Source organism: Taudactylus pleione, unplaced genomic scaffold (genome assembly GCF_031769625.1).
Source record: "Taudactylus pleione unplaced genomic scaffold, aTauple2 ptg001593l, whole genome shotgun sequence".
In the NCBI taxonomy this organism is placed as follows: domain Eukaryota; kingdom Metazoa; phylum Chordata; class Amphibia; order Anura; family Myobatrachidae; genus Taudactylus; species Taudactylus pleione.
In genome coordinates, this window is record NW_028285990.1 from 259,533 (window position 1) to 331,621 (window position 72,089).

General features: G+C 44.4%; 1 protein-coding gene and 1 pseudogene across 1 annotated transcript; both read left to right on the forward strand.

Moving 5' to 3' along the window:
* The first annotated feature begins 5,666 nt into the window (after positions 1 to 5,666).
* LOC148442251 (fructose-1,6-bisphosphatase 1-like) lies at positions 5,667 to 26,910 on the forward strand. The gene is made up of 7 exons (XM_088464117.1): positions 5,667 to 6,057; positions 15,669 to 15,831; positions 20,407 to 20,499; positions 21,523 to 21,663; positions 21,763 to 21,900; positions 23,577 to 23,696; positions 26,577 to 26,910. Exons 1-7 carry the CDS (start codon positions 5,888 to 5,890, stop codon positions 26,766 to 26,768), a joined length of 1,017 nt encoding a protein of 338 aa, XP_088320243.1. The 5' UTR covers positions 5,667 to 5,887; the 3' UTR covers positions 26,769 to 26,910.
* Positions 26,911 to 61,128: 34,218 nt separating this feature from the next.
* Positions 61,129 to 62,195, forward strand: LOC148442252 (uncharacterized; annotated as a pseudogene).
* Positions 62,196 to 72,089: the final 9,894 nt, after the last annotated feature.

Below are 72,089 nucleotides of genomic sequence, written 5' to 3' on the forward strand. Positions count from 1 at the left end.
AGCCCTATGGGTACTGTAAATTGGCCACTGTATCATTGCTCACAGCAAGAGAGCAATAAACTAAAAGATATATAGACAGCGCTGTAGAGGTAAAGATGTATAAATAATAAGAAATGTGCCAAAAAATTTGAAAAAGAGAAATAAACAATATTTATTTAGCATAACATAATATTCTGACCCCTGTGGTCCTAAAACACATATAGACATACAACACATGTAAAGATGAGCATGATCATCATAAAAATGTACAGATAATATGCAAATATTTATAAAATGTCTAGTATAAAATGAGGAATCCACAGCAGAAAAAAATATAATAAGGGAAATCCTTTGATTTTTAAAAATTCCTTTGAGTAATTGCACTATCTTAATCCAAAAAAAACGTCAGTATGAATGTACAAATCCACAGTGTAAATAGGATGAAAACACTTGTTATATTTAAGATGTAGGTAACTCAGTTTAGACATTCAGGGGCCTATTCATGATGTTAATTATCAAATTAACACTCTAATTCGCCGTGGCCACCGGACCAATTCAGCATTGCTCCAGCGCGGTGGCAGCTGATGTGAAATCAGCTGCCCCCGCGAGTGGCTTCACTGCTCCTTTTCGCAGCAGTGAATCTTTTCACTACTCCTGCCGGAGCAGTGACGGCGGTGTGCATGCGCGACCTACAATTCACGCATGCGCACAAGAGCCCCGACGTCCGGCGGAAGGAGCCGAACAGGGGCAGAGGCATCTGAAAGGATCCCTTCTCGCAACCCGGACCTACTTCCAATGGGGAAGAGCGGGTAGGGATCCACAAGCCAGGGGGTATTCGCCATCTGAAAATGGCGAATGCTCCCGCAGTCAAGCTCTGAAAATATAATATTTTCGGAGCTTGATGAATTCTGTCCCCATACTAGTGTATGGGGACAGGGGGCCATTCCACAAACAGAAGGTAAGTAGGAGATCTCTGTGATACTAGTGTATGGGGACAGCGGGCCATTCCACAAACAGAAGGTAAGTAGGAGATATCTGTGATACTAGTGTATGGGGACAGGGGGCCATTCCACAAACAGAAGGTAAGTAGGAGATATCTGTGATACTAGTGTATGGGGACAGGGGGCCATTCCACAAACAGAAGGTAAGTAGGAGATATCTGTGATACTAGTGTATGGGGACAGCGGCCCATTCCACAAACAGAAGGTAAGTAGGAGATATCTGTGATATCTTCTGCTTTACCTTCTTAATGAATGGCCCGAATACTTAATTGTCACAATTGCAGGTGAAAATGTGCTTAAGTGATGATGAATAGGCCCCTCAGACACAATGCTACCAAATAAATGTAACAGTATTTGAGATGTGGGTAACTCCGTTTAGATAATCAGACACAATGTTCCAAATAAATGTAACAGTAAGAAGGAAATGTATCTGGAATAATTCTATTAGTCCAGCCTCAATTAGAGAGATAATGCCGTGTGGTATACTTGCCGGAGCTGTGATTGTTTTTAGAAGGTCGATGTATGATGTTTTACACGGCTGTCAGTACGAAAATGAAGAAAGACAAATCTTTTACCTCCTCCTTCTCACGGAGGGAACCACCGGAATGGAGAGCTGTACGCATCTCCTGTTTTTTAGTAGCCGTCTCCTGCAGGAGAGTATTTGGCTGGAAAATGACCAGAGTTTCGGCTCCCAGTCTCCGTCTTGTATCGGGGAGTGTGAGAGCTGGATTGATCAGGTGTGGGTGTCTGTCCTTCTCTTGCTGCAGGGAGATCATACAATGCCAGAGCACTGTCTGGGGGGTCTGGTGTCAATAACGGAGCTCCCGATCTTGTACTCCGTCCTTATGCGGGGAGGATGAAAAGTGCAGAAGCCAGGTTGGCTTCAATTACCAATGGGTATTGTGCGTGGTGTAGATAAACTCCAAAAAGCCCTAACGCGTTTCTTCCCTATGTCTGTGGCACCTATGTCTACCCAGCACGACAACGCAGGCGACGTGACTCTGCATGAGGCAAGTGCATACACAATTGCCGATGCTGAATCCGATGGGGGGAGGTACATGTCCTCATACATTCTGCAGCATGGCAATGTTAGCGACATCCCACATCGGCCCTGCAGCATGCTGCTAGCGGCCAGAGGAAGTGTCCATATCATGTGTACACATTAGACGATATACCCGTGGATCAGACGACATATCGTCTAGTGCGTACTCAGCATTAGACTTACTCAGAAGGCTGGTGGCTGCCTGGCCTGCGTGCTAGGTTTCAGATTTTGTGCGTGAGCGGCGGATGTGAGATGCGGTCAGTGGGCGTCTCTAAGCACTGGGCGGCGAACTAGCAGTCATTGGCATATTTTTGCAATTGCGATCCGTGAGAGATGGCAGCTGCGATGGCGCTAGCGTCTACCTCTGAATGATCAGGCGAGGACTTACCAACATCCTGTTTAAATCTTAGCATAGCAAACACATTATACTGTATCAGCCAGGCCATATAGTTACATTGTATATCAGCATGTGACCAGGCCATATAGTTACATGATAGCAGCATGTGACCAGGCCATATAGAGTTACATTGTATAGCAGCATGTGACCAGGCCATATAGAGTTACATTGTATAGCAGCATGTGACCAGCCCATATAGTTACATTGTATAGCAGCATGTGACCAGCCCATATAGTTACATTGTATAGCAGCATGTGACCAGCCCATATAGAGTTACATTGTATATCAGCATGTGACCAGGTCATATAGTTACATTGTATAGCAGCATGTGACCAGCCCATATAGAGTTACATTGTATAACAGCATGTGACCAGCCCATATAGAGTTACATTGTATAGCAGCATGTGACCAGCCCATATAGTTACATTGTATAGCAGCATGTGACCAGGCCATATAGTTACATTGTATATCAGCATGTGACCAGGCCATATAGTTACATTGTATAGCAGCATGTGACCAGCCCATATAGAGTTACATTGTATAGCAGCATGTGACCAGCCCATATAGAGTTACATTGTATAGCAGCATGTGACCAGCCCATATAGAGTTACATAGTATAGCAGCATGTGACCAGCCCATATAGAGTTACATTGTATATCAGCATGTGACCAGCCCATATAGAGTTACATTGTATATCAGCATGTGACCAGCCCATATAGAGTTACATTGTATAGCAGCATGTGACCAGCCCATATAGTTACATTATAGCAGCATGTGGCCAGCCCATACAGAGTTACATTGTATATCAGCATGTGACCAGGCCATATAGTTACATTGTATAGCAGCATGTGACCAGCCCATAGTTACATTGTATATCAGCATGTGACCAGCCCATATAGAGTTATATTATATCAGCATGTGACCAGCCCATATAGAGTTACATTGTATATCAGCATGTGACCAGGCCATATAGAGTTACATTGTATATCAGCATGTGACCAGCCCATATAGAGTTACATTGTATAGCAGCATGTGACCAGCCCATATAGAGTTACACTGTATAGCAGCATGTGACCAGGCCATATAGAGTTACATTGTATAGCAGCATGTGACCAGGCCATATAGTTACATTGTATAGCAGCATGTGACCAGCCCATATAGTTACACTGTATAGCAGCATGTGACCAGGCCATATAGAGTTACATTGTATAGCAGCATGTGACCAGGCCATATAGAGTTACATTGTATATCAGCATGTGACCAGGCCATATAGAGTTACATTGTATATCAGCATGTGACCAGGCCATATAGAGTTACATTGTATAGCAGCATGTGACCAGGCCATATAGTTACATTGTATATCAGCATGTGACCAGCCCATATAGAGTTACATTGTATAGCAGCATGTGACCAGGCCATATAGAGTTACATTGTATAGCAGCATGTGACCAGCCCATATAGTTACATTGTATAGCAGCATGTGACCAGGCCATATAGAGTTACATTGTTAACCAACCTGTTTGGTGACAACATGCAATACTGCTGAGTAAGCTTTTCCTCCAAGTCCCTTATCATGATTTATGTTGCTGTTTATCTTCTTCACACTACAAACAAAAATAAGGCAATCTGTCCCTTTACTATGTGTACAAGGTAACCATTATTATTATCATTTATTTATATGGCGCCACAAGTGTTCCGCAGCGCCTTACACAGTACATAACCAAATAGGTGACCAGTGACTTACAGTACAATACAATACAGGACCAGGATAATATACATTGCTACATTAGTGACCATAACACCCAGATAAGCAACAGAGCCGGCGTTTCTACGCCATATCAATGACAACTCGTAACCTATTTGGTAAATTAGATTGAGACCTAAGCGTCTGCATCATCTGTGCAAATGACCTTACATACAGGGCGGGATGCATCATGCATCGCACTTCCGAGCTTAGTACATATAGAGAATGTGGTGAAATCCCAGAAAACTGCATTTTACAGTTGATGCATCCGGCCCCAGGTTGAAACAGACGCTGATCACTTCAGCTAAGTGATGATGTACAGACTGTTAAAAAAACACAAGAGGAACATTGCAGGAATGGACATCGGAAGCCGGGCATCAAATGGTTGTCTGGCTCCCAACATAAAAACCAGCGAGGCATCAAAGCCATCTGATGGTATAACTATCTTTGTGCATGCGCAAAAGCAATCAGTGCTTCACGCATGTGCATATGAGCTGAGCTGTGGACCCCACTTCCAGGAGTTGAAGCTGTCAGCCATCGGATGGGCATCGGAAAGCTGCATCCGATGATTAGCAACCATCGAATAACCGCAATTCGATTTAAAAAATATTTCCATCGAATCGAGAACATTGATAGTTGCTAATCATCGGCTTCCGATGTCCATCCCTAGTACATTGGGCCTGATTCATCACGGATCGCAACTGCGATTACGCACGCAGATGGCTGATTGTTGCGTACTGCGCATGCATCGCACTGCGCGAAGGCATCACTGCGACCGTGGAGATCACGTAGACCCATCGCAGAGTGATTGAGAGGAAGCGAGCGTTTGGGGATGTTGACGGGGGGAGATGGTCGGCGAATCGCAGGCGTGCCAGTGCGTTTGAACGCCGTTACAGAGGCGTGCACAAATTAACCACTGCGCTGGCATACGCAGCCTGAGCTCTCACTGCATACAGGAGGTTTCTGACCTGGTGTAATTGTGTGTCAGGCTCCGATGTTACTCGATGGTACCGATGTTTTCTCCGACTTGCAAGGTATTATGGATGTGAATATGGGGAAGGGGGCGTCTTTATGTTGGGCTGCGACGGCATTGCGATTGCAAACATTAGCATATTTGCGCAGCGGGTCTGCGTGCGTAATCGCAGCTTCGATCCGTAATGAATCAGGTCCTTTGTTAGGGAAAATTCTAGGGCAAACCTTACAAAGCAGGGTCCGTCCATGTACTGCATAGGACCGACGTAGGAACTAATGTGCCTTCAATGATTCTATTTGTAAAGTGCTCTAGTTATAGATAAGTTCGTGCACAGCATACACTGACTGCACATTTCCTGCATGTGCACATTTATTCTGCCTGACCAGTAAACTTTAGCCAGATGTGTAGAGTTAGACGTATAGGGAAAGAGAAATCTGCCCAGGTTGTTCTGTGCAGTGTTGTGATTGGAGCAGAGAGTTAAGGGTTAAAAGAGTTAGAGCAGTGTCTGTATCCTCTCACACCCACAGCTAGCTGCAGTTCCGGGAGGTGGGAAGAGCAGTCTGCCTTTACAAGAGTGTGTTTGTGCTGACCTGTCCGTCCTGCAGCCTCCACTCACACCCGTGTGCACCCTACAGCCTCAACTCAGTCTCACACCCGTGTGCACCCTACAGCCTCAACTCAGTCTCTCGCCCGTGTGCACCCTACAGCCTCAACTCAGTCTCACGCCCGTGTGCACCCTACAGCCTCCAACATGACAGACCAAGCTCCGTTTAACACCAATGTGATCACCATGACCCGATTTGTGATGGAGGAGGGTATCAAAGCCAAAGGCACTGGGGAGATGACCCAGCTCCTGAATTCCCTGTGCACTGCTATCAAAGCCATTTCCTCTGCTGTTCGCAAGGCTGGGCTGGCCAACCTGTGAGTACCACTGTACCTTTACCGAGGCATCTGCTGGGCACTAACATGCCGACACGTTTATTCATGTCACACCAGCATACTGTCAGATAGTCACATTTGTCTCTCTGTGCTCTATACAGCTGTATATACAGTATAACATCTGCAAAGTTTCAAAAGTGGAGTATTTCGCTATAGTGCCTGTATTATTGCAGGCTGTATGTACAGTATGTATGTATATACAGTATGTATGTGTATGCTGACAGCGTTACTCATCATGCAGGGGAAGTCACAATGTTTTTTATACGGGGGCATGTGATCATATGGGAGCTTTGATACCCAGAGACTTACATGAGTGTTACTGTGTAACCTCCTGTAGGTAGGACCTAACATACTGACTGGTAAAACTTCTCCCCTTGCCAATAAAAGTAAATTGTACCATTAATACTGAATTCATATTTCAGATTTACTTAATTAGAGGAATGCTCCTTATCTTTCTGGCCGGGGGGTCTGCACATCACAGGCCATAGGCTGCAGTCAGTGGCGTAACTATGGAGGGTGTAGTTGCTATGGGGGCCCGGCCGCTAGGGGTGCCCGAGTCCCAGCAAGCAATCTCAACTTTTTTACTACATTTTTTTGTAAGATAATTTCAATATAATTTTTATTATTTTAATAAAAGTTTATTTAAAGATCCGTTCGGGTCTCACCGGGAGTCCATGACCGAGGAGAGCGAGAGGCGCCCGCAAGATGCCAAAGACTCGCGAGATGATGATGTCATCATCACGCGAGTCCGGAAGCAGTGCAGGAAAAGCCGGCGTTGGACTCAAACAGACCAGGCTGACTCCTGCTGCTGATGACAGTGAGTACACCCCAGCCCTCCCCCCCCCCTCAGTGCCGACCCTACATTACTCTCCCCGCTCCTGACAGACAGACGGACACACTCCCGAGTCCTGCTGCTGATCCGAACAATACAGTCCCCTCCTCCCGCTGCCAGTGAGGTGCTACAGAGTGAGGCACGGGCGTCTTTAGAGAGGAGGGGGACCATGTGCATCCCCCGTCATGGGCCCCCTCCTCTCACTCCGGCGGCTGACGCGGTTGGCCGGGCCACCGCAGAATCAATAGACTCTGGGCACTACAGTGTACCCAGAGTCTATTGCGCCCGCCATTTTCCCGGCGATTTCCTCACAGCGCATGCGCATGGCACCCATTTTCCAGCTTTTGAGCAGCGCTGTGAGATCCGACGCGGGACTTCGAAAGGTAAGTTTTACATAATATGGGTGCAGGGTTTGCGGTGCGGGCCCCCCCTGGATACCGCACACCCTGCACCCACTATAGAGTGCTACAGGGTGAGGGCAGTCAGTGAGGTGCTACAGGGTGAGGGGCACTGTGGTGGATACCTGACTTGGGGAGGCCCCTTAGAAATTTTGTTATGAGGCCCGCAAAGTTCTAGTGACACCCCTGGCTGCAGTCTATGCAGCCCTCTCCTCCCTGCCATCCCGGTGATTGACAGCTGATGTCACCGGGATACGGGGCTTAAGTCCGGAGGCCTCTAGGGGCGGAGCCTAAACAAGGGGTGGAGCCTAAACAAGGGGCGTGGATTATGACCTGAGCTGCCAGCAGACAGGCTGGCCTATAGGGGGTGCATGAGTTGCAGCCCCTAGAAGCTAGATAGGGCTGCCATAATAGCAGGGGAGTGGCTTCCTATGGGAAGCCCTCTCTCTGCTATTGCAGTCTGGACTGTCAGTCCTAGGGGGAGAAAACTGGCTGCAGTAATGTACAGGCGTAATCCATCCTTTTTGGCCCAGCCGTCCAATCATCAAGTGACATCGTTCTGGGTGACTGGGTTTAAATTCATAGCAAATAAAATACAAGGGGATTGCATCTCTGCTTTGTCTGTGAGATATTACAAATAGTTTTTGGGAAGTTTTGGAATAGTCATTAGATGTCTGGTATTTCTAGAGCAGAGTTAGACAACCAGTGGCACTCCAGCTGCTATGGAACTATAGGTGACAGGGCATGCTTGGATGTGTAGTTCCATTGCAGCTGGAGTGACACAGGTTTGCTACCCCTGCTCTATAATACAGCAAAATACATAGTTAGGCTGCTGGAACTAATCTGATCTTCTAAAAGCATACAGTATGTGGTTAGCTTGGCACATGGTACATGCCATAAGGACGACGGCAGCTCTGTGCTCTCATATATAGAAGATTCAGCTCTTGCGGTCAATTCAATTAGGGAACAAAGTTGTAAGATGGGATAGTAAAAAGCTGCCATTGCTGTCCTTTCCAGGGGCGCTGAGAGGGGGGGTGGGGGAGCGGGTACTAATTACCTGGGCTTGCTGGTGGGGCCTGGCACTGCTAACCCTCCCTCATTCGTCACAGCAGCCCAGCACACGCTGCTGTGTGCTGGGCTGCACTGGGACACTGCTCGCAGCAGCCGGAGCAATCTACTATGCCTATGGGGGGAGCGATCACGTTGCTCGCGCCCCCCAATTGCTGTGCACTGGGCTGAGGGGCACACAGCGCCCCTCTCCCCAGCGCTGCATTGTTTTTTTTTAAGGGGGCGTGGCCACTCCTCCAGCGATTAGGCCACGCCCCGTCACTTGGGCCCGGCATGGCTGTCGGCGGCCCTGGTCCTTCCTACCACTTTCTATGATACGGTCTGAGTCTTATTAGCGCCATGAAGTGTATGGTGTTCACAAGCTGGTTATGGCCAATTCTATAGTGATTGGTACACTAACATTGTGTCTATATATCAGTATAGTACAAACATTGGGCCTGATTCAGGGTTGTACGGTTTTAGCAATCCTGCTGCGTCTTTGGACACAGCAGAAATGCTAAAATATGTTAACGCTGCAGGAGGCTCCGGTGCGGGGACAGCTGGTCCGAAAAGCAGCTGTCCCCGCGGTTAGTAGCGCAGCTGCAGAAGAAGCTGCGTTACTTACCTCTGCCCCATCGGGAAGTAGTGAGAAGGCGGCGGAGGGATCCGCTCTGAGACCTCTTCACAACCTCGGAACTCCTTTCCATAGAAATGAGCAGGGATCCGAGAACAAGCGTCATCTGAAGATGGCGCTTGTTCTCGCAAGCAAACTCCGAATACTTTCCGTTTTTGGAGTTTGCTGAACATCAGGGGGTCCATTTGGGACCCCTAATGATGAATAGCCCGGTAACCTAATTATGCATAAACTAGCGTGTCCGCATGGTTACGTGCCATTTATCGTATGATGAATAGGCCCCCTAGTCATGTCTGTATCATCAGAATTTATTTTCTTGCAAGTAACAAATCAAACAAGCAACAAACACAGACTACTCCCGATGATAACTAGCTGGGATACCCGGCATTGCCCGGCTGGAGGAATGGACTCTGGGGTCCATCTGCAGCCGACATGTTTTACACTGTCCTCGCCTATAACCCTTATTCCAATGATCCTGAAATGGACCCCACTGTTTGCTTAGAGTATATAGACACTGGTACCCCAACACTGAGGTATAAACATTATTAGTAAGGGACTGCCCCCATCCCATACTGTTGAAATAATTCTATATTCTCTCTGTTTTTTTTCCCCTACTACACATTAAAATCAAAAAACTTTATATGGACATTCATTTAATATATATATAAAACAGTATTTTAAGATGGATATAATCAGTGGCAGTTGCAGATTGGGGGTTGCAGCCTTTCCCAAAACTGCCAAGAGGGGTTCCATTTAAACAATGAAATTAAGCCTGCTCCAAATGCTGCTGCCGGGGAACGATCATTAAACTCCGGATCAGCTGGGTGTCTGTGTGATTGACAGGCGCGCCGGATTAGCCCGCCCCCAGACTCCTGCGTCAGCTACTGTAGCTCTCATTGGCTAGTTTCGGTTAAGGGCTGCAGCTCCCCACTCTGCAACAACCACTGAGAACTACTATGTGATTCTGCCAGGGGCTGGCTGGCAAATTTTGGACTGGGGGACAAGTATACATCATAGGCCGCGGCCAATCAGCGAAAGTGGTTTCAGATATAGAACTTAAGGGCTTATTTATCCTACCAGACACAGGAGGTACAGTACGCATGCATATACAGCGTGTGACTGCACGGTGATCTGGGAAAGGAACTGGGTCAGCTCTGCTTTCCCTGTGTGTATTTGTGTATATAAATAAAATGTGTGTGTGGGTATACTGTACGTTCCAACAGCTCACCGCTATTTGACTCTTCTTCAATCGACCCGATCACCTCTGGTTCTCAGATTCTTCAGATACACAGGAAGTAATCGCAGCTCATAATTACGTGGGTCCCTTATGCTGGGCATACACTGTCAGACAGACAGACAACGTATCTGGCAGCCTGCAGATGTCACAGGCATACATTGTGGGATGTCACAGTGTATTGGCCCCGATATCTGTGCTCCTCCCTTGCAGAGGAGACAATTCTCTGTACCCCATAGAGGGATAATGTCTGTCAGTTGGCCACAGTTGGACTGCCCGGTGCAGCTGACAGGTAACGGCATCGTACAGGCATGCTGGATGATCCGACTTGCCCAACCGATCGATATTTTAGCACTATATATATCCGCTCACCCCTAATATATATATATATAAATATATATATATATATATATATATATATATACACGCATACATGATATATACATACATACATGATGAATGCCTCCAATATTTACATTGAACTCACTATAAGTTCCATTTAAGTTCCACTATAAGTTCCAGTTAATTGTCACTACAAACAATTTTTCATGATAAGGCCCAAAACAATAGCTTAATAGTTTAGTTGGGATGGGTACGGAATAGCGGCGGTCTGAATCCTAAAGCCGGGGGTTAGAATGCCGACACTTGTCGGTCAGTATTCTAACCCTCCCCCTCTCCTAACCCTTCCCTCTCGGTGCCTGACCCTCCCCCGCTAGTGCCTATCCCTCCCACCAACCCCAGTACTTACTTTTTGGGATGCTGGTGCTGGTATTCTCAGCGCTGGCATCCCCTGCGCCGGGATATTGAAGTATCCCGCTACGTTGTATAATTATTATGGGACTGCCACAATAATAGGCTAGTATGTATATGTGGAGAGGATGTTTCATTTGTCAGTTGCAGCCACATGAGAAACGCCACCTTCAGCTCCTAATGTCACCACATTTCCTGTACTGTACATAGGATGTTGTAACATAAAGCAATAGCATAAAATAGCGTATTCTGCGTATGTGTAATAAGCTTTGGTAAACACTGTTGTACACCACAAAATGCAGCAACAATAGCCGTGTATTTGTTATGCTGTGTCACTGACAGGAACTATGGACAATAGGATTGGGGGGAGATATCCATGATATGTAAGTAATTAAACTAAATGAATTGCTGCAAATGTCGGGCCTGATTCATTACCGATCGCAAATGCGGCCAATTGTTGCGTTCCGTGTATGCATCGCAGTGCGCAAAGGTCCCACTGCGTCGCAGACACTACGTAAACCCATCGCAGAGTGATTGACAGGAAGTGACCGCTTGTTGGGGGTGGTGAAGGGAGGGGGTCAGCGAAACGCAGGCGTCAGATAATGATCAAGAACCTCACATCATAAACACAATTAAATTGCATTTTTTAATACATATAGAGCCCTATATACGTCTTGGTTATAAAGAGATTATTAATTGCTGCATTCCATAAAAATGGATAAGGTAAAATCACTCATATAGTCAATAAGTATAAAACAGCGAAAAAAAATATATAAAAATATAGCCCCTGCAGACCCCATGGTGGCTTGAGGGCACGGAGGCTTGCGGGGCACGGTGGCTTGCAGGCCGCATTGAATCTGCCGAAAACGGCTCCAAAAATGGCCGCTGCCTAGGAGGAGAAAGATGCTAGAGGTCCTACAGGACCTCTAGTGTCTGTTAGGCCAGCGCATAGCACATAGCTTTCCCGGAAGTGCCGGGAACGCTGGCGCTACCGGGAGAAGATACAGAAAGCTGCATCTTCTCCCGTGAAACCTCTGGCAATGAGCGTAAAACCCCTGGCAACGAGCATGAAACCCCTGGCAACGAGCATGAAACCCCTGGCAATGAGTGTGAAACCCCTGGCAACGAGCATGAAACCCAGAGCATGAGACCCCTGGCAAAGAGCATGAGACCGCTGGCAATGAGCATGAGACACCTAGCATGAAATTCCTGGCAACGAGCATGAAACCCCTAGTTATGAGCATAAAAACCCTGACAACGAGCAGGTAATTAGAAGCCTTACTGTGGGGCATAAAATGGTGTCAGGGGAAAATATGTAAGTGGCACTTTGGTAATAGGCATTACAGTGTGTGGCATAATGACAAGCGAGTGCTTGAATAAGCACAAGCAAGTTTAAACCCCAAGGTAGGGTGGGGTTGCACACCATCACACAGGAAAAAATAGGGTGAAGTCTTATTTTAAGGAATAGCCTATAGGATTAGTTAGGGGCGGGTTTAGGGCGGGGTGGCAGACATTTTGTGGATTAAATAGGATCTGCCTCTTTTGGTCCCGAGGGATTTTGCCTGAAACCCGGAAGCACTTTTGGCTTGTGCTGTTCGTGCAGTTTTTTACCTTGGGCCAAGTCACACATCAAACACCCTCCCCCGAAAACACACTTAGTTAATTTAGTTGGTTAGGGTTATTATTAGTTAGAGAATTAAGGCCCTGATTCAGAGCCGGACGCTCTGACCAGAGCGCTCGCTCTGAATCAGGGCCCACCTCCATTAATATGGAGCGTCCTCCTGGACGCTCGTATAGCTGTGGGTCACCACCCACAGCATATACGAGCCTGCAAAAAGATGGTCGCGATGGTCTTGACCACAGCGACCATCGGAACTGCGAGTGAAAGCCTGCGGTTGGGATTCCCAACCGCAAGGCCAGGAGTGATTTTGGCTCTATCAGAGCCAAAATCACTCCCACTGACATCACTAGTGATGTCAGTGGGGCCGGCTTCAGACGGTAGGCGTTCCCTTGGGAATGCCTCCGTCTGGCAGGCACGCCCACCAAAGGGGGCGTGCTGTCAGTCACCATCGACAGCACGCCCCCTTTGATGAGACACTCCGAGCGAAGGAAAGTCCTTCGCTCGCCGGGTCTCGCGCATGCGCACGACGGAGCTCCCTCCGTCGTGCGCAGTGGGGAACATCGACCCACTTGCGAGCGTACTGCCGCTCGCGAGTGGTTCTGAATGACCCCCTAAAATAGTTCAGTCTTTACCTATGTGTGCCTTGTTCATTGCAGGAGGGACTCTTGACTCAAGACCGATATGGATAGTGGGACATTCCTTTGTGTAATGGGGCGTCTAGATCTCCGGCTGCCAGGGATAGCAATTTGTTTTCAGCTCTTGGTTTGATTCGATGGCTGGGGCGCAGAGGCATGAAATGGAGTGAATTGTTGCCAGTTTTGGAGGAGAATGCGCGATCATCTGGTAGTCCGGTGGTTTTGGTGATGCATTTGGGATTCAATGATCTGTGGGCTTCATTCAGAGCCGCTCATAGGCGGCGCTCGTTCGTTCTGACCGATGTTCGCACATCTGCGCATGCGTACGGATTGTAATACGCATGCGCGAACCAGTCAGTGCGGCCGAAAATCGTTAGTTCGCTATATAGCGAATGCCTGCTATTTTGAGTGACAGGAGGAGGCGTATGTGGGTGGTAACAGGGGAAGGTGCTTGAAAACGGGGAGTGGAGATCAGAACGCAGGCGTGCTTAAAGGTCAAAACGGGTGTTTTATGGGTGTGCATAATTAAGACAGCAGCGTCATTGACCGCGTCACCTGGTTGTTTTATAGTCAGAACTGCTCGCAATATAGTGGTAGGAAAAACCAACCACAAGAATAGCGAGCAGTTCATACGCTGTTCGATGTACTCAATTAATCTAATAAATAGCGGACATGACGTATGATGCGAGCGGCCAGGGGCGTATTTTTCAAAATTACAACCGCAAGTTTTGTTCGCTCGTTCAGACTTAGAGGCGTGAACAGACCGCAATGAGCGAACGGTTCATTTGAATAGCCACCCCTTTTTCCAGAACGAACGACCGCAAATAGCGACCGGCTCTGAATCAGGGCCTGTGTCTTCTCTAGAGCTGCGACATGAAATGGTGACGGATTTAGAGATAGTCATGGAGCAGTGGCCTTCGTGTGTTTTAGTATGGTCAAACATACCAAGGAGGTCATGGCGCGGCGATATGCCGGGAGTGGTCATGGACAAAGCCAGGCGTAAGGTGAATGCCCTTTTAAGCAAGAAGGTTTTGGAGTTCGGGGGTCTCGTGGTGCATCATCCCTCTATACGTTGGCAAGACCTGCATCTCTTTAGGCCTGATGGAGTGCACCTCACTGAGGAGGGAATGGTTTTGTTTTTGGTAGATTTATTCAATATGTTAGATCAGGTAGTTTAGGGTATGGGCTTCGGTCGGTCGCCGGTCTGTGGCGGGAAAGAACGGCAGTCCAGTGGGTATTGCGCGGCCGTATTTGAGGTGCACTCTCCATACCAATATATTAATTTAGTCTGAGCTTCCCTACTGGGGGGCAGGGGCACTGGCTGACTGGCCGGCTCCATTATAGTGTATTGGTGGGAGAGTTGAAGCCTGAAATGGTTGATCTATTTAATGGCATTTCTCATTGTGTCGTAGCGTTATTTTAGTTGAGTTCATAGGTCGTTCTTTACTTATTTAGTTAAGTGTGAGGGTAGTGCAACCCCACATCTGCCAATAGGGAGTTTATGTATAATGGGCATTATGGTGTGTGGAATAATGTATAATGGGCATTATGGTGTGTGGAATAATGTAAGTCACTATACCAGGGACGTCTGACTAGTGCACTGCCTTATGGAGGAGCAAGGACAAAATCCAGGTACAGGGAAGGGGCGCAATATTACTGCCTTGCCCCGGGTGACAGATACAGTATCCTAGTTTCGGCCCTGTCCTGATGAATACATCTCAGCTGGGAATGATTGCGCATACATGGAGATAGGCTATATTGATTGCTTGGGCTTATAGGGGGAGTGTTTTGGATGACTTCTTGCACACACTTTTCACTACATCACGCTGTAACTGTAGCATGTCAGTGGTGTATGGTGGTGACCGTGACATGATCTGTAAGAGGTCCAATATGAAGGACTAATGGCTGTCTGCTGCACTGGTCTTGGACAGTCCAAAAAGGGACCGAAGTCGACAACAAGATTGCCATAAGTATACCTGTATTCACAGGACTGTTACAGCAAGATTGCCACAAGTATACCTGTATTCACAGGACTGTTACAAATACATCTGTTGTTGCCGATGATTGATGATGGAGCATTGCCATGTTTTCTGAACACATGATGACATATCAGAATGTTAATGGAGCAATTGCCATGTTTTCTGAAAGAATGAATTTATTGTGAATACACGTTTTAAGCTTATATGTTGCTGCAGAAGATACGTTGAGCAATGCCAGGTTTTCTGGACGTGTGAGCAACATAGTGTTAATGGTGTAACTGAAGATATGAGAAGCAGTGCCATGTTTTCCACATTTGTGAACAGCATAGTGTTAATTACTGAGTGGTGATGAAGAAATAAATGGAACTTCTTGCATTAATGAATATTGAAGCTGTGCCCCCTGTTTTGTGGACATATATATTGTATATGTATTTTGTTTCTCATAATGACTGCTTTATTTCAGCTATGGAATTGCTGGAACCACTAATGTAACAGGGGACCAGGTGAAGAAGTTGGATATCCTTTCGAATGACTTGGTTATTAACCTGCTGAAATCCTCATTCAGTAGTTGTATCCTGGTATCAGAGGAAGACCCACATGCTCTTATTGTGGAACCTGAGAAAAGGGTTTGTATTAAATCTAATGGAGTTTGTATAACTTATTGTTTTATAAACCCTCAGCACACACAGAACCCCACAGAAGCTCATTTACCTGCATACTTGTAATCTAAATCAGGGCCCCCAGCAGCCGAATTTGCAGCCAGCAATTCATCATACACTGGTCCTTAGGAAGCATCACTCGGGCACAGGAATGGAATGTCCCCTTAGTATGATACTGTAGATAATATAGGACGGCAATACAGACTGTCGCTAACCATCTGCCCCCTCTACTATACGTCATTTAGGACTGGCGATGAGGAACGGGACTGAAGCTCCTGTCAGTCTTCATCTTCCATAAGACTTTCACTGAGACACAACACAGCAAAGACTAATATACAGAAAGGGCCTTTGTCAGAGTTTTGCAGATGTAACCTGTGATTTCTCACACTGTGCACGTGTCCGAGCCAATCTTATGTACACAAAGGCCCCATGGGACCCTGGGTAAGATGCCAGCTTTCCCTCCCAGTGGAACCATCCGCACCCCTATTTATTTACCCTCTACATGCCACTAACATTTTCTCCATTTTCCTCCTTAATAATGCAGCTGGCTGCTCTGGGGGACACCCATGCTGGAGGTAAGGAAGAGGAAACAAATTCCATCGGCCCTTGCTGCTCGGGATAAGCCATGTACAAGGGATTTTCTGTGCTCTACTGGGCGCACTCCCCACCCCTGATGTGCATGTGCCTACTGAGCGCACTCCCCATCCCTGCTGTGCATGTGCCTACTGAGCACACTCCCCACCCCTGATGTGCATGTGCCTACTGAGCGCACTCCCCACCCCTGATGTGCATGTGCCTACTGAGCGCACTCCCCACCCCTGATGTGCATGTGCCTGCTGAGCGCACTCCCCACCCCTGATGTGCATGTGCCTGCTGAGCGCACTCCCCACCCCTGATGTGCATGTGCCTGCTGAGCGCACTCCCCACCCCTGATGTGCATGTGCCTGCTGAGCGCACTCCCCACCCCTGATGTGCATGTGCCTACTGAGCGCACTCCCCACCCCTGATGTGCATGTGCCTACTGAGCGCACTCCCCACCCCTGATGTGCATGTGCCTACTAAGCACACTCCCCACCCCTGATGTGCATGTGCCTACTGAGCACACTCCCCACCCCTGATGTGCATGTGCCTACTGAGCACACTCCCCACCCCTGATGTGCATGTGCCTACTGGGCGCACTCCCCACCCCTGCTGTGCATGTGCCTACTGAGCACACTCCCCACCCCTGATGTGCATGTGCCTGCTGAGCACACTCCCCACCCCTGATGTGCATGTGCCTGCTGAGCACACTCCCCACCCCTGATGTGCATGTGCCTGCTGAGCACACTCCCCACCCCTGATGTGCATGTGCCTGCTGAGCACACTCAACCAGCCTTTATTGTGCATGTATGCCAAGCACACTTGTCCCCCTCTCATGCATTTACCTACTGGGCATGTAGTCATTCCACTACTGGCCATGGTTACCCCCACTGTGTATATATGTAATAAAAAAATTTATCCCTCACCCCCCATTTGTGTCTACTGCCCATTGTGCTTGTGCCAAGGGCCAGCGCTAGGTTTCTCAGTGCCGTCCTGTGCTGCCGCCCCTTATGTCCCCTGGCTCCCTCCCCATGACTATACCATCAGCAGGGTGGATTTTTCCTGAGCCAGGCGGTAGTGAGCACCTCTCAAATAATGTTCAGACTGGGGGCAGGGCTGCGCCCTTCAGGGTATGTTGCTCTGGTTGACGGCCCTTCTAGCGGGACGTAGTTATTATACATACGTACGGGATGCCGGCTGTTGAAATTCCGGCATCGGAATCTCGACCTGGAGCAGAACACTGGTGCCGGAATCACAACGCCAGGTCAGATGCGAACGCTGGAATCTCCACAGCCGGCAAGGTGTTAGCTGCGGGGGGGAGGGGGAAGAGTTCGGTTTAGGCGCCACGGAGGGGGGGGTGGCTTATGGTTAGGCTATGGGAGAAGGGGTGGTCAGGGTTAGGCTACGGGAGGGGAGGTTAGGGTTAGGCACTAAAGGGGGAGGGTTTGGTTTAGGCACTAACAGGGAGGGTTAGGGAGCGGGGGGGATTGGTAGGATGCAGGAACAGAGGGTTAGGGGGAGAAGGGTTATACTTACGGAGCCCCTGTCGGGAAACTGAGCATTGGGATGCTGCTGTCGGTCTTATGACAGCCGACATCCCGACTCCCGGAATTTCATACCCAACCTATTGCTTGCACGTGCCTTGAGCTGCCACTGCTTGTGCCTACTGGGCAGTTACTCACCCTCCATGTGTGTATCACAGACATTTGATGCTCCTCACAGATGTGTCCATTTTGCATACACCCCTACTGGGCACACTCACCCTCTAAGCATGTGTGTGTGGTGAAATGTGGCCCAAAATGTTTACATTGTTTCAAACAGTTGCCATAGTACATGCTACATTACCATAACTAACATGCACAATGCTGGCCTATGTAGATATTGCATTGCAACGCAGGAGAAATGATAGAACTTATGTTGTACTGCGCAATGCTTTAAAAGAGAAATATAAAAGTAACGCCTTTAATTGATAATGAGAAATATTTACACTGCCCATTTTGTACACTTCGGTCTATTTGTCTCCCAGTTCTAAAGCTGGCAATGGAATTGTTTTCACATTAATCAGTAACCCGTATACTGTATTGTTTGTGGTGAAGCACACAATGAAATTGTAACGTCAGCTCTGGGCAATGAAAATACTGCTCATTGTGCCACCCTATTGCTTGCAGTATAGAATTGAGCCACAGTTATGTAAAAAGGCAAAAAAAATTATAAAAAAGTTAAAAATAAGCACAAATACTGATTGCTTTAGATATATATGATTATAATTTGATTTGTAAGGTACCTTATGCTGTGCTCTGCCAGACATTGGGGAAAACTGAGTATATGTAGAGCTAAAAAATAGGGACATACAAGGTAGATAAAACAAATGCAGGAGATGGCGCTGCTGCTGAGCTTACAATCTAGTGACTAAAGCAGTGAGCTAATATAAGGGAAGATTCTGAGGGCTACCAGTGTACAGCTAGGGTAAGCTCTAATACACAAGTGGTTTTCAGAGATTATTTAAAGATTTGATAACTGAAAGAATCTGTTCAAGTGTAGTCGGTAATTTCAAAAGTGGGTGGCAGCATGGGAGACATCTTGTAGGTAGAAGAGAGACTGATGTTTACAAAGGGGCGATGGATGTGGTGTTGGGCGCTTTTGTAAATCATACCCCTTTCACACTGCTGCAATAATCCAGGTTATTGCTGGGGTCTTCCAGTGGCTCAGTGGAAAAGAGTTCCTGTAAAATAACTTGGGTCAAGTGACCTGGGAAACCACGGTAGTTACCAGGGTTGGACCCGGAATGGACCTTGGTAATAGTGCAGTGTAAATGGCGCGATCCAGGTCATGCCTAAAATGAGCTGATTGGTGGCTGTGGAGCAGTCACCTCCCACTTTTTATGACCTCACAAGTTTATCAGGTCAGTGTGAACGGGGCTGACCCAGGAATAACCCGGATCGAAGGTGCAGTGTAAATGAGGTCTGACCTGGGTTGGAACCTTGTCCAAAAACCCAGGTCAGACCCAGGTTTTTGGTGGAAAATGGGTATCACTGACTAATGTTGTTTTGGTAGTAATATTATTTTTGGGAGAAACAGATACATTGATAAAAATGCAAAAACCTTTGAGGTTTCTTTCACTGTGAATCACGTCATCAAGCCCCCAGACCATCTACTTCTGGGAGACTGGCTTATTATTTTGGGAGTATGCTAGAGCTCCCCAAAAGTCTCCATACATTCCCAAAGAGTATGCAAGTAATATACACACATAACACTGACATAAGAAAGATATTATAGGGTGTATTTATCACATCCCATATATTTTTTATGTTGTTATAATGTGATAATGACACTACCGATGTAATATCGAAAAGGAAATAGCTACCACAGCCATCGGCCAGCACCCATACAAAGAGTAGCTCATAGGTTACTATGGGCCAGATTGCGTTAACTGCCGTGGGCATGTTCCGGAATTCTTTGCATTGTAGCGCTTGGTAAATCTGTTTAGAAGCCTCCATAGAAACCTATCTGCTATCTGCAGCAGTCCCTCCTTGGTACGTCTTAGGGAAACTGTGAATTTGCAGAAATTCCCTGAAAACCGAAGTTTTGAAAGGGGACGGGGGGGGTCCTGGCAATATATGTCTAATACCATAAATTTGCCACCATCATTCCATAATTTTAAAAAGTGCAAAAAAATACAGATTACAACGTAAAGCGCCCCAACCCCCTCACCCAGCTACACCATCAGATAATGCTAAATTGTACCCCTGGCCACACAGCCTCGCGTATTATCAGACACGATTATGCAAAAATAGGAGCCGCTGACATTCACACAGTGGAGGAGCAATTGTTATTTGCTATAACACATTATTTGTATAGATCTCATGAAAGTGCAGAGGATAAAAAACAAGAATAGAAAAAAACACTGTATACTGTGAGTGATATTTAAGCCATATAATAACATTAATTAGATTTTTTTTTTAGGGTAAATACATTGTGTGCTTTGACCCACTGGATGGCTCCTCAAATATAGACTGCCTGGCATCCATTGGCACAATCTTTGCAATATACAAAAAGGTAAGGCTAAGTACAGGACCATTGCTCAGGGTGCTGAAGATAGTCACTGATTTTATTTATTTACCTATTATAACTCTTTTATCACTACTTTACAAACCATTGGGATGCTTTGTGAGCTCTGTGATTGGTCGGGTCCTCATGTGATCCTGCTCTGTGATTGGTCCGGTCCTCATGTGACCCTGCTCTGTGAGAAGTCTTTTTTTTTTTTTTTATGATTCTCTCCACTTCCTGTGGTCTCTTTGGTTACGTTGCATCATGCCTTCATCTGTTTAGTTTCCCTGATAACCTCACTGGTTACAACCCGTATTGTCTTAATAGCTAATGACTTCCAATATTCGTTTTAGTATTTTAAAAAAAATACCAGTTGGGAGCTGATTGGCTGGAGCACCGTGATCATATGCAGCGAGTTTTCTCACTCGCTTTGAGTGACAACTCATTAATAAATGAGACCTTAGGGCCTGATTCAGTAAGGATCGCTATTGCGATTGCAATAGCGATTACGCACGCAGTCTCACTGCGAAGACATGCAAAACATAAGGACGCCCACATCCCCTTACTCACATCCAAAATACTTACCGCAATACCACAAAATAGCAAAACCATCGGTAACATCGAGTACCATCGCAGGCTCTGACCATACTCAGGTATTGCTAACCTCATCGCACGCAGTGAAAAGTCCAAGCTTCGTATAGCATCCCAATGACTAATTTATGCAGGCCCTTGTAACAGCGTTCAAATGCAATGGCACGTCTGCGTTTAGCCGACCACCCCTCGTCACCGCCCCAAAACGGTACTTCCTGTCAATCACTCTGCAATTGGTCTGCTTAGTCCCTCCCATCACAGGGGAGTCTTCACGCGCTGCGATGCATATGCACGTGCAGAACACAACAATCGTCCGTAGTTGCGATCGGTACTGAATCAGACCCTTACTTTGCTAATACATAGCTTCACTGGAAAGGTCTATGTTGTGCGCTGCTCTATCATGTTTTCTGGACATTAAATAAAAACTGTCCTATGTTTCAGACCTCTGACAGCGAGCCCTGTGAGAAGGATGCCTTGCAGCCAGGACGGAATATCATTGCAGCGGGCTATGCCTTGTATGGCAGTGCTACGATGCTGGTCCTGGCCACTGAATGCGGTGTGAATTGCTTCATGCTAGACCCTGTAAGTTCTGCTTTTTCCTCTTACAGAACAGAGCTGCAGTATTGTTTACAAGGATGTCTCATTCTTCAGATGTAATTACACGTTTGTTCCCTTTTCTAGGCTATTGGAGAATTTATCTTAGTCAATACAAATGTAAAAATTAAACCACGAGGCAACATCTACAGTCTTAATGAAGGCTATGCCAAATACTTTGATCCAGCAGTTACAGAGTATCTCCAGAAAAAGAAGTTCCCGGAAGTAAGTGCATCGTTACCAACATGTTATAATCCAGTAACTTTCTGTGATCTGTAGTTGCGGAGTAGTTAAATATTTATCTTCAATAAATATTATATTACAAAATATTCAATGACAAAGCAGAGGAACAGGCACTGAGATGTAGGACAACTGTGCTGTAGAGTCAGGGCCAGATAGCCGGTCCGGATGCAAACTCTGGCCGAGCAGCTCCGCCTCCCGGCATCTGCTCAGCCAGGGGATACTGAAAGACTGGGGTGTGCAGCAAGGCCACATCCCCCGTGACTCAGGACACGCCCCCGTGATGTGTGACCATGCCAATGCAGGGGGACTGCCAGGGCTGCTTAGCAGCCCCACTCTGGGTCTGATTCAGAGCCGGACGCTATTTGCGGACGGTCGTTCTGATAAAGGGGGTGGCTATTTAAATGAACCGTTCGCTCTTTGCGGTCTGTTGCCGCCTCTATGTCTGAACGAGCGAACAAAACATGCGGTTGTTTTTTTTGAAAAATACGCCCCCTGGCCGCTCGCACCATACATCATGTCCGCTACTTAATAGATTAATCGAGTACATCGAACAGCGTATGAACTGCTCGCTATTCTTGTGGTTGGTTTTTCCTACCGCAATCTTGCGAGCAGTTCTGATTATAAAATAACCAAGTGACGTGGTCAATGACGCTGCTGTTTTAATTATGCACACCCTTAAAACGCCCGTTTTGACCTTTAAGCACGCCTGCGTTCTGATCTCCACTCCCCGTTTTCAAGCACCTTCCCCTGTTACCACCCACACACTCAAAATAGCAGGCATTCGCTATTTAGCGAGCACACGATTTTCGGCCGCACTGACTGGTCCGCGCATGCGTATTACAATCCGTACGCATGCGCAGATGTGCGAACATCGCTCGGAACGAGCGAACGGCCGCTTACGAGCGGCTCTGAATGAGGCCCCCTGTCCCTGTGTCCTTTTGATCAATATTGAGAAATAGGGAGGTTTCTAGGGACTTGGTTGTACAATAGAGGAACTGTACTATCAGTATACCTTCTTATCGCTGGTTATGCAATACCTGGCAACATGTCATCTTCCCATTGTGCAAAAACCTGCAAGCAATGGTACAATCAAAAATACATTAAACAATACTAGGAGATGGTCTTTATGTGCCAAGAAATACATATTAGCATATTGCTTATTCATAGCCGTCCTGCAAGGTGTATATGTCCTAACATGCCTTTTACTGCACTGTACATTGCTGGTATTATCTAAGGAAGTCAAAAAGATACTTGTCATTTTTTGTGCTAGAACCATAGTTTTAAATACGTCTGTATCTCTCTAAATGCATTACAATATGTTGAATGCCGATTTTGATGCTATCCTGAAAGCCACACGATAATATGCATTTATATAATTAAGACAATTATTATTACACAATGCAGGAGCCTGTCTAGGTGACTTATTTGCGAAGTAGCAGCTTTCGTAAGACGCTACTTACCAGTGGGTTGGAAGTGAAAATTTTAAACAGCACCCACAGTCAGTGCAAACCACGCCGAGCCACTGAATGCGGGTGCAGTTTTACATTTTCACTTCCAACCCACCGGGAAGAAGAGGCTTACATAAGCCGCTGCTTCGTACATAGAGCCCTAGGTGTTCCAACTACCACAACAACGGTTATATCACCTGTGTATTACAGGATGGCAGCTCACCGTATGGAGGAAGGTATGTTGGATCAATGGTGGCTGATGTGCATCGAACACTGGTATACGGAGGAATCTTCCTGTACCCTGCAAACTCAAAGAGCCCAAAGGGAAAGGTAAAAGTGATCCTTTGCTGCCACTCCTGTATATAAAATGAGGCCTGATATCTATAGACACCCCTTATTTGTTCTTTAAGAGTAGCACAACCCATAATTTGTCCCTTAAGAGTAGCACAACCCCTTATTTGTCCCTTTAGAGTAGCACAACCCATTATTTGTCCCTTAATAGTAGCACAACCCCGTATTTGTCCCTTAAGAGTAGCACAACCCCGTATTTGTCCCTTAAGAGTAGCACAACCCATTATTTGTTCCTTAAGAGTAGCACAACCCATTATTTGTCCCTTTAGAGAAGCACAACCCATTATTTGTTCCTTAAGAGTAGCACAACCCCGTATTTGTCCCTTAAGAGTAGCACAACCCATTATTTGTTCCTTAAGCGTAGCACATTACAGGAAATGCTCTTGATATTAAAGTAGCATGTGGTACATCCTGCAGGCTGAACGCAGAGTCAGGCCACGTGCAGCAATCCAGTCCATTGTTCAGACTGTAGCTTGGATGTCTTTGATCCATTGCAACTGACCTGCACCTCCACCATGATAATAGTGATAAACTGCATAGAGAGAGTGAGGAGAGCTCCAGTCACCCTGCTTGAGATTCAGACTAATGGATCCAATTAGAGCTGACGGGATGACCTGAGTAGAAGCAGTAGCCCTCTCAGGTGTTCCGCCCCTAGATGGTCTCCCAGCCCGGTCCGGGCCTCCCACCCATGCACAGATACAGGATGGACAAGAAGTCATACTGGAGGCAACATCTGAGAATAGAGGCCACTCCAATTATCTGAGGAGTATATACATTGGAGATGGTGTTTGAGATTAGGAATTGAGCCCATTATCTGAGCGTGGATCCAGAGTGGTGGGGGCCGTGATATGATCTAAGGGATAGAAAAGTGAGGCCAGAGCAATTATCCAAGGACAGGTGCCAGGTCTATAAACTGGGAAGGAACTCTGATCTCAACGCACCCCAAGATCTTAAGGACATCCGTGCTTGTGCTTAGATGGGTAACGCCATCTTCAGGTGGCGTTACCTAATAGAAGCCTATGGGCTTCTTATCGGAACGCTCCAGACTGGAAGGGATCCAATCGGATCCCTCCCATCACCCCCCACAGCATGCACAGAAGAACCCCAGAGTGACTTCTGGCTAGCCGCCTATGCATTTACCGTGCATCCAGAACGTATTCACAGCGCTTCACTTTTTCCACATTTTGTTATGTTACAGCCTTATTCCAAAATGGTTTTGTTCTCAAAATTCTACACACAATACCCCATAATGACAACGTGTAAAAAGTATTTTTGAGATTTTTTCAAATTTAATTAAAAAAAAAAAAACCTAAGAAACCACATGTACATAAGTATTCACAGCCTTTGCTCAATACTTTGTTGATGCACCATTGGCAGCAATTACAGCCTCAAGTCTTTTTGAATATGATGCCACAAGCTTGGCACACCTATCTTTGGGCCATTTCCCCATTCCTCTTTGCAGCACCTCTCAAGCTCCATGAGGTTGGATGGGAAGCGTCGGTGCACAGCCATTTTCAGATCTCTCCAGAGATATTCAATCGGATTCAAGTCTGGGCTCTGGCTGGGCGACTCAAGGACATTCACAGAGTTGTCCTGAAGCCACTCCTTTGATATCTTGGCTGTGTGCTTAGGGTCGTTGTCCTGCTGATGAACCTTCGCCCCAGTCTGAGGTCAAGAGCGCTCTGGAGCAGGTCTTCATCCAGGATGTCTCTCTACATTGCTGCATTCATCTTTCCCTCTATCCTGACTGGTTCCCCAGTTCCTGCCGCTGAAAAACATCCCCACAGCATGATGCTGCCACCACCATGCTGCACTGTAGGGATGGTATTGGCCTGGTGATGAGCGGCGCCTGGTTTCCTCCAAACATAACGCCTGGCATTCACGCCAAAGAGTTCAATCTTTGTCTCATCAGACCAGAGAATTTTGTTTTTCATGGACTGAGAGTCCTTCAGGTGCATTTTAGTAGGTGGGCTGCCATGTGCTTCTTTACTAAGGAGTGGCTTCAGTCTGGCCCCTCTACCATACAGGCCTGATTGGTGGATTGCTGCAGAGGTGGTTGTCCTTCTGGAGGGTTCTCCTCTCTCCACAGAGGAATGCTGTAGCTCTGACAGAGTGACCATCAGGTTCTTGGCCACCTCCCTGACTATGGCCCTTCTCCCACGATCGCTCAATTTAGACAGCGGGCCAACTCTAGGAAGAGTCCTGGTGGTTTCGAACTTCTTCCATTTACGGATGATGGACGCCACTGTGCTCATTGGGACCTTCAAAGCAGCAGATATTTTTCTGTACCCTTCCCCAGATTTGTGCCTCGAGACAATCCTGTCTCGGGAGGTCTACAGATAATTCCTTGGACTTCATGCTTGGTTTGTGCTCTGACATGCACTGTCAAGTGTGGGACCTTATATAGACAGGTGTATGCCTTTCAAAATCATGTCCAGTCCACTGGTGGACTCCAATTAAGCTGTAGAAACATCTCAAGGATGATCAGTGGAAACTGGATGTACATGAGCTAAATTTTGAGCTTCATAGCAAAGGCTGTGAATGCTTATGTACATGTGATTTCTTAGTTGTTTTTTTTAAATTAAATTTGCAAATACTCAATTTTTTACACGTTGTCATTATGGGGTATTGTGTGTAGAATTTTGAGGACAAAAATTAATTTATTCCATTTTAGAATAAGGCTGTAACATAACATAACAAAATGTGGAAAAAGTGAATCGATGTGAATACTTTCCGGATGCACTGTATTGATTGTAGCAGTAACACTCGTTACCATCCGTAGAACCTAGGATAACACACAAATTATATGTTTTCTATGTAGTTCTGTCGGCTACATCTTTTTTTTTCTCTTGCTTATAGCTGAGGCTGTTGTACGAGTGCAATCCCATGGCATACATTATTGAGAAAGCTGGAGGGCTAGCTACAAACGGATTGGAGAACGTGCTGGATATAGTTCCAGAAAGCATTCACCAGAGGATGCCCATAGCCCTGGGCTCTTCAGAAGACGTGCAAGAATACATTGAGATTTTCAAGAAACATGCCAAGAAATAACAGCTGCTGGTGGCAATTCTGGCAAAGGAGTCTCAACACGTTACACAACGGTGATCTGTCAGTCACTCAGGGCAACAACTTTCTTACTTTTATAGACAATGTCAGGTCTGGTTAAGAAACATGAATAAATATTTTTTATTAATCCCGGTTTTGATTCTTGCAGCGCATCACATCAGTGTTTTAAACAGATATGAAATACGGGATAAAATAGAATAAGAGAAATTGTTTTCGCACAAAAGAAAAAACAGCCAATCTAAACTGTTTCCCTTGTGATTAGTACAATTCCAGGCTCTCTCTTTACCTTAGGAAGATCACACCACATTGTGTTACAAAGAATGATAGCGTTATCATGGTTCACATTGAAGACAGCCCACAGTTTCTGTGCTATGGGGTTCCCCATCATTCATGGAGAAGCTATAAATGGATTATTATCAGGTATAGCAGTCATTTAGGGACCACTCACTGCTCTACACAACCAATTGCCTGAAGCCAGTTACAATATAGCAGCGTGCTTAGCGCCTGATTCGGAGATGGACGGAGTTGCAGAGCTGCACACAAGTGGCTGTGCAAATCCGTCCATCTATAATGCAGATTGATGTGACTGAAGGAAATAGACCTCTCCTTGCTGCATCTGCGATCCCAGCACTGCGACCGAGGTCGCAGCCTGAGATCGCCATCACATCAGTCACGATGGTTGCTCCTTTGGCCAGATTTGCGGTAGCTGAAGCTTACTTGCAGCCTGGCCGGGTCCCTGCGGCTGCGAGGCCAGGAAATCTGCATCCACCAAAGCAGACCCGGACCTTGTTCCTCCCGGAAAATGGAGGTGACGCCCCCGTTTCCCGAAACGGTGGCCTGTCATGTCCTCACTCCACCCCCCAAACGGCTAGGGGGCGGGGGGTCTGCGTAGACCACTCACCATCAGGTTAGTGTACTTCTCTGAACCAGGCCCTTAGTCAGTATTACCCATTTTATTCTCATAACTTTCCAATTAGCAATATGCACAGGGATACTGTATATTTAGGCTTTTGAACTGGAAAAAATTCCATACTCATTTCATGCCTCCTGCAGCAATGGAAGTAAATACCTAAGAGCAATATTATTTTTTAATATATTAGCATAGCCAGGACCGTCTGGGGGCACTATTTAAGCCTGGGTCCACTGCATAAGGGACCAGTCTGGGGGCACTGCATAAGGGCAAAGCTAAACTACAGGGGGCACTGTATAATGGGCACTTTTGACTGAGAGCCAGTGGGGGAGCAGCCTGAAGCCTGTCGGACTAGATTGGTAAGGGAAATACCCCTTTTCCCGGCGTGCATAATTACGAAAGGCCCCCACCCGGCTGGAAAAAATTTCTGGGGAGAACACTAAAACCGTAAGAAATGAAAGCAGTTACATCTGAGATTGAACGCACTGGGGCTCATTCAGAGTTTGTAGCAAAAGGAAGAAAAAAAATATATATATTTTTGCACCTTGGTAAATCCATGCTGTAATGTAGTTGGGGCAGATGGAAAATGTGCAGAGAGATTCAGGTGTGGGTGGTGTGTGCTGCAATGTAAAAATAAAGCTGTCCAACATTTGTAGGCTACATACAAAAGCCAAAAGTATATAAGTATTTCCACCCATTGTACTGCAATGTGGTTGGTACAGGTGCAAAGTTACCCCTATTTTTGGCTTTGCGGGCACTGTGGAAATAGCCACTGGAAAACTCGCCCCACTGTGTTCCCGTATATATCACAAATTTATACTTTTATATAATGGCAGCACCAACCTTCGCTGTTTTAACAAAGCGCAAAAGTAATTCAGTACATAGTTTTAGAGGTAAAAAACATAAAGTGTTATAAAAAGTTATTTTGAGCGCAGTGGGCCTGATTCAGTAAAGTTTACGCACGCAGCCTCATGGCGATAGTATGCTAATGCTGCGATGGAATTGCGATCATATGCAGTCGCAGCACAACATAAGGACGCCCACCTTACCTTACACACATCCGTAATGTTTAGCAAGGCTGCAAAACTATCGGTAACACCGAATACCTTCGCAGCCTCACGCACACTTACACAAGCTCTGACCTTACTCTGGAATTGCCAACTTCCACGCACGCTATCAGGCTGCATAGGGCATCACAGTGGCTAATTTATGCACGCCACTGCACGCAACGGTGTTCAAACGCACTGCACGCCTGCATTTCACCAACCATCCCTCTGTCACCTCCCACAAACGGCACTTTCTGTCAATCACTCTGCGACGGGTCTGCGTAGTCACCTATGAAGTGATCAGTTGTCTAGAAGCTCTGACACAAGCAGCTATAGTCCTTAAAGAAGAGAATAACGATGGGGCTGATATGCTATGCCAACCTACCTTTGACAATCTGATGATTACAACAAACCATTATCCGCTTAAATTGATAACTAGAGTGATTGATGAGTTTGTTGAGGCAAGTCTGAAGGATAATCCAAGGCAGATAGGCGAGCTGATGTGGTTCTGCTTAGTTGTGAACGGATATCACAAAAGAAACGGTGGTACTTGGCCTCCCATGGAGATAGATGAGACGATTGCTCCAAATGTTTGCAAGGTATGAAGGGAAGGACAAACGATTTTACCTAAAGAAGGTCTTCAGTGGAAGAACGAAATTAACTTGATAGATTTCAACAAAACTTTTTATATCAAATTAGACAAAGACATCTCCATATTTTGAATGATAGGGCCATTGCCCCGCCAAAGAGTTTCTGGGATGCTGTTTATGTAAGGGATGTGATGCCTTATGATCCTCCTAAATGCCCAGAAACAAAGCGTTTAGTTTCATACTTTATAAATGATCGGCATTTGACCCATATTCCTATTTGACTTATGTGACATCTGGTGATTTTTTGAGAGATGAGGAGTTCAATATCTTTTAAGGAAAGAGAAGTTAAAGTTGATGGTAGACTCTTTGCGAAAATGAGGGGGGCTTAAACAATTCATGAGCATCTTAACGCACATGGTGTGGGGAAATTGTTTGATGCCAATGGAGTTGTCAAATCAGAACATGAACTATTGACCCATGTCCACAGAATGGGTATGCAAAGCGCTAATTACAATCCTCACACCGATGACACCCAATATGTAAATCACGATGCTTATTTGACGACGGATTTAAAGAAGTATTGCCTTAGCTTTTCGAAGGGAGGTGATGGCTAGGATAGCTCATTCCTGTGATCAAATGTATGCACTGGAGGATTTCTTTAATTGGCAACATAATATTCTCGAAAATAACCAGATTTATGTTGCAGATCCGTATTGTCCTCCTTCATTCAGTGATATCGTTGGTTGTCAAGATCGCTTATCTGACACCAGTCTTTCTGACCTATCCAAAACTGGCAGCTGAGGTATGTGTGCGGTAGAGAGGATACTAGTGCTCCCAGCTTGGTTGTAGATATTTACAGCTGTCACTCATCACCTTCAAGCCCGCATCCGGACCGCCCGCTTCCACCGGGGTATGAGATCAATCACTCTGGTCTGCCTACGGCTCCACGTCTCCCAGCAGCATCACACGTTGCGGTCTGCTCACTATGTCTCTGGCCGGATCGGCTTCTACACTGCCGCCGCTTCCATCGGTACCCACATGCTGAGGTAGACTCCACAGTGCCGATCCGTTGCCCCAACTGTTACCTCCAGTATTCCTTGGAATGGCCGCCCTCAGTTCGCCTCCTGACAGCTCTGCTCTGACCAACTGCTGCCTCCAACTGTCACATCAATGACCACCTTACACTGCTCATGTGACCTCCTCCTGACCTGCTACAGAAACATGACATACAAATGCAATGTACAGTGTCACACGTAACATCTCACATAGCAGGTTATTACATACTTCCCCACTTGAATAATGCGTGTCCTCACGCAACATCCAACACTCAAAATCCACTGTGTAACAGTCTTTTTAACATTTTTTACACAAAGGCTACATATAACTAATATTTCATGGACTGGGAATTCATACTCTGATGGCACATACCGGCAATTCTGTTCAGGGAACCCAACTTCTCTGCTATGGCTGAGTCCGGAGCTTTCTCTGTGTCTCCTTTATGTACAGCTGTACTCAACTCTTGTTGATTGCAGAGGACCACATAAGAAGCGCTGTCAAGCACTTTTGGTCGATTCTTTGGTTGTGGTTGTTGAGGAGATGTTGGCCGGACTATTTCTTACCGGTACTGGCACACCCGTATATTTTGCATTCCTAAATCTTTACCAAACACTCCATCCAGCATTTCACCACGCTCTGGGAGATCGGGATATTGTCTGTGGACAGTATGGTGGGTAGTGACTCCTCCAGTAAGGCCGTTTTTGATTAACCCTCTTTTCCTCTGCCGCTATTTGAACTTCTTCTGGCCTCTCTCTACCTTCACTGTGTCGACTGTTATTTGGAGGACCTCTGCGACGTGGATAAAGTCAATGTTGTGGCTTAATGCCTGCCTTGGACTGGAACTCCACCAGGACCAGTTACATTAGCGGCCTTTGCACCTTTCTCTCCTTCAATCACGTCAGATGCTACCAACTCTCCATCTTCCAGACTTCAAAGATATTTTCTTGGGTTGTTCGTTTGGATGGTCGAGTAAAATATTGTTCTTGGTATAATCTTGATTTATGATCCATAACCACGTTGCACATGGAACCATGCAACTCAACCTGAAATTTTCTTTGCATTGACCTTCAGAACATTGCCCACACATGGTACATCAACAACTTTAACCTGGTTCTGCAATACAGTATTTGCCCTTGCATCCTCATTTTGTTGTTCCTTCAAGGGTGGACCTCTTCTCTCTATTCCTCCTGAGTTCTACGTGTATCCAATCTAGGGTTATTCCACAGTCCACAGTCAGAACGCCATTCATTATGCCTAGTTGAGGCCTGTTCATTTTTTAGATCTTTCAGCTCCCGACATACTTCAGTGAGACTTTGAGTAAGCTCTGCGATCTGATCTTTCATTACACTGATCGGATCAGGAGAGAGGGTACTTGAGTATGTTGCGCAATGGAATCTCTAGGTGCTGGAGGGTTTTGCCTAACATCGTAGGGGTCTCTGAAGATTCCGTTGATATGGAATGGTCAACTTCAGAACTTTTATAAAAATTCTGGGATTGAATCACAGTTCCTTTAAATTAGAGGAATGTGCAATCTGGATTCTGAAATTTCCACATTCACAATTGAGTGCACACTGCCTCACAGAGAGCTCCCTCAATAAATAGGTTGGTTAATGTTTCATCCTCTTGCTGGATCTCACATGGGTCAAGGTTTTGTAATTCTTGAAGTGCTTCCTGCAAATTCTCTTAAAAGACTCATGGAGCTGCTGTTTCCTCGCATAAAAGTGCCTATTTAATTCAGACACAGGGACTGATTCAGACCCGTTCGCAAGCGATGTTTGCCCTCTGCACCGCCTCCGGCGTGCGCATGCGCGAGACGGCCAGCGATGGGCGCTGCATCGTTACGGGTCGCACACCAAAACGGGGCGATTGTAGATTGTGATTGGCAGCTTCTCCAGTTTTGGAGGTGGGCAGGGGGGTGACTAAACAAACGGAGGCGTTCCCGAAGGAACGCCTGCCGCTTGTGGGAGGCACCACTGACATCACCAGTGATGTCAGTGGTGAGTTTCCTGCTCTATTTAGAGCAGGAAGCTCACTGGGGCTTGCGGGAACGAGACCCTACCTCAAGGGTCTCGTCGCAAGCCCCGATGGTCGATGCCCATTCCAGTTCCCGATCAAGGATGCAGAGAAGATCTGGTTCCACGGAGGCTGCAGTTGGCTCTGCTGAGTCATCTGCAGACCCCGGCTGGGAGGTTCGTTCTTCAGGGAGTGAGCCTGTAGTCACGGGTGACAAGGGAGTAGAGGGTAAGCGCGGAAGATCTGGGGCTGTTAGCTTGTCCTCTTTGCTTTCTTGGATTCGTTCGTGGAAGGATGGCAAAAGGCGTCTAAAAAACATAAGCGGAAGCATCAGTCCTCCAGAAGCAGCATGTCGGTTGAGTCAACGCTTTTGGATGGGATCCTTTACGCAAACATGGCGGTTTTCCTTGGATTGCATGACAGGGTGAAGGAGAGGAATAGGTGTGGCTGTTACGTTAACATGTTTGCCCTCTTTAACGTTTGCCCTCACAAGTAAGGCTAAGAAAGTATGTGGCAAAAAAGAAAGGGGGAGCAGGGTTGGTGGTTTGCATGTCCTATAATTATTGAATTATATAAATTTATTTTTGGAGCAAAATAAAAAAGGTCACACTGAGGCTTGAATTCTTTTTGCCGGCTGCAATGTGCCGTGACTTTACCACTACGCCACAATACCTAAAGAGCACATTTATTTTATTTGAAAAAAGCTGCCTGATTTATATAGTGGTGGAACTGGACTACATTGGTGACAGTGGAACAGCAGCAGCAGAGTCAGCACGGGACCCAGCAGGAAGTGGCTCATGCTACCTGAGAGCTATTGAGGGTTGGCAGTTGGTGGTCATCTTAGGAGAGAAGGATCTGCTGTACCACTGACCGAAAGGTGCTGTGTTCCCGGAGACCTGACTGGCAGAGGAGCAGACTGGTGAGCGCTGTCATTGTGGCCAGATCAGGAGCATCTCCCGTCAGCTGTGTGTGCGCAGGAGGCGGAGTTGGGGTGGTGACGCAGCTTCTCCCCTAGAAACGAGCAGTAGACAGCACCCGGAGAAGCAGACTTTCCCCTGCCATCTACAGGTGAAAGATAGAGGAATCGCAGGTGCAGCAGTCAAAGACCTCAGGACTATCTACAGAGAGGTCTGTACAGCGTTATCGCTCTCATCCCTGCATTACAAACCCCATTCCAACTGCAGCACCAGATTGCCCTGTGCTCACAGGTATACTGCTTAGTGTAGTCTATGAACACAGAAAGTAATTTATAGAAGCACATAGCGAGGCTCCGGCATTGCCTAAAAGTGGGAGACTGCCGCCAGGAGCAGCTTAGCATTTTGAGATACTTAAGTGCTACATAATAGCAGCTTCAAATAGCAACCATCTACTTAAAGAAGACAGTACATTTACGTAGCTTGGTAACCTTAGCTGACAGCTACAACTTATTGACTAGTAAAAAGCATAGTCAGATTCAGCGCTTCAGTTACAAAGGTCCTTACCTAGGAAAGCTCACGGATGTCAGCGACAGCATAACTTAGAAAGGAATTGAGATTTATCAAGGTATAGTCTACAGGGTATTGAAATTCCCAAGGATTACTGTTGCCACACCCCCGAGGAAGGATTGTTACTTTGTAGACGTACTGCTTACAGAATGGAAAAGTCCGCAACAATAGCTGCTTGTAAAGACAGAGCCAGCTATATTTGCATTTAATTCATCTTCCTTATTTCTGTTCAGACTTCACATGGTTCATAGGAAACAGACCTAAAAACAAGTGCACTTAAAAACCATATACATAGCTATCTGTACAAACCTCACAAAGATCGCAGGACCCTGTGTACGAGGATTTTGATGTGATTGGTCTATACCTTGTAATTTTATATAAGATTGTTACAGGTTATTTCATTTTCCTGCACTGTTTGACTCATACTTGTATTTAGTTGTTTAATTCTTTGTGTGATAATCCTAAATTCAATGCAGTGAAGAAGCAACAGAAGCCATGCAAGAGGATGAGATACTTCTTAACCAGTTTAAAGATGGAATTTATGATGATAAAACTGAAGCGCAACTCAAAATGTTCCGACGGCAGGAGGCACCTGACAACTTTATGGAATTTAAGGAGTTGGTCATGAAAATTCTAGGGGACACCCCAAAACATGGACAAGCAGCTGCAACTACTGAGCTGGCAGTGTAACAAGTTCAGTCAGCTACTTCAGCAGACCCAATGAAACTGCAGATCGCCGATCTAACTCAAGGAATGACTGATTTGTGTCGAGAACTCAAAGTCTTAAAAGAGACATCCATCTTGAATGAGGGAGGATGGGAATGGAAAGAAGTCCTTGGTACGACAATGGAAGAGACGCTCCCCAAAATTTACGTCGTTGACCCACTGATCAATTTGACAAGCAAGACTGACTGATATGCAGATGTCAGAGGAGTAGACACATAAAGCGCAATTGAACCTGAACCTTTAAACACAGACATCCCGAGGTCCTGGACCACGCCTCAGGAGATCTCTCATCAATAGGTCTCTCCCCAGAAGAATGGTGGCCTCGGGATGTGGGTCAATGCCCAACTATTGAAATAGAGATCAATGGGGTCACCATGCCAGCAATACAAGGTCTCAAGTGACAACGATCCAATGGGCAGAATTTGGACGGGACTGGAAAGAAGAGGAAATCTGTTAACCACCACCAGCGTGGTTGAATTTGTTAGCTAGTAATGGTCAGGGTATAAAGTGTCGAGGCTACTGGGAGGCTGAAGTAAAAATAGGAAGAGCTCTATTGCTGAAACAAGGTTGTCTCATTACCAATCTTGAAAATCAGAGATTTGCCACCCGTTATTAATTGGGATGAATGTCTTACAAAGTTGTCCGGAGGAATTGATCACCCTGTTAAAACAAAAAATGCACAATAGTACCTGGTTGGAAAAGCGAGCTTTGCAACAGGTCATCCATCTCCTTCAAAATCAACAGAGATTTACCAATAGTAACGGGGAGGTTGGGACTGCTAGAATAGCCGAAAAAAAACCAATTACCTTACTCCCAAATTCAGAAAACATTATATGGTGCAAAACTAGAATAGGACCCCGTGGACATAACTATGAAACAGTCGTATTTTGCTGTAGCCAGGACTTTAGCCACAGTAGAGCGAGGAAGGGTGCCAGTTCAAATACTAAACCCTCACAACCATCCCATTAGATTATACAGATACCAACCAGTAAGATCTCTCAGGTTGCTTTTCAAGATATAGTGGGCACAGAATCTACGGCATCTCAACAGATTGTAATGGCACAGGCACATTCCAGGGACATCGGAGAAACCTCATGGTGGAGTGAGATAAATATAGGAAATGAAAATACCCCAGGAGAGTGAAGGGGCCTTGCAATTAGTCAAAAGGAATGAGAAAACATTCAGCAAAAATCATTCGGATTTCGGACATGTTAAGGGCATTCAACATCACATACAGTACCAACAGAAACTATTACCCCTATACGAGAACGTCATCGTCCTATCCCACCAGCACTATTTCAACCGGTAAAGAAGATGAGAGCATCTGGAGTAGTTAGGGACAGCCACAGACCATGGGCTGCTCCACTTGTGCTAGTGAAGAAATAGGATAGAGGAGTCGTTGGCTGCTCTGAGATCAGCAGCATATTTTTCAACCTTGGATCTTACAAGTGGGTATTGGTAAATTGCTGTTGCCCCAGAGGACAGAGAAAAAACGGCCTTCACGACCCCAATGGGGTTATTCGAATTTGACAGAATGCCATTTGGGTTATGTAATGCACCAGCTACTTTTCAGCGTGTGATGGAACACTGTCTGGGCCACCGCAATTTTGACATGCTCCTTCTTTATCTTGATGATATTATAGTGTTTTCCAGGAATTATCAGGAACATCTACAACATCTAGAAGAAGTTTTCATTCGGCTTGCCAACTATGGATTCAAGCTAAAACCATCTAAGTGCCATGTACTTAAGGAAAGCGTACAGTATCTAGGTCACATTGTCAGTTCAGAAGGGGTGGAGCCTGATCCCAAAAAAAGTGAGCGCTGTAAGAGACTGGCCTACTCCTGTAACTGTCCGGGATGTGAGACGCTTCCTAGGTTTTGTGGGCTACTATAGAAGATTTATAGCCAACTTCGCAAAGATTGCAAGCCCTCTACATGAGCTGCTAAGAAGTGGACCGGAAAAAGAACCACGGGGGAACACCATCGTTAACTGGACAGAACGCCAGGATGAAGAATTCATGAAATTGAAGATGTTACTGACCAAAGCCCCACTTTTGGCTTACCCGATTACGAATTTCCCTTCAAGGTATATACAAATGCTAGTGCCCATGGATTGGGAGCAGTTTTAGCCCAGGATCAAGATGGAAAGCAGCGGTTAATTGCTTATGCAAGCAGAGGTCTGCGGAAAACAAAACAAAATGATGAGAATTATAGTGGTTTTAAATTGGAACTGCTTACACTAATTTGGGCCGTTTCAGAAAAATGTAAAGACTATTTGGCCGCAACACCCTGTATTATCTACACTTAACAATAATCCACTATCTCACCTACGAACAGCTCTATTAGGGGCATTAGAACAGAGATGGATGTCCCGGCTAGCAAACTTTCAGTATCGTATCAAGTTCAGAAGAGGACAGTCGAACGGTAATGCTGACGCTCTCTCTCGACTGCCTGCTAGAAATGAAGAAGAGGAAGAAGACCAATGGGAGGAAGTAGAGATTCCAAAATTTGGATTCCCCGCAGTGGAACCAAGAACTGATTTGCTTAACAACACTGAGGTCATCATGTCTGGATTACATCAAGAGAACCAAAATAAGCAAGATCTAGACTGGAGCCGAATTCAAAATGAGAGCCCAATATTCCAATAGCTCTAACAAATTATATCTGGGGGAGGATTTCTGAGTAAGGCTGAACGGCAATGGCTTATGCGAGAGAGCAAATCAGTCCCTAATAGCGATGCTCCGAGCTATTCCGATCCCACAACAGCTGAATTGGCCTGTAATGCTACCAGAACTCACTTATTTGTACAATAATATGGAGCATGGGTCCACTGGATATACTCCATACTTTCTCCTGTGTGGAAGGTCGGGCAAATTACCAGCTGACTTAGAGTTGTACACAATTTCAGATGACAATCATTCTGCAAACAGAATGGGTCACAGAACATCGTCGATGGATCAAAATGGTAGAGCCTCCATCTTCGTATGGTTCTTGATTGGATGATTCTTTTATTTGGGTGGTGGGCCACTCGTATGTTTTGGTTGGCCCGGTTGGAAGTGGTGTTAGGCTCCATAGAGTTGCCGGAGTTAGTGAATGTGTGCTGGATTGGCGCCAGGATATGAGATGGGATTATTTAGGACAGGTGCTTGATGAGTCGGTGGCTCAGTTCGGCTTCCCCTGTTTCTTGATAATTCACCTTGGTGGCAATGACATCACTTCCAGGTAGTGCCTCCATCTTCGTATATCCATGCATAGGGATCTGGTTGAGCGGTGGCCATTCTGCCCGGTCCTTTGGTCTGAGATTGTGCTGCAGCTGGAGTGGAGAAACGCAAGGCGGATCAACTCCGTAGTTGGTAGGTCAGTGGTGGAAAAAGGGGGTACGGTGATTGGGCACCCAGGGATTACTTTTGCGGATCATAACCTTTTCAGGGGTGAAGGGGTTCGCTTGTCCCGGGGTGGTATGGAATTGTTTGTTAGGGATTTACTTAGCGGACTTAGAGGGTTGCAAGTTAGTGGCTTTGTCCCCGTAAGGTTGGGCCCCTGACCCTTACGAGTTTTAAGAGAGAGGGGAAGCTGGCCCCTATGGTTTCTACTAGGTGGGCTGTTTGGGCCCTTGCTTTTATTCTCCATACCTTTTACATTACATTTTAATTGTGCTTCTCGCTAGGCCATTCAAATCTCCACCATGATATTTAGTCTAGTCTTAAGTAACTTGCTACTTAAAGTTTAGATTCTGTTAAATAGGTTTATGTTAGAAATAAAAAGTCTGACCCTTTCACTGGCAATTCCTGTGTCTGTGTCGTTATTTTAGCGTTAAGATATGGTGTGATTGAATGTGCGGAGTGTGTCTGACTATAGTGTAGAACAGTTTTTCTTTTATTATGTCATTTTAGTGTGTGAAGCTTTTTATAACATTGCTTAAAGTGCATCTAGAAATATGCATCTCCATTGAAGGCCCAAACTATTAATGGGCCCATTTGATGGAGAAGCATAAGTACATTTGTAGGTACCCTCACCACTGGTGTACTAAAACCCCCTCCTGTCTGGCAGGCTCAGCTGGTTTCCACTGTAAAGAGCTACAGCGCTACACAGGGGCATATTAAGAGTGGGTGCAGGGTGTGCACACAAGCCTCTGGGTCCAGGGAGGGCCCACACTGCACCCATATACTTACATCTCCGAAGTCCCGTGGTGGCCATTTTCCAGGCCAGATGGGAAATGCACACGGGCCCAATCCTCTCTCTCCACGAGCGGCCGTAGACTCTGGGCACTTGACTGTGCCCAGAGTCTACTGCGCATGTGTCATCCGGGAAATGGCATGGCAGCCATTTTCCCAGCAATTTCCAAAATGCCTGGAAATTGGGCACCGTGGAACTTTGGAGAGGTATTATAAATATGGGTGCATGCTGTGCGAAGTGGGCCCCCGCTGTATCCAGGGGCCCGTGTGCACACCCTGCAAAATACGCAACTGGTGCTACAGATGTGTCCACATACACCTTTCCTAAAATCGAGCCGTGTCACCAAATTTGCCATGCCTTTGAATCTGTGTATTATCCACACCTTGTGATTTTTCTCAAAATTTGCTACTTTAATCTGATACTTTATATGAATACTTTTGCAGGAAAAAAACAATTGGGATCTATCTAATTGCTACTCGTCATGGTGCATCTAAGCCATGACGGCATCTTGTGCCAAATGAAGAAAAAAAGGAAAGGTGTATGAGGAAACATCTGTACATTAGGTCTCTTCCTGCCCTCCGCTCCCTTCGACTTTGGGGCTGGGATAATTACAAGGCTTGGATCGCAGAATTCACCAGTCCATTGGTACCGGACCAGTATACTGGACAACAGTACACAAGTCCATAGCCATTATACCAAAATGTTTTTTTATAAGAACATACAGTACTGGGCAGCAGAGATGGTGTAGTGGTTAGCATTACTGCCTCACAGCACTGAGGTCATGGGTTTAATTCCAACTAAGACCCTCACTGTGTGGAGTTTGTATATTCTTCCCTGTGCTTGCGTGGGTTTCTTTTGGGTGCCCAGGTTTCCTCCCACACTCCAAAAATATACTGGTAGGTTAATTGGCTCTGAAACAATTAACCCTAGTGTGTATGTGTGAACATGTGGTAGGGAATATAGATTGTAAGCTCCACTAAGGTAGGGACTGATGTGTACGGCCAAATATTCTCTGTAAAGTGCTGTGGAATATGTGTGCACTATATAACTAACTGGTAATAAAATAAAATACTTCTCAAATGATCTTTGTTTGAATAAACAAGTCCCAACATCTCTTGTTCCCCCACTTTATTAATAAAAATAAATATTCCTTTCTTTCGTGGTTCGCCCCAAGCCAATTGTGAAATTCAAATCTTATTTTCTTAACGTTAATTACCTTGGCCCCACAGGGTGTGATTGCGAAGAACCTCTGCCTTTCAGCATGGGAGTTGTATCATCTGTCCTTTGGAAGTATTACACAGTGCATTGTGTATTGTAGGTGTTTTATCTCAGAATTCCACCAGCTCAAAAGTGGTGCAAAAGCCAGGTCCTTTCGAGGAGGAACGGCCGGGACCACTCCTAAAGTGCTCCATCTATTCGCCCTTACCCTTTAACAATAATCTTATTCTGCAAAAATAAATGTAATTTCTGCACTTTAAACGTGTACCTCAAATTTGCTTTGCCCAACTCTTCTCCTCTGTCTGTACAAAGTCCTGCTTTCTCACGAAATGCAGGCATTTAGGGTCCCAATTAACAACGAGTTTTATCATATGCAATGAGTTTTAAAACTTATTGCGTATGATTGAGCCAATCAGCTCCCAACTGTCATTTTTCAAACGGAAGACAGTTGGGAGCTGAATGGTTGGAGCACTGTTATCGGGATGCCGAAGGTAAGTAACAGGGATGGGGGAAAGTTAGGGGGGGGTTAGGTTTAAAGTGTGGGGAGGTTAGGTCCAGACATTGGGGAGGAGTTTAGGGTTAGGCACCAAAGAGGGAGGGTTAGTGTTGAGAGAGGGTTAGCATAAGGACCAACAAGTGTCGATATGTTAACCCTGTCGGGAACTTGGCGTCAGCTAACCGCCAGGATCCCGACTGTCAGTATTTCATACCGATTCCCTGTAAATCAACGTGCCCCAGCAGTAATCCAAGTGCAGTTGAGCAAAATCGAGGCACACAAAGAGTTGTAAGCTGTATTCAAGCTATAGAGCGGCCAGGTTACTTCCAACCCCCAACTAATAGTCTCACCCCTGTGCTTTCCCTAACATTATTAGAAATTCTACAATTTGTTCACACATTGGTCCCCTCTCGAATCATAGAGGAGCCTTATAGACTTTGTTTCTGGAAATGTAACCACACTCAACCTAATCAAAGGCCTGTCAGATAGGAAGATACATTATAGTAAGAAGAACTGAGTGATTGCAATAAGAGTGAGGTGGGTTAAACCTCTAGGATGGGGGGTTGGCTTTTGTGGGTATCACATGCTGCCACTGGCCAATGGCGTATTTAGGTGTGATTTTTAAGTGAACTGATTATAAGGCTTTGGCTTTACTTATCTTATCCGTCCTGCCTTCTCTATTTTTATGTTTTTGTTTGTTGTTGGTGGTTTTGTTGCCGTCTTTTGCGGCAGGAAAGAAGGGCAGGTCATCAGTCCGGGTGCAATAGTTCAAGTTTTCGGTGCACTCAATTTCGTTGACTGGTTATTGTCTGTATCACCCTAATGGGTGCAACGTCATCGCCCTATCAGTTGGTTAGTGGGCTTAGAAGGTCGAATTGTTTGTGGCATTGGCCTACAATGCATATTGTTATGAATTGTAGGATTGCTGATTCTAGCCATCCTTTCTGTGCCCCCATACCCCTTTTGTTTCTAAGGAGATTTACAATTTATTTAAATAAATAGCTAACAGTTTTTTCTGCCAAGTCTTTATTTAATTATTATTATTGTTGTTGTGTATTTATGTGGTATGCATACATGACCACCTTCAGCCGATAGAAGCTTTAATAAACTGTTGTGAATGGTGTTGCACTTAATTAAGTGTATCCACTCTCATTATCATAATTGAAAGCCCCATTTGTTACTGTGCTGACAGTGATTGCTGTATCAAGGAATCAAGTGTTTCGAACATTCACTAGGGGCTGTGACCTAGAAAATGACACCTGTGTAAAGAAACGGGCTTGTCTCAATGGATTGCCGTGGTATTCTCTGCAACAACTGAGGCTGTGGCTATAGTGTAACAGAACCTGTCTGTATTACTTTATCAATAATTAATCAGGTATTTTGTAGCTGTAAAGTCTATGATTATCCTTAAATGCTATGCATGTGTAAGCCTGCTAGACCAGTATTCAATAGATAAGTAATTTGCAGTTGGTTACATGGCATTATAAGTGGCTCGTTAGTTGTTTCCGGAAAAAAAAAAAAAAAAGGTAATTATTCTTAATGAAAAGCATTGCAATTAAGTAAGCCTATGGCAAGCGCGGACTTTAAACATAGAGCAAGTTATGATCCAAGTAGCAACTTTCAAAATTCAGGTAATGCGTACCATACATGCCTACTCTCCGGGGATGGGCGGGTGGGAGTCTCCCAAAAATCGGGTGGCGCTCCCGGCCCCCAGGGAAAATAGGCAAATCTCCCGGCCGCTGCCACCTCTTTGTATCCCCTCGCATCGCGCCAGACTCCCCGCATCCCCACACATGCACTCCTGGCAGCGGGGGAGACCAGTGATGCGATTTGCACTGAATCGCTTCAACATGGCCCCGCCCCCTGCTTTACAAGGCTGTTAATCTCGGCACTGTGAAGAGGGGGCAGAGCCACAATGCCACGATCGCTTGGTCACGCCCCTGCTCCGTCCTAATGCTGCGCCCTGCCCCCTTCTGCTGCACCACACCCCCTCCGCCGTAAAAGCCTGGCTATCCCCTCCTGGAATAAAGAAGCTGAATGTCGGTAAGTATGATGCCTGCAGCTCAACAGTATATAAGAGTATTTATGGCCGATGCACTGATAATACTCAAGGTGAGGCATTAACTAGCTCCAGGCTAGCTGGGGACAGTAGAACTACAAAGCACCACATCTTCCATAGCAGCAAACAGCATGTAAAGTTGGTGGACATGATAATGACATTGAATGGTAAGGAGGCTGTCATGGCTATCTTACTCTAGGATTTGTCTTGTTGGCAGGTACCAAATATTAATGAATAATTGGCCTATTTATTAGGACCCAAAGGGACAGAAAAAGAAACTCTTCTTTAGTATAAAACTTAACTTTTACTCCATAGCTAATAAATTGACCCACACATACTAAACATAACAACACATATACAGTACATGTATATGTAAAAAAATTCCATTTAACAATTATTTGTGACTTCAATAATCGTTGCTATTCCTGGATAGTGATATATTTTAGATATAAAGATATAGATATAAAGGGGTATATTTACTAAAGTGCCAGTTTATAGGGAGTTGTTGCCCATCATTTGTCTAGCACCTTCTAGAAGATAACAGCTAGACTCTGGTTGCTAAGGGCAACAACTCCACTTCTGAAAACCCGCACTTTTGTAAATATACCCCAATTAATCCAGCAGGTGGCAAAATACCATCAATAATACAGCGTTAGTCAGAAAATTGCAATCAAATCAGCAGGTGGCAAACTATCAGCAATAGTAAGCAAATTGCTAATTATATCTGAGCACGAATCAGGCTAAATTTAAACCACTTATTATTACAAATTGTTGGTGGTAATATTCCAAAAAAGTCTATCACACAGCAGCAGTAAGAGAGCAACATATATCAGAAAAGGTGCTCCGCAAGTAAATTTGGAAAATAACCACTTCTTATGTGCCTGATTTCTACTTTTTATTGCCCTTCTTGGACATTGAACAATAAATGAGAGCATCTGGTCACACTGTCTATGAGTACATGTAAGGGATAGAAAAGCAATGTACTTTTTACAAATGTCAGACATCTACTTTTCTGGTATAATAGCTGCATCTGATATCGGCAGGTCAATGAGTTCTATACTAAGTAGGATACCAGGCCAATGACAGTGCAGTAATAATAGAGAACCTTAAATGTTACTGAGAACAGATTACTTGCATACGTGTTCATGCTCTGTTGGGTACCCGCAGTGCACACAGCGGAGTCTCTGGTAAGACTAACACGTGTTTCACCCTGTTTCGGCTTGTGAACAAGCAGGAACAGGGTGAAACGCGTGTTAGAGACAGCGAAGTAGAATTTTGTTCTATAAGGGACATATTTATTAATGAATTCTGCCATTAAAATATGTGGGAACTGCTGCCGCTGTCCGCATAGTTTTGCAGCTCTTGCCTGCGAGCCGCTAGCACAATAACTGCAATGGGGGTCCCATTGCGAATTAGTCAGTGAAAGCAAAGTGATTGCCTATGCAATTACTTTCATTCTTCCTGATCGCCAGGACGGGCTCTTATCGGAGCCCGTGTCCCTGTGATTTATATTAATACATTTGAGAGAATAAAGAATCCTTATTGCTGCGATATGGGTTCTTAATAATTGGGGCTTGCCACAATATATAATTATTATTATTATTATTATCCTTTATTTATATGGCGCCACAAGTGTTCCGCAGCGCCTTACATAGTACATAGAACTAATAAGTGAACAAGAAACAAGTAACTTACAGTACATTACAGTGCAGGACAGGGACACAACTTATATACATTGCTGAAATAGTGATTAAAGCACTCACAATAAGCTGCCGGGAGTTGGCGGTCCCGTGTTAGGTGCCCTAATGGGGAGTAGAGAGTAGAAGAAAATGTAAAGAGAAGCACATGAGGGAAGAGGTCCCTGCTCATGAGAGCTTACATTCTAAGGGGAGGGGCAGACAGACAGGCGTGACACAGAAGGGGAAGATAGGAAGGAAAGAGCATGAGGTGGGTTAGGAGGAGTGCTGGAAGGCCTTGATGAAGTAGTGGGTCTTGAGAGCCCGTTTGAAGATTTGTAGAGAGGTGGAGAGTCTGATAGGGAGAGGGAGAGCATTCCAAAGGTAGGGAGCAGCACGGGCAAAATCTCGGATATAATTAATATGTCCTTTAATAGAATAAAATGGATACCATCTTGTAAGCGCTTACAGTCTACAGAGAATATACAATGGGTTCAAGCAATGTTGCTGTGCACACATATCAAATAATGGATGACTGCCATGAATTGGCACAGTAAAGGCGCGTATCCACTACACGATATCCTCCCTAAACGGTATCGATTAACGATTTCCATTGAACTTCCCAGTGTCCGGGATGAACAATATCGTTCGTAAACAAACGATTACACAAACGATCTAAGATATCGTCGACCATGTTCTATGAGGTGGGGAATTCAAATTCTTGGCCTGATGTTTTTTGAGGGGTGGGCGGGGCTTTCATGAGGGGATAAATAGGTGGCGGACATTTGAAATCTTTGTATTTATGCTCTTTGGCTAGTTTGGTTTATACCTGCTGAGCGTTGTTGCATTGCTAATTTGCTCTGGTTTGTTTTTGGCTTACCTTTGAACAAACTGTTAACTTTGCGTCATCATGGATCCCTTTAGCTATCATGTGCCGACAGCATATGCTGGAGTTGTGCTGTTAACAGATAGGGAGAGGTCGGAGAAGGGTTCACTCATGCTGGACCAAGGAGTGGTTGCTGCAGAGGGATTCTCTCTCTCTCACATGTCACTGCTTATGGTGTAATTTCCCAAATTGTGGTGTGGGGCAGTCGATGGGAAACATTACGCGTTAAACCACCTGCCCATAGCGGTTCACTGAATTTTAATTCTAAACTCTTTTTTAGCATTGTAAATGTCAACTATGAGTTTCTGTATGTGGATGTGGGCAAAAATGGACGTGCATCAGACGGTGGGTCCTTCAAGGACACAATATTTTACCAAAGGATGATGTGCGGGAACCTACATTTACCACCTGCCTCCCAGTGCCAAAATAATCGAAATTTTGTCTTTGTAGCCGATGAGGCATTGCTTTACATAAACATGTTATGAAGCCCTTTGCTCAATAGGGATTAACAAAAGAAATAGGTATTTTCAATTATCGACTATCAAGGGCAAGATGTACAGTGGAGAATGCCTTTTGGAATAATGAGTCGTAGGTTCCGTATTTTCACTACACCAATAAATTTACAAGTGGACAAAATTGAGAGGGTGGTTATGGCCTGCTGTGCCCTCCATAATTTACTTTGCAGAAAACAACTCAAAGGCAACTACCTACAGAACCTCACTTGCAGATCCAAATGAGCACTTTTGAAAGATCAGCTCCATTTGCCACCTTTACATGAGCTGGGTTTAGATATGGAAGATGTATCAATTCTGCATATCTTGGAAGAGCTGGAACAAAATAATGAAGATAAATCTCCCCAAATACCAATATCTTTTGATAGAAATAAAATTAAAAAGAAATCCTTTTTTTCCACACAATAAGATCTGTCCCTAAGTCCAAGTATTCCAAGAACTTGTTTCTGAAGACCTAGACAATCTATACACACACGATAAACGGCATTATGATAACATCAGCCAGGGGGAAAGAAAGGCTTTGAAAGAACGGCAAGATGCGATAGTGAAACCTTCTGATAAAAGGGAGTAAATATAGTATTATGGCCTGTAAATTTGTATTTAGAAGAGCTCAACAAACAATTGAGTGATGTCAACGCGTGAGACTCATATAATCCTACCCAAAATTTTCTTAAACAATATGAGACCTTGATTCAAATAGCCAATAACAATAGCACAATTAAAGAGAGTGATTTTGAATTCTTAAAAATCGAAAAACTAAAATTCCAACACTGCACCTATTACCCAAGGTACAAAAAAATGAAAAGGAACCACCAGGGAGGCCCATTCTATCCGGAAAGAGAAGCCTCACTTAGAAAGCGACCAAATTCCTACACAAATAAGTTAAGGATTTGCAATCTCCAGGGACACGATGGATGTATTCAATAAACTTCAAAATCTGCATGTGAACCATGTTGTCTGGCTGATTTCATGTGACGTAGAGAGCCTTTATACAAGCATCAGTCATGAGAATGGTATACAGGCTACTACTTTCTTGACATGGGAGTTCACTGTGATTTTAATTAATTCTTGATTGAGTTACTCAGATTTCTACTAACCAAAAACGACTTCATCTGTAATGGAAGAGGGACGGCGATGGGGACAGCTTGTGCCCCATTGTATGCTAACCTCTACCTGGAGTGGTGGGAGAAGGTGGTAGTTTTCCATGAATCACATGACAAATATACAGGCAAAATAATTCTGTACCTTAGGTACATTGATGATATCTTGATGTTATGGGAGGGTCAATCTGAAGAGCTAGTAGAATTTTTTTCTATCTTCAACATGAACAATTTGAATCTCAAGCTGACATATGAGATAAGCCAAGAGAAAATCAACATCTTGGATCTCTATACGGATTGATAAAAGTGGGGCCATAATTACTGATATTTTTAGAAAAACAACAGCCGCTAACAGCGTTTTACATTCGGAGAGCTCACGCCTTCCTGCCACAATCAAAGCAATCCCCGAAGGAGAACTCTTACGAGTTAAAAGGAACTGCTCCAACGAAGAGAGCTATATATGAGGGAGGCACAACTGTGTCAGAGATTTAAAAATAGAGGATATAGTAATAGAATGATCAAACGTTCGGCACGGGAAGAACATACCCACGAGACACTATTAAAACCTAAGGTGAAAAAAATCTAGTGAAGATACCGTCAGATATATAGGTACACACGTTTGGAGAGAAATAACCAGTATCCTTCAAAAACACTGGTTAGTATTGCAGACAGACAAAGATCTTCAAGAAAGTTTACCTCAGAGTAGAACTCAGCTGGAGAAGGTCCCAAAATGTCAAAGACATACTAGTACAAAGTAGAGATGAGCGGGTTTGGATCTAAGAGATCCGAACCCACCCGAACTAAGGGGATCTACGTCGGCTCCAAGATGGCTCGGATGTTCCCGCATTACTCGGATCTATGAAATCGAGGCAAAACCAGAGAGACGAAATCTTGCGGCTCGCGAGCTTTCATCTCTAGTCTATATATAAGGGACATGGCGGGCGCCATTTCACTCCGGCTGTGGAGACTGCCATTTCACTCCGGCTGTGGAGACTGAACAGGGAGGGTGGGTAGTGTAGGGCTGGGGAGAGGTGCTTTGCTGTTGTTTGCTTTGTCCTGTTCTGTCTGCTGTGTCCTGGGTTGGTGCTGATCCATTCTGGGCTGGTGTTGTGCTGTGTACTTCTGGGCTGTTGCTGCTGATCCATCAGGGCTGATGCTGTGCTGTCTGCTGTGTCCATCTAGGCTGTTGCTCATCCATCTGGGCCGGTGCTGTCTGCTGCGTCCATCTGGGCCCAAATTCTGGACCCAAATAAAGTGTATTTTTTTTGTGTAATATATATTTGTGTGTGCGTGTTAGGCTTAACCGCACAAAATACAGCAAGTCAGCAACGCAAGCTAGTGCTGCCCGACTCCAGTCATCATCAATCTGTGCTCTGGGCCCAAGTTCTGGAGCTGAAAAAAAATAAAAAAATCTTAATTTTTTTTCTAATAATTGTCTGTGTGTCTGTGCGTATTAGGCTTAGCGGCACAAGATCTAGCAAGTGGGCAATGCGGCCCAAAGTTCTGGAGCTGAAAAAAAATAAAAAAATATTGAGTTTTTTTGTGTGCATGTCAGCCACACCTGGCTGTCACTGTCAACGGCGTTTGTGCGCAGTGGTGCTGTGCTCCTTCCTGTCTGTCGAGGGGCTGCTGCCCAAAATAATAAACCATTTTTATTGTGTGCGTGTCAGCCACACCTGGCTGTCACTGTCATCGGTGTAGCTGCGCAGAGGTGCTGTGCTCCTGTATGTCGAGGGGCTGCTGCCCAAAATACTAAAAAATTTTATTGTGTGCGTGTCAGCCACACCTGGCTGTCATTGTCATCGGCGTAGCTGCGCAGTGGTGCTGTGCTGCTGTCTATCAAGGGGCTCAATGAATATTGCAATGAAAACTTTTTTTTTTAAGTTATTGGGTTACAAAAAGTTGTTGTTTTTTAATCTTAAATGTAGCAGAAATGTTATTGTAACAGTTTATAAAGTTATATGCTCTAAAAACAAACCTAAATAGAGCTGGTTATCATTATCAGTGGACACATTATTATTATAGTTTTTGTTATTTGTGTTGCCATCTCCTGAAGGGTGTTTACCAACAGACAGAGACTACCTATCAGCAGACAGAGACTACCTATCAGCTCAGGCATAGACACTTCCTGAGGAACAGAGCTCTGTTGTCTGGAGGGAAAACAAATAGGTGGGAGCACCTGTTCCAACATCTGAAGTTCTTCTCTCTCCACATCATCTATTATAGATGAAAAATGTCTTCGGGGACATCTAGCTCCTCTTTCTGTACCCTGCGCACCCTTTTGGGACAGGAAGTCCAGGATGGATGGTTTGGAAGAAGGCCTAGCAACAGATGGGGATGGTCATTATCAAGACCTGGTTCCCCCAGTGGGTGTAATCTGGGAGGTATTGGTTGGCATGCAAGCAGCGGAATAACAAAGGCCTCCATGTTGTCTGTGCTTACTATTCCGTATTTCAGTTTGCGATTCAGGTAGAAATAAAGGCCCTCATTCAGACCCACTCGCAAGCGGGCGCACGTACGTTAGGCGTACGTACAAAAATATTTAAATTCAATGGCTCGCTCGTATTTTCGTTCGCATCTAAAATTCCTCCCTAAACTCTGACGACCCCTCCTCTAACTAAGGAGCGTACGAAATAGCGAGCGTACATCCCCGAAATGGCTTGAAAGGAACGCACGCACAAGTATAAACAGGAAGTGGCCTTGTCAGATGTCGATTACCTGCTCCTTTATTCTGCCTACCTCCCTCAATCGTATCATGCCAATCAATGTATCAATTAGCTTAATTGTTTGTTTTTTTTCAACACAATGCAAGAAACTTTACTCTTGTCCGTGTTTGTGTTTACCCGCAGAATACGTACGGATGAAACATTCGCTTTTATTGTTCAAAAAACATGTGAACCACAATTAAACAATTGTTCTATTGCTGTGGATCCCCGCATATTTCCCTGGGTTCATTTCTTTATTTAAATTTGCTTACGCATGTCACTGCATCAAGCCTATCATAACTCTCCAGAGATTTCTGGCCCTGTCGAACACATGACTCATACACTAACCAATAAAATTGCTCCTGTTAATTTCCAAAATACATTAGCCAATCAGAAAATTTTTACACACTTTATCAAAAATGATTTTTAAGAAAAACACCATTGCCATCATGAGAGCCTCCGCATTCACCAGGCGCGAGCTGCTGGTGCTTACGGAGGTCATGGATCGCCGGATCACCAGCCAACCTCAACCCATCACCAACCGGCAGAAGCGCTCCGCGTATGCGGAGGCACGGTCCCGCCTGCGGTCCTTCGGCTCACGCCGCAACATCGGGCAGCTGGAGCGCAGGTGGTCCGACCTGCAACGGCGAACGCCCCGCTTGCTGGCATGCTTTCGCATGCAGATCCTGGAAAGTAAGTGTTATGTATTGTGGTTTAAATGTTTGTGTTTGTGGGGCAAACAGCGTGTGCATGTTTTCCTGTCTGTCCTATTTATTATTTGTACTCATATCTGTGTGTGCATGTTTTCCTGTCTGTCCTATTTATTATTTGTACTCATATCTGCGTGTGCATGTTTTCCTGTCTGTCCTATTTATTATTTGTACTCATATCTGCGTGTGCATGTTTTCCTGTCTGTCCTATTTATTATTTGTACTCATATCTGCGTGTGCATGTTTTCCTGTCTGTCCTATTTATTATTTGTACTCATATCTGCGTGTGCATGTTTTCCTGTCTGTCCTATTTATTATTTGTACTCATATCTGCGTGTGCATGTTTTCCTGTCTGTCCTATTTATTATTTGTACTCATATCTGCGTGTGCATGTTTTCCTGTCTGTCCTATTTATTATTTGTACTCATATCTGCGTGTGCATGTTTTCCTGTCTGTCCTATTTATTATTTGTACTCATATCTGCGTGTGCATGTTTTCCTGTCTGTCCTATTTATTATTTGTACTCATATCTGCGTGTGCATGTTTCCCTCTATTTCTGATTTATTCATTCTACTCCTATTTGGCTTATTTTTTGGGTTGTTTTTTTTTTTTTAGTTTTGGTGCCCGGATTTGTCCATAAACTAACCGCAATTTCTTTGACATATTTTAGGGGGACAGCCAAGACTCCGCCGTCACCGTCCGGCCAGACGGCGTTCCCGGCCACTATCCTCAACCCCCAGCCAACACTCCACCCCAAATCTTTCCCCTATTCCCCACTCCTCCCCATCCTTCCCAGACCCTCTCCCGGAAATGTCGGGCCTCCTTCCCCTCCGTCCCACTTCCCCCTCTCCTCCACCCACCCCTCTTCCAATTACCCCCTCCCCGGAGTCCATCATAACTCCTCCCCATTCTTTGGGGAATGACGGATCCTCCGAGGAGGATCATGGAGGCATTTCCGGAGCTCCCGTTTTGGCTCCCGGTATGTTTTTATTTTGTTTTTTTTTAAAGCACAAACTGTTTGTATGTAATCATGTGTCGTGCCTTTCTTCGTGTTTTTGTGGCTTGACTTTTGGTGATTTTGCAGTTTGCCTTTACCTCTTCCTGGTGATTTCAACATACACATATCACACCTGTGGGAATTTGTACATAGGCCTTGTATTTTTGGCAGCACCCCCTTTTTTTTTTTTTTTTTAGGTTTAGGAGTGATTTCGTTGTGTTTTTGTTTTTTTAATGTGGATTCCCTATTGTTGTATTAACCCACACACTTTTCTCACCCACAGAGGAACAGAGGCGTCGGCAAGAGGTGGCGGATTGTGTTGGCCAGATGCGCCAACATGTAATTGGCATTCTGGTGGCCCTCGACCGGCTGTCTGGCCTCCTTCGCCAGTAGTTTTTTTATTTTTGTTAACTTTTCAAAATAAATTTATTCAGACAAATATACGTTCTGGCTCATTTTTTAAATCCAAAACCAAGATAGTTTAGCATGACATAAGTAGACTGTTCCTGCAAGGATTTCCCTTTTTTAAAAGTTAGATTGTGTTTTGTCTTTGTATGTCAAACAGACACAAGAAACACATAACAGTAACAATGTCATTTCCCTTTTTGGGTGTAGTGTCAATTACATATTTCTACATTTTACAGGTTCCTAGTTGGTGCGCAAGCTGCTTAGGCCAATCTTACAAATCCCAAGGTTGGGCCAGGCTTCCTTTTGGTGTGTGTTGGGAAGCTGAAAACATATTTCAGTTTAGCTCAACTGGCGTCAGTACTGGATTACCCCTTAGTCAAATGTAACTTGTGTTAACCTGGTTACACTTGCTGTTAACGTCCCAAAAAAGGAAGACCATTTCACTCTCCAAACATTTATTCACAACATAACAGAGAAAACAAAGTGGTCACTCCCAAAAAAAGAACACAGTGATAAATTCAAATACAACACATACCAAGAAATAATTAAATAAAAACAAAAAATCAAGAACTGGTTGACGAAGGACCATGCCAACATGATTCCACAAACATGGCGTTGCGATATGGGTTCCAGAATATATGCCCAAAAGGACCAGATCCAGGTTTGGTAAGGGTAGCAGGAAGTAGTGAGCGTTGGAGTGCCAAAGATTATGTGAACAAACAGAAGATGGTGAAAAAAAAAACACAAAATTAGATGTTCGCAAACAAACACATTAGGTATAAACACTGTAGTTTTGTTACAACTTACCTAAAAAATCTGGCCACCACATCATCGCGTATGGCCCCCCCACATACTGACCTCCGACCAACCTCGGGGGGGCCATCCTCAGGTAAGGCATCCTCTGGCTGCATTGGGACACCACTCCTTATGGCAATGTTGTGAAATATCCCACACAGGACCACAATTTTAGACACCATATCCGGCACATACATGAGCTCGCCACCAGAGCGGTGGAGGCATCTGAATCGGCCTTTTAAAAGGCCGATACAGCGCTCCACCACTTGCCTGGTGGCTGTAAGTGCGGAATTATACGCACTTTGTGGCCCTGGTGTGGGAGCCAAATAAGGAGTGAGCAGCCAGGACATGCAAGGGTATCCACTGTCTCCTGTGAAAAAAAATAGACAACATCAGGAACACTGTGTATCAAGCTTAATATTGTTATGTACTAAAGGTCTCCACTTACCCAGAAGCCACGCATCACCAGCTTGTAGGTTGGTTAATTTCTGCCATATCCCTGATTGCCGGATGACGAAGGAGTCATGAGCACTTCCTGGTAATTTAGCATTCAGGGACAGGATCTGGAGGGAGGCATCACATACCACCATTACATTCAGGGAGTGATAGTGTTTACGGTTTCTAAATATTGCCTCCAGCCGTGCTGGAGGCTGAAGTGGTATGTGAGTACCATCCACAACCCCTATGATGTGTGGGAAGCCAGCTATTTGGTAAAAATTGGCCTTGGCCACACTAAGGGCACCCATATCCAAAGGCATTTTAATAAAATGATGGAGGTGCTTGAAAAGTGCCTCCATCACTGCCCTCAGGATCCGGGAAAAGGAGGATTGGGAGATGCCCGCCACTATTCCCACCGTTGTTTGAAACGATCCTGAGGCACAGAAATGTAACACCGCCATAAATTGCGTCAGTGGTGGTATTGCTGTTGGACTGTCAATTTGCCGCTCAAGATCACTTTCTATTAATGAGAGAGTGTCTATGATGATTTTGGGAGGTAGACGGTAGCGTCTTAAAACCTCATCATCGGGCATTCCAAAAAGGGTGACACGTGTTCGAAATATCTGGGGCCTTGCATGCCTACGATGCCTACGCCTGGGACGAGTTTGAGGTTGGTCGTCTTCCGGGAGCAGGGCCAGAACAATTCGCCCCAGATCTACCTGAAATTCAAAGTTTACAATGTAAGGCTTTTGAGCCACCCCAAAAGTAACATAAAACAACTTAGCTTTATGATACCATCCATAGCTGCTTACATGCCGGGGTATTGTCATGATACGTATAAACTGTAAAAAAGCCAAAAATGAGACATCAAAAATTTAGAGGGTGATTTTATGTTTGTCAAATTGGTGCAAGCCAACACATAAAATAGGCGAAACACACATTTGGCCATCGATGAAAACGACATTGCACACCGTACGTCAAATAGGGGTCAAATGGACCCCAAAAATGGAAAAGGGAAAAGCAAAACTGGTTTACATGATGAATAAGCCTCGAAAAATGCGTTAATTATTTCGCAAATGCAAGTCACTACACCAACAGTCAAAAATGCGTTAATTATTTCGCAAATGCAAGTCACTACACCAACAGTCAAAAATGCGTTAATTAGTTCGCAAATGCAAGTCACTACACCAACAGTCAAAAATGCGTTAATTAGTTCGCAAATGCAAGTCACTACACCAACAGTCAAAAATGCGTTAATTATTTCGCAAATGCAAGTCACTACACCAACAGTCAAAAATGCGTTAATTAGTTCGCAAATGCAAGTCACTACACCAACAGTCAAAAATGCGTTAATTAGTTCGCAAATGCAAGTCACTACACCAACAGTCAAAAATGCGTTAATTAGTTCGCAAATGCAAGAAAAATAATGGACTTACCAAAATCGAATATATAAGATTTCCCTCAAAAAGGTCTTTGGGTCCGAAAGCCAAAACAAACTAAAATAGATGAAATTAGTGTTAAAAAAAATATATAAAACAAAAAACCAGAAGTAGACACCAATTGGCCACAAATTAGACTGCACAAAACTTACCAAATCAGGAAACGATGGCAAAAAATAAACCAAAAAAATGCGAACGGAAAACCAAAACAACTGTAGCAAACCCCAAAAAATACAAACACCGCCAAATCCTCCAACCGCAAACAACCAAATCCAACCAACTTAACCGCCAACAATCCAACAACGCAACCTCGACTCCACACACACCAAGCCATAAATAGTGTTTATTTTCCCGCACAAATTAAGGATGAATCATAGGGACGCACAATCAATGATGCGGCCGCAAACTAAGGACGCATGTATAAATACGTCACGAAATCACATTTAATTTCTGGTTGATTTCATTCTGGAAGCAGAGACATGGCTTCAGACCAGGGAAACAATGGCCAAAATTCCGGCGGTAAGGCCTTCATGCATTTTGTCTCAATGATTCTTTTAAAACATAATATTGTGCAAGTTGTGAAGTGGCTAAATCTGCATATTTACCCAAATAGGTGAGGAGGATGACATGGAAGAGACTGCTGGCCCCAGTCAACCCGCCAAAGCTGCCAAAAAAAAAGGCAGCCACATTTCACAAGCAAGGAGATGGAGGTTTTGATCCAGAAGTGCGTTGACATCCTGCCCCAGGCAGCCAGGAATATGAGCCAAAGCCAGAAGTGGAGAATGTGGGAGGAGGTCGCCGTTGCTGTCAATAGGGTGGGTGATTATGTCCGTCTAGCCCGGGATGTCAAACGGCGGTAAGTAAACACTTTCCCATCCTATAAACAAACCCCATTGTAAAAAAAAGGATAATGGTTCCAATTTCATTCCACAGATGGGCAGACTTCAAATATCGTCTCAAGCAAAAACTTGCCGACAGGGCTAGCATGCAAGGGGGACAGGTGGGGGTCCCACCCCTGTGTCATTGGAGTTGACAGACTTAGAAGAGCTGGCACAGGGGTGTGTGCAGGCTGTGGAGGTGTTTGGCGTGTCCAACATGGATACGGACATGCCAGACTTTGTGGCTCCTCATGTTGGCCAAGGTAAGTCTTGTGATGTCACCAACTCTGAAATGCTATTGTGCCAATATGTAGATTCTAATGTGAGTCTTTTCGCATTTTTCCTAACAGAGACAGAGGCGGATGAGTCTGCTCCAGAGGGGAGCCTTGGCCGCAGAATTTCTGCTGGCTCTGCAGGGGAGGAACCAGTACATCCGGCTGAGGACCCTGCAGAAGCCAGTCCAGGGCGTGCCCCCTCGCAGGCAGTGGGCCTCCTCACAGAACTCAATTTTAAATCGGATTTCCATACGGAGATTCTGCAGAGGATGGACGCCAGTCTGATACGGGTGGCTGAGGCCCTGGAGCAAAATGCTGCGGCCAACGTGACCATTGCTCAGGCCCTGGCGGAAAATACCAGGGCCAACATCCGCATCGCCGATGCCCTGGAGCAGCTCGTTCGCCAGCACATGGTGGAGCCGACCTCCCTTCCTGCCGGAACATCCGGATCCTCCACCTCTTGCACAACATCAGCCAATCCTCCAAATGTGCCTAGCCCTGTGCCTAGTCCAGAGGCCACAACATCTGCCTCTGGACAGGCCAGCCCGATGGCATCCCGGACCCGGTCTGGCGCCCACCCTCACCCAGCCAAACGGGCGAGAAAACGGTGACAGCAATGGCGACTTTTCCCACACTCCTTCTGTGCTTGGCTCATATTCCTTTCTGGTCAAAACTTCCCTCTCCTTTCTTGTGAAATGTTTTTAATTTTGGTATTTATGTTTATGTTACCAGTTATGGCTTTTTTTTTTTTTTAACAAATATCTTTGCCACAAAAAAAAGGCAACAAAATATTAGGCCAATTTGTTTGTGTTTAAACAATAAATTTAAAACAAAAAACTGACATTGTATTGTGACATTATTGTACAAATGGGTTACATTTAATCCTGGCCCTAAAGGCAAAAACTGACCCTCTGAAAAAAAAAAAGGCCTCTTTAAGGAACGTTTAAAAAATCACATAGCGATGCAAATTCCACAGTAAACCAAAAAAAAGGGGAGCTAATTAAAACATGATGACATTATTGTTACAATAGGCCATAACCAACAAATTGTGGCCAAAATAAAACACCAAAAATGTACGCTAATTGATTGTGTAATCATGACATTAGCAGCTCTGATTTCCACCTGCGTACGCTTTTGTGCTATCCCAATAAACTGCTTTCCAAACACATACCAAGCCGGTTTTCAATCCAACACTAATTACTTTACTGACCAGCCGCGATTAATCGCAGCACCATCGTTGAGTCCCGGGACGGAGGAGAAGGCCATCGCCAATGTGGTCGAGTAATCCTGACCCTAAGCTGTGCGAGCATTTTGAAGGGAAAGCGGATGTTCCAGTGACGTATGAGACGGTCCGAACACATTTGACGTTCGCATCTGCTAATGTATGTACGCCCCAAAAACGCCTCGCCACGCCTGCGTTTTTTCATCTCCACCCCCGTCAACACCCAAAAACGCCCTGTTCTGTCAATCACATTTGACATGTCACTTCCTGTACGCTATTTTAGGAACGAGAGAAAAAAAGCTCGCAATCCGCCGTACGCACATGCGCAGTGTAACACCGACGCATGCGCGGTTAGTCAACATCGGAACGCAACGAGCGTACTGTTGTTAACGTGCGGCTCTGAATGAGGGCCAAAGTCAGAACACAGTGACAGAATCACTGGATGTCTTAGTGCATTCAGGTCAAATACGATCATTGAATTCCCAGACAGATGAATCCTTTGCTTGTAATAATCTTTGGTAATTCCTGGCAAAGGTGGGTGTTATAGCCAGATACTTTGAAGGCTGTAACTTTGAACTGCTTTATAGAAAACATGTGAATGAAACCTCCACACTGCAGAACATGATGGACAAATCCCTTGACGTTCAGCACCTAGAGCATCTTTTTTCTTGTTCTCTGATTCCTATCTTGACTGTGAAGACAGATTCTCCACACTGTAGTCTTCCATTGTGACTTTTTAATGGTGATTTCAATGTTGTCCAATCCATCTCATCTGAGGGTTGGGTATCCCCATGCAAATAAGACAATTCACATCCAGAATGTGACGCTTATGTTTAGCCATGGTGTCAGTCTCTCTTTTGGCAGAATTTGCACAATCTTGGGGGCACCATGATGAAAAAGACAGATCCTCCAGGGTAAACATCTGATCTGGTGTTGTACCTTGGGTGTGAGTTTAGTCATCTGCCGCTTGTCGTGGAGCTCTTTTGCTGCTTTCTAAATGATCTCCAGACACAACGTAAAACTTAAACCTTAAACTGAAATCTTGCATTTAATGCTCTGTTCCACTTGCTCACATATCTAAAAAGTGGACAGTGGGAACAATGGCAATTTGAAGGCCACTAACTAACTCTGTCCCTATACAGGTTGGAAAATGCCTTTACTGAAGGTTTGCAAAGGATTATTTAAGTTTATTGTTTTTTGGAAGCACTCTTCATGGTCCCCTTCTGGGATGAAAATCCACTCCTAGCCGCAGAAGCAGGCACAGGTTTCTGAAGAAGGACACAACGTAAGGCCTTAAAATCAGGAGTAGCCAACCTCGGTCCTCGAGAGCTCACGTTTTCCAGATGACCTAGCTGGTGCACAGGTGTATTCATTACTCACCAAAATATTTAGAAAGATCCACAGGTGGAGTTAATTATTATAGTTTTGATTCTGTGAGGAGACCTGGAAAACATGCACTGTTGGTAGCTCTTGAGGACCAGGGTTGGCTACCCCTGCCCTTAAATCATAGATCTTACGCTTGTCCACATATCTGTGCTGGTTAAGTGGCACTTTATGTCCCTGTACAGATTGGGAAATGCCTTTATAGAAGGTTTGCAAAACATTATTTAAGTCAATTGTTTATTTTTTGTGGAAAGCACTCTTCCTGGTTCCCTTCTGGGATGAGAAAATCAACTCCCAGCAGCAGCAGCCATGCTCAAGGATTCTTCTTGGCAAGGACTGATGTAAATGTACTGTATCACATTTTTTTTTGTAAATGCCTCCTCCCCTCCCCTTCTCCCTCATACATTTTCTTTGGAATAAAAAAAAACAAAATTAAATTTACTACCAATCAACCCTCCTTGTCCCTGCCCTACCTTCAACTACATACATAAAAGTGTTTCCTGATGTGCCATGTTTGAAGTTGAACTGCCATGTGTTTGTGCCGCCCACTGCAGCAGATTAGCTTAGTCAGCCAGCTATCTTGGTGCAAATTTTGGGCCTAAACTAGATGAACAAATCAATATTGTGAGGTGGTCAAAATTGACTGGAAACGAGTGGAAATAAATGTTATTGAGGTTATTAATACTGTAGGAACAAAAAAAAGTCCCATTTTATGTGAATTTAGCTGTTTATTATTGATTTTTTAAGAAAAAATCCAGATCCAAAACTAAAACACGAAAACAAAACACGGAGGCGAGGTTTTGGCAAAACCAATACCAGGGGAGATCCAGATCCAAAGCACGGGGATCGGCGCACATCTCTAGTACACAGTCATTTCTCAACCATAAGAACAAAGAAAGTCTTATGAACAGGCTCTTCGAAATGTGGACACTGTAAAGCATACTGTTATATGGTTCCAACTAAAGAGTTCATTGACAGATTTAAAAAGAAATGGACAATCTCTAGCCATATCACTGTACCACTGTGGGCACGATATATCATCTTGAGTGCCCATGCGTATATTGGCAAGGCATCCAGACCTTTAAAAGTCCATATATTGGAGCATATAGTGAATATTCGTAATGCCAACAAAGACTTAATAAAATGTAGAACTTTGACATCAGTGGCTAGACACTTTCAGAGATTTCACAATTGTGATCCAAGTGGTTTAAAGGAATACGGTATTGAAGTATATATGCCAAGGGATACCTGGGGGAGACTTGGATCGTGAACTGCTTAAGATGGAAACACAAATGATCTTTCATATGGACAGTTTATATCCTAAATGACTGAATGAAGCTAATAGCTTTGCCTCTTTTGTATGATCCAAAAGATATATTTGTCATTTATCTATATATTCCAAGGTCATCTTATATCCTGGATGTAATCAACAGTTTTGTTTAATCTCTTTATAAAACTGAATAGCTTATTCATCAATTTCTCTTTTCTAAAGACATATTATCATGTCTTTACCTATGTGGGATTCCAACAAGGAAGGTAGACATAGATATGGAATATTCATCACATATATCTCATATCCCAAAAAGAATAATTTTTCCTAGAGATTACGACCATATTGCACTACTGTTTGCCTTACATATTTATACAGATGGCACTTATTTCACTCAAACACACTTTTACTTATTCACGTTTTAGTTGTTATTATTTGATTATCAAGATAATGGAGTAACATTATACTCCTTAGTTTAAATACCTCTCTGTATGCACCATTATTCATTTCTTTTCAGTAGATTAGTACAGTACATAGGTACTAAAAAGCACTTATTTTATTGTCACTACACCTATATTCTCTGCTCATATTTCATAAGTCACACTGTTTGGTACATAATCTTAAATTCTATAGTAGCACAATCTAAAATGAGATACACAGGGCAACTACACACATTAAATATGCATTATTTTTATTTTATGTTCAAGTATATTTACCTATTTTCAGGTATATTTATAGTATGGGATAATATAACATTTCTGCCCTTATATTTACTATATTTTATATGAACTTGTAGAGATATGTATGTGATTACTGTTATAACAGTGAGAAACTGTATTCAGTAATAAAGGATATACATGTAATTTTAGCAATAAAATTTGGTATTCGCCCCTAATGAAATAGAGGAATTTCTCAGTGTTAACCCTATGGCATACAATATCCCTTTTTTTACATGAACTAATAAATATATATATTTTATTTAAAATAAATATATTGTTTTGACAATACAGATTATGGGGTACCCACTAAGTATAGCCCCCTTATGAGCGGCAACATAAATTGGCTGGCTTACTTCATATGATCTGTTGGACATTCTTCTTGGAATGTATTTATATAACATTATTGACAGAATTCAAAGTGTGAAACAGACAGTACATGATATCCGTTTTATGGAGATATAGGATTCATTTATGTGGCTATTGTTGGAGGGATATTCACTCTGGACAGATAACTATACTTACCTTTTTATTCTTAATATATATAAGCGGGCTGGCCCCCGTCCCCTGCCAGATTTTACAGACACCATGTCAGTGACTTTTAAGAGGAGTAAAGCTGGGTACACAGATATATTGGTGCCCGTCGGCCAATGTGTACCAGCGATATGTCTGTCAACGACGTCATTCAGACATATTGGTCATTCAGTGTATATAAACGACCATCATCTACAGATATATCTGCTAGGTGTTTACCGACCTTTACAGGCTGTCCTCTAAGCAGGGCTTGCCTGAGGCTATTAATAGTTCCTCCTCAGATGAGAAGACATTATTTAAAAGGAGGAAACTGTTTAACCCTGTCAGGTCAGAAGACAGCAGGGACAGTTTGAGAGGAAGGTGAGCTCACTCACACTCAGTTCAGGCTAAACAGCCCCCTTCCCCACCAGCATACAGTACTCTCATAAAGTGGTGAGAGAACACACTTCAAAAAAGAAACATGCCACCAAAGTTTCTTCCAGAGATGCCTGTTCATGACACATCATCTCTTTCCCGGCTATTCCCCGTAGCTGGAATACCTCAGTGGTCCGAAGCAGACCAAATTCTCCTGCACACGGCCGGCATACCTTCCCTGCCTCTGATCGGCACCATACGGAACAGCGTTCTCATAACGGGGCTAGTCAGCAGCACGCACTGCCCCCATCTCGACACTTACACCTCTGAGGACTGGCAGTCAGAGGAAGTGACTAGAACTAGTGCATCTTCCGGCAGGGGCGAGTATAGCGACATGCAAATGTAACGAGAGGCTCTTACAGGCAGAATGCATTTTTCTAAATTATATACTTCACGTTGGGCTCTGAGTGAGCATTCTCAAGTGTATAATTTCGACCAATTAGCCTTCTGGACAGCCCTCATTAAGGACAAAATGGTTCTCCGTAACCATATCGGCATTCAGGACATCCCTGCCCTTTTTGGCCCAGAAGTTGATCCAGCCCTCTCTTCACTCGTGGGGGATAAGATCCAGAGTGATACTATTGATAAATTACTGAGAAAAATACAGTTCAAAGTCTCAGACGCTGCTGGCCCACTGCTGTTTGTCTTAGACAAGGCAGAGAAAGAAGGAGTCTCTAGCGGCTCCCTAGACTCCCTTGTAGCTTCTAAAATGGCAATTTTGAAAGCTATTAGCACGACTACATTAATGATCGGCCAGACCTTTGATTTTCTAATCTAACTCCCGCAGAACTCGCTGGCTAGCTAGAGCAGGTCTCACTAATCTAGCTCCCAGGCAAGTAGATGTCCCTAATCTGAACAACACTAACCTCTTTGGGCCGGACTTAATTGATGAGATGAAGGTCCATTATAAGGTCCGCAAATCCTTTGCAGACCTGAGAGGCCACCTGCCTAACAAGCGCCCCTTTTGCCAGAAGGGTTGTTCTGTCGCAGCCAGAAGTACGACCCGAGAGCAGCAAGGCAACCCCAGAGCGCCCAAGGGAGGCTTCTATCGGACATGTGTTGCAAGAGGTGGTGTGTCCGGAAGTACCAACCCCTCCAGGAAATTACACACCCCCTTCTCCGTGTCTTTCTCATGCAATTGCTTCCTGGAGGCAGATTACCACAGACAGGTGGTTATTAAAGATTGTAGAAAAAGGCCTGTCCCTTCCTCTCTACAGATTTACCTGCTCAAAGAACGCCAGTCCCCTTGTAGACTTCGACCTGGTCAGAGACCAGTCTGACCCTGATCGCATAGTCGATTGTTTATCAGCGTACTTTGCACTCACAGCACCCTTCATCTACAATCTATTCATTACCTTTCGATCTGCCAGACCTTCCTAGATCAGGGGCTGGATAGTTTTGGCCAAGCAAAATTCGGGAGCAGACACTTCCCTCTTCAAAGGCCATTCCCTCCATGGGGTGGCTGTTACTTCTGCAGCCGCTAGAGCCTTACCTCTACAGCATGCAGGCTGCGCATTGGTCATCCACGCGCACATTCATTAAGCATTATTGGAGGCCTTCAGATACTTAAAGTATAGAGTCCCTTAGAGCAGCCACCAGGTATGTGGTAGTCTGCCCACCAGCTGTTGCTAGGTGGCAAGCCTCCAGACGAACAAACGCTAGTTTGCAGGAATCTATGATCTGCAAACTCTTTGTTCTAGGAAATAGGATTGCCATCTAGCAACAGCTCCCACCCTACACCTTGCTAGGTCTGTTGGTTGTATTCTCTCAGGATCAGTTATCAGGAATATCTATTCTCTCCTCTGCTTCTAGGTGTTCCAAAAGTCTTCAGTCAAGCAAGTTCGCCAAGAGTTGAGGCCTACCGACAACTTCAGTAAACCCTATCAATGTATTCTCTCAGGGTCAGTTATCAGGAATATATATTCTCTCCTTTGCTTCTAGGTGTTCCAAAAGTTCAGAAGAAGCAGCAAGCGCAGCAACCTAAAGACCAGGAAATGAGTTGAGGAATCCTTTCTTCAGTACCAACAAGTTCGCCTTGAGTGGAGGCCTACTGACAACTTCAGTAAACTATATCAATTATTTAACTTTGTTGCCTGTTCCTAAGCAACCAGTATTTGCCCGTTTTCCCCCCTTCCCAGTCAGGGTTTGGGCATAAATCTTTTCGTTTATGTTTACAAATATTATAGTAGACTTGTTCCTTCTGCATTAAAATGTCTCAAGTCCCTTCTTTGAATGCTAGAGTATCTATGATGTTGGAATCTCCATAGCTCTCTTGTTCTACTTAGGATTGTCATCTGTAAGCTTCAGTAAAATCTGGCAGGGGGCTTATATGTGCGCACGTGACCATGTGCGTTCAAGTCGCACGCACATGACTCGCAGTCTCCGCGGCTGCCTCCAATTAAACAATGTAATAATATATAATTAAGACCATTTCTTCCAGGTTCCTACCAGATGACTGCTGTGGGTATGGGTAACATAAGGAGAAAAGAGAAAATAGGGGTGATTTTAAGACCATTTTTATTACCCAATTCAATCAGGATAACAGGAAACATCCTTTTGGAGAACGAGATACTGTCAGATATACTACCGGAAAAACCTAAGGTAGTATAAAGAAAAACGGCAGATCTAAAATAACAGAGAGATGAGACAGTCCACTTTGACAAATAGAAGACTTAGGGCTCTATTTTCTACAATCCGCATAAAAAAATGCAGATTGTAGTGTGATATTACCGAACATTTCCTGACCAGGTAAAGAGATAAATATTCATGTTCTGTTCTTAATATCATATGATAAATTCAAGTCTCACATCACTGAGATTTTAAAGTTAATACTATGTAAGATTATTGACACTACCATTCACGAGATACAGGATATGATTATTAGTGTCTCGCTCAGGTCTCAAGTAGATGTTATTGCTGAAGAAATATTTTTAGGTTACCTGTGAAAATAATATTGTATATTAACAAATAAATTATCAAAATGTGCCTCTGTATTACCATATAAAAACACCTGCATTATAACAGCGGTGTGCACAAAATATTTTCGCCCATATACATAGTAATTTAGGAAATTATCCTCACTATGATATAAGATTTACTTGTTTTATTTTTTATCCAAGGAGGATATTCATAAGGTTTTTCTGTGTGTCTGTGTATATTTCTCATTTTAATGCATACCTAATAAAAATATTATTTTAAATTGAATTAAGAATAAGAGTGCCCCCAAAAAGGTTTTATTTTTTTCCTTTTGTTTTGCTGTCTTGTCAAAACCTACCTGTATGTGTTAGAACACATTTTTATTACATGAAAAAAATAAAACAAAACGAATTCTAGTTTCAGACGTCTCCGATTTCATTACCTCAGTGCAACGGCTAACATTTGAAAAGGTTGCATACAATTTCTCATTTTAGAGTTCTGATGCTGAATATGGTCTTTCAGCCGCCTATGTAATTCGTCAAAAGATGACAAGGACATGCGGACTTAATATCTTTTCATCTGCTCGTAGGTCTTGAAATAGGGAGTTGAATGTACCAAATAAAACCTAACGCTTCTGGGCTCGCCGGACGACGATATAACAACCGCATCACAATAATACGTTTGAGATAATGGTGCTCTGTCACCCACACACTGTAAAATGCTGGTGCGCATGTCTACTACTTTAAGAAAACAAACCACAACATTAAAAACGACTCAAAGCCATTGCATGTTAAAGGCACTGATTTTGGGGGAAAAAGCAGCCCCCTTTGGCCAAACCGGCGTTGGTGAAATAGCCCTAACGGTCACTGAGAGTGGACTGTGGTAGCCCCATCCCTATTTTCATGGTGAATTCCACCTGATGCTCCATACACCCATTAACAGTGAAGAAAAAAAACTTTATATGTCAATAAATGAAGATTCCATCAAGGAGGAAAATCACTTTAACTTTGAATTGACCAAATACTGTAGCAAATGTCGGACTATATCTACTGCAATGGGTGTGATGGCCTAATGGGAGAGGGCTGGTAATAGTTCTCCATCTGCTGCAGTTTCCTGTTTGTTGTTCTCTCCTCCCAGGTAACAAGAGCCTACAGAGGGGATTGAGAAGTATTGTTGGCTAGCGCTCTCTAATGTCTATGCCTGGTGATTGTAGATTGCACCACTGAGGGTTTACTTCACACCTGACATAATGTGAGTCAGTAATAATTTGAGTGTTATCTATTTTGAGCAGCACCCTCTGTTGTGGGCAAATATAGTTCTAGCAGTTCACCCAATGACATATTTTGCAAATTTTAACACCGCAGCTTTGTGTCAATTGTCTTCTTGTTCATGCTGCACATTCAATTACCTGGATATGGTGGGTAGGCACATAACCTTGGCCAAGATTATGCTAAAAACCTCTATTGACTGCAAGATTTTATTGCATGTATATATTATTAATAATTTGGAGTTGTGCACCTGAGATTTGTCTTGTTTTTGTGCCTGCTATTAGTCTCATCAGGTAGCACCTCCCAGTGTGTGTATATATATATATATATATATATATATATATATATATTCAGGGTGTGCAGTCCAGAAATCTTTCCCATATACTCCATTTAATGTCCTTTATTGCACATCTGAGGGAAAGGAGACGCCCTCAGTCTGGATTAGCACCCCTACCTAATTGGTTTAAAAGCATGGAGTCTGGTAATGTACAGGTATATGCACATTAGTATTAGGCACAATTCTAGGTAAGTCCTACAAGTTTTATATACTGTAGTGCAACTTTGGGGCATGGGTCCCCCTGGATTGCCTTTGTTGATCTGTTTCAGGGTACCGCATTGTAACACATTTTTCATTTACAACACATTTTAACCCTTCACTGTGTGTTTATTATATATGTACCTCACTTTTTATTTTCATTCTTTATATGCAGCTAACTATCTCTTTCACACTGCACTTTTCTTACTATGGCGATGCCCTGGGGCGGCTTAGCTGGGCTAGTTTGGGGGTGTCCTGCGCTCTGGATTTGAATCGTAGTATGTTAGGGATCTACCCTACAGAGGTTACCTGGATATGGTGGGTAGGCCCATAACCTTGGCCAAGATTATGCTAAAAACCTCTATTGGCTGCAAAATTTTATTGCATTTATATATTATTTAGTCTCATCAGGTAGCACCTCCCAGTATATATACATATATTCAGGGTGTGCAGTCCAGAAACCTTTCCCACATACAATTACCCATAAACATAATAAATTAGCCAATGTGTATGTGTCAGGTCCCAGTACTGCAGCCTGTGACTGCTCAATGTCTGAAACTGAGAACATCAGTTTTTTAAGGTCAAAACAACACCGGGGCTCCAGGCGTGCAGCTCCTTCATGCTCCGGGAGTGCCACATAAATCTCGGCATCCACTTTCTATTCCGGCCCCAGGTATACAGCTTGCTAGAGAGTGGGAGCTCCTCCTTTGGGATGGCAGCAGGCTGGAGAAGGGAGATTAGGCTCACCAGGTAGACTTAAGCCGTAATCTGGCTGAAACCAATATAGTGAGCATCATGAGGATCGGTATTAATTACTGCTCTGACGGTGACGCAGGTTGGCACACTCGTTAATATTTTATTTTCAATGGTATCTTCCATGCTGATATGTTCCTGTGTCACTTGCACCCGTTCAGCACTGTTATCTGTGTGCAGGAGCGCATTGAAGGTCTCTCGCTCCCGAGTTTTCATTGGCCAGACTCCGGGACACGTTCGGGAAATAAAACGTCTCAGTTATGACATTCCCTTCGTCTCATATCTGAGTCCCCTAATGCAAATATAAACAAGTGCATACTGTATCTCCTGGGCTCAGATTCTGGGGTGCAGCTAAACTCTAACCAACATAGACAGCAAAACAACAAGTGAACAAGATTAAAATATAAACATAAAATTATGAATGTTAACAAGTCCTTAAAATGAAAATCCTGTTCAAAATAGTCCCAGAAATGTCTCCTTTTCTTATGCCCCAGTGACCTCAGAGAGACAGAAAAATCTTTCATGTGTAGACTTTGTCATAGTGATATATAGTATATTTCATAATTCTTGCTCACGTTATTTTATTGCACGTATTCCACATTTATGTCTCCAATAAAGTGCAAATCTGAAAAGGCAATCAATACCTACAAGTGTAAAAAAGTTTAAATTTCTCAAACCCCAAATCATAATCACCATATATTCAAGATTACTGTGAAACGCAACGAGTAAGGCACACTTCAAGTGTAGAAGGTTAGATGGTAAGTCCCAGGTAATTCGCCTTCCCCTTGGAGATGATATCCTTTCCCAAGACCAAGTGGGAATTAGTGTTTCTAATCCAACGACGCGGTTCGACTTTTAATCTTTTTAAGGTGTATCACGTTGGTCTCCTGAGCAGACATATTCACCTCTACTTATTACCCTTTTTCCTTTTATTTGGTCCTAGGGGTCGGGGAGATTGTATATGTCATAAATAACTTAAAAATCTATAAAATCCATAGTGACTACAACACAAATAATGCACAATTTGCATAAAAAATAACTCCAAAATAATAGTATTATAGATACTAGATAATAGATAATGGGCAGCACAGACTGTGTAATGGTTAGCATTACTGCCTCCCAGCACTGAGGTTGTGGGTTCGATTCCCACTACGGCCCTGACTGTGTGGAGTTAGTATATTCTCCCTGTGCCTACGTGGGTTTCCTTCGGGTGCTCCGATTTCCTCCCACACTCCAAAAATATACTGGTAGGCTAATTGGCTCCCAAAAAATTAACCCTAGTGTGTATGTATGTGGTAGGGAATATAGAGTGTAATCTCCACTGGGGCAGGTACTGATGTGAATGGCCAAGTATTCTGCGGAATGTGTGCGCTATATAAATAACTGGTAATAAATAAATAATAGTATTAATTCCACCCCACCATTGCAGTTGGTGATGTAGGAAATGTTAATTGATGTACTTATAATAAATGCAGACCTTATGTTGGCTTTCAAAAGATAATATTATATTGGATAACAAACTGATGAATAATTGCTGCCCTGAGGTCTAAGCAAAACAATTTATGAATCCTGGAGAAAACCTGGCATTTTCCAAAACGCCATTAAGAGTCAGATGTTAAATCCTTGGAGGACAATAATTATTTAAACAGCAATTTATAACAATAGATATAGAGCCACGGATCTACCGGCACGTATTAAGCTGAGAAAATAGAAAAAGCCACGGAGTATAAACCACTCTGCTAAAAATGTGGATTAATAATGATGAATAATCCTCTGCAGTAATGGACACAGCTAATATCTATGAAAGGGCATTAAGCTGTAACATCACTCTCAAACCCAATGTAGTATGATCAAATCCACATGTGTCCAATGTGGTCACTTGCATGCCCTTAGCTGTAATGTATCCAATGTGGTCACTTGCATACCCTTAGCTGTAATGTATCCAATGTGGTCACTTACATGCCCTTAGCTGTAATGTATCCAATGTGGTCACTTACATGCCCTTAGCTGTAATGTATCCAATGTGGTCACTTACATGCCCTTAGCTGTAATGTATCCAATGTGGTCACTTGCATGCCCTTAGCTGTAATGTATCCAATGTGGTCACTTGCATGCCCTTAGCTTTAATGTATCCAATGTGGTGACTTACATGCCCTTAGCTGTAATGTATCCAATGTGGTCACTTACATGCCCTTAGCTGTAATGTATCCAATGTGGCCACTTACATGCCCTTAGCTGTAATGTATCCAATGTGGTCACTTACATGCCCTTAGCTGTAATGTATCCAATGTGGTCACTTGCATGCCCTTAGCTTTAATGTATCCAATGTGGTGACTTGCAAGCCCTTAGCTGTAATGTATCCAATGTGGTCACTTACATGCCCTTAGCTGTAATGTATCCAGAGTGGTGACTTGCATGCCCTTAGCTGTAATGTATCCAGAGTGGTCACTTGCATGCCCTTAGCTGTAATGTATCCAATGTGGTCACTTGCATGCCCTTAGCTGTAATGTATCCAATGTGGTCACTTGCATGCCCTTAGCTGTAATGTATCCAATGTGGTCACTTGCATGCCCTTAGCTGTAATGTATCCAGTGTGATCACTTACATGCACTTAGCTGTAATGTATCCAATGTGGTCACTTGCATGCACTTAACTGTAATGTATCCAATGTGGTCACTTGCATGCACTTAGCTGTAATGTATCCAATGTGGTCACTTGCATGCACTTAGCTGTAATGTATCCAATGTGGTCACTTGCATGCCCTTAGCTGTAATGTATCCAATGTGGTCACTTGCATGCCCTTAGCTGTAATGTATCCAATGTGGTCACTTGCATGCCCTTAGCTGTAATGTATCCAATGTGGTCACTTGCATGCCCTTAGCTGTAATGTATCCAATGTGGTCACTTGCATGCCCTTAGCTGTAATGTATCCAGTGTGGTCACTTGCATGCCCTTAGCTGTAATGTATCCAGTGTGGTCACTTGCATGCCCTTAGCTGTAATGTATCCAGTGTGGTCACTTGCATGCCCTTAGCTGTAATGTATCCAATGTGGTCACTTGCATGCCCTTAGCTGTAATGTATCCAGTGTGGTCACTTGCATGCCCTTAGCTGTAATGTATCCAGTGTGGTCACTTGCATGCCCTTAGCTGTAATGTATCCAGTGTGGTCACTTGCATGCCCTTAGCTGTAATGTATCCAGTGTGGTCACTTGCATGCCCTTAGCTGTAATGTATCCAGTGTGGTCACTTGCATGCCCTTAGCTGTAAAGTATCCAGTGTGGTCACTTGCATGCCCTTAGCTGTAATGTATCCAGTGTGGTCACTTGCATGCCCTTAGCTGTAATGTATCCAGTGTGGTCACTTGCATGCCCTTAGCTGTAATGTATCCAGTGTGGTCACTTGCATGCCCTTAGCTGTAATGTATCCAATGTGGTCACTTGCATGCCCTTAGCTGTAATGTATCCAATGTGGTCACTTGCATGCCCTTAGCTGTAATGTATCCAATGTGGTCACTTGCATGCCCTTAGCTGTAATGTATCCAATGTGGTCACTTGCATGCCCTTAGCTGTAATGTATCCAATGTGGTCACTTGCATGCCCTTAGCTGTAATGTATCCAGTGTGGTCACTTGCATGCCCTTAGCTGTAATGTATCCAGTGTGGTCACTTGCATGCCCTTAGCTGTAATGTATCCAATGTGGTCACTTGCATGCCCTTAGCTGTAATGTATCCAATGTGGTCACTTGCATGCCCTTAGCTGTAATGTATCCAATGTGGTCACTTGCATGCCCTTAGCTGTAATGTATCCAGTGTGGTCACTTGCATGCCCTTAGCTGTAATGTATCCAGTGTGGTCACTTGCATGCCCTTAGCTGTAATGTATCCAATGTGGTCACTTGCATGCCCTTAGCTGTAATGTATCCAATGTGGTCACTTGCATGCCCTTAGCTGTAATGTATCCAATGTGGTCACTTGCATGCCCTTAGCTGTAATGTATCCAATGTGGTCACTTGCATGCCCTTAGCTGTAATGTATCCAATGTGGTCACTTGCATGCCCTTAGCTGTAATGTATCCAATGTGGTCACTTGCATGCCCTTAGCTGTAATGTATCCAATGTGGTCACTTGCATGCCCTTAGCTGTAATGTATCCAATGTGGTCACTTGCATGCCCTTAGCTGTAATGTATCCAATGTGGTCACTTGCATGCCCTTAGCTGTAATGTATCCAATGTGGTCACTTGCATGCCCTTAGCTGTAATGTATCCAGTGTGGTCACTTACATGCACTTAGCTGTAATGTATCCAATGTGGTCACTTGCATGCCCTTAGCTGTAATGTATCCAATGTGGTCACTTGCATGCCCTTAGCTGTAATGTATCCAATGTGGTCACTTGCATGCCCTTAGCTGTAATGTATCCAATGTGGTCACTTGCATGCCCTTAGCTGTAATGTATCCAATGTGGTCACTTGCATGCCCTTAGCTGTAATGTATCCAATGTGGTCACTTGCATGCCCTTAGCTGTAATGTATCCAGTGTGGTCACTTGCATGCCCTTAGCTGTAATGTATCCAGTGTGGTCACTTGCATGCCCTTAGCTGTAATGTATCCAGTGTGGTCACTTGCATGCCCTTAGCTGTAATGTATCCAATGTGGTCACTTGCATGCCCTTAGCTGTAATGTATCCAATGTGGTCACTTGCATGCCCTTAGCTGTAATGTATCCAATGTGGTCACTTGCATGCCCTTAGCTGTAATGTATCCAATGTGGTCACTTGCATGCCCTTAGCTGTAATGTATCCAATGTGGTCACTTGCATGCCCTTAGCTGTAATGTATCCAGTGTGGTCACTTGCATGCCCTTAGCTGTAATGTATCCAGTGTGGTCACTTGCATGCCCTTAGCTGTAATGTATCCAATGTGGTCACTTGCATGCCCTTAGCTGTAATGTATCCAATGTGGTCACTTGCATGCCCTTAGCTGTAATGTATCCAGTGTGGTCACTTGCATGCCCTTAGCTGTAATGTATCCAGTGTGGTCACTTGCATGCCCTTAGCTGTAATGTATCCAGTGTGGTCACTTGCATGCCCTTAGCTGTAATGTATCCAATGTGGTCACTTGCATGCCCTTAGCTGTAATGTATCCAATGTGGTCACTTGCATGCCCTTAGCTGTAATGTATCCAATGTGGTCACTTGCATGCCCTTAGCTGTAATGTATCCAATGTGGTCACTTGCATGCCCTTAGCTGTAATGTATCCAATGTGGTCACTTGCATGCCCTTAGCTGTAATGTATCCAATGTGGTCACTTGCATGCCCTTAGCTGTAATGTATCCAATGTGGTCACTTGCATGCCCTTAGCTGTAATGTATCCAATGTGGTCACTTGCATGCCCTTAGCTGTAATGTATCCAATGTGGTCACTTGCATGCCCTTAGCTGTAATGTATCCAGTGTGGTCACTTGCATGCCCTTAGCTGTAATGTATCCAGTGTGGTCACTTACATGCCCTTAGCTGTAATGTATCCAGTGTGGTCACTTACATGCCCTTAGCTGTAATGTATCCAATGTGGTCACTTGCATGCCCTTAGCTGTAATGTATCCAATGTGGTCACTTGCATGCCCTTAGCTGTAATGTATCCAATGTGGTCACTTGCATGCCCTTAGCTGTAATGTATCCAATGTGGTCACTTGCATGCCCTTAGCTGTAATGT

What these genes read in the sequence shown, in the direction of transcription:
- LOC148442251 (XM_088464117.1), top strand. Translation starts at nt 5,888, where the DNA reads ATGACAGACCAAGCTCCGTTTAACACCAATGTGATCACCATGACCCGA. An exon ending in AGAAAAAGAAGTTCCCGGAA is followed by an intron (nt 21,901 to 23,576) that starts GTAAGTGCATCG and finishes TGTGTATTACAG; the next exon opens with GATGGCAGCTCACCGTATGG. An exon ending in CAAAGAGCCCAAAGGGAAAG is followed by an intron (nt 23,697 to 26,576) that starts GTAAAAGTGATC and finishes TCTTGCTTATAG; the next exon opens with CTGAGGCTGTTGTACGAGTG.